Raw genomic sequence first — 70895 nt, 5'->3', positions numbered from 1 at the left:
GAACCGACGCAGGGTGCTTCTACTCGACCGCGATTGGAGAGCTGAGATGCTATGAAAATCCCAAGAACAAAATCACCGCCGTTCCCGCAACTGAGGAAGAGATATGGGGTGCAAAATTCATGGTAAGTTTACATAATATTAAATTCAATAAACCCTTGTCACATATTTTTGTTGGTTTAATTTTAGTGGTTTCTAGAGTATATCCTGTGGCCCCAACGAATAATATGAAAGTATTAGGTATATGTTACTTTCACATGTTTCAAGTAAACTTGTGAATGATGTTTTATCAGGTTGAAGGTCCATCATCCATCATCTCAGCCACACAGTAATGGCTACTTCCAGAACATGTGAGCAAGTCCTTTATTAGGATATAGGTTTCAAAGTGTATTTTGGTATGTGTATAGAGAGAGACATGTTTGTGTAATAAAGTTTGTAGACATGAATGGATAATGTATGGTTGTGATCTATTTGTGTTGTTAGTTGTTACTTGTTACATGATTGTGGCATAATGGATCATGGATCTACAAATCCTGCAAAACTTAATTTGATTTAGGGGAGCAAAGTAACCCGGATTCGCTTACAAACTTAAAACCGAACTATTCTACTATGTAACTGAGCATGATATTAGTTTTAAAAGATTTTTTCGGATATGTGACGAGTTATGGACTTATAGACTAATAGTGATACTTGTTCCGGTTGCTCAAAACGTAAATATTTAAAAAAATTTTGTTATTCTTTGGATATTAGAATAATTTACTAATTCTCTATTTTTTTATATTTCTAATTTCATCCGGTGATAAACTTATATAGGAAATTATAATGGATAGTAACAAACTAACGGACATGCATGATATCGGCGTGTATACTGTATACCCAATACTTAATGATCAATAGGTATGGAATATGAATTTAGAATATGATACGAGACTGAAATTACTAATATTCGTCTCGGTTTCATCACCGGTTTAATTCTCATGTAGGAAGACATCTTTAGCATGGAAAAGGGTAAATACTAGATTATCGAGCTAAAGGTTAGATCATAGCAAGGATTAGATGTGCACAAACCGGTCTATTTTAAAACCAAATTTAAAACTACCATAGAAGCTTAGACGGTAGTGGATCATGAGCCATAGCGGTTACATTCGGAAATCGGTTTCTTTGCCTTTTTACAAAGCCAATATATCCAAATTTTAAACTCTTGAGGTTATTAAAATCTGTTACAACATACCTTCTGAGCTTACTACTTGGGGTGATAGTTCGACTCGTTTAGTAGCCTTATTTCGTAAAGGACTATACAACCAAATTGTTTTGTTAAATTTAGATATTTCATTTGCTGTAAAATTCATGTCTTCGTCGAGTAAACCCAAATTGTAATACGTGTTTAGAAGCGAAATTTCAACTCCTCCAACATTTATGGCAGGGTTCAATACAATGACAACAAAAGTATCAAGCGACATTTCACATTGTATAAAATGTTTTGTAAATTTCGCTTTCATCGGTGTTATTAGTTCATAAAATATTTTGTTTCTCACTTCAAGGTCGTTTAATTTTGAGCACATTAAGACAATGGTTAAGTATTTAACAAGCTCCCCATACATAAACCATTGTTTTATTTTTTTTATTCCAAGAATTGCCGGTTTTAGCATATAACAACTATATTTCAAAAATAATCCAAACTGGTTTCTCCTATACCGGATTTAGCCAATATTCAAGAGCTGGTATAAACCGGTGGATCGGACCCCAACCAGACAAGTTTCATTGAATCCGGTTCACTACTAGATCAGATCCGACTGGACTTAATACCAGATTTGGATTACAAAGTATTTTTATTTTTATTTTTTTTCATCTTTAGTATGTGTATGTCATTACTCATTTATGTGCATTCAAGGCTTCTAGCAGATCATACCAAGCCCTACAAGGCTTAATAATATTGGGCCAACTTCCAATATGCATGCATCAGAATGGAGGCCATGCTCATTTAAAGTGCAATTAGCCAATTATACAATTAAAAAAATCCGCATATTATCATTTCATACACATCATGGAAGTATTGTTAGCTTAATGTAATTTTCTTATCTAATATATACATATAATTTGAGTTTATTTTTATTATTTTTTATTTTAATAGTCTAAGTTAATGTTTGTCTTGATGAGTTGAAAATCACCCAAACACTATTTCGATCAGTGTCGTAAAAATCGTTAGTCGGTAGTCAGGCGGTGAGGTGAGGACTAGTGACTAATCGGGATAAATCGGATCGGACTTTAATTCATATTTTTCAATTTTATGTTTACACATACACACACATTTCTATATGTAATTTTCAGTTTTATACATACACAAACATATTTTGGCCGAAAATTGGCTGCAATTTCACTGGAAATCGCAGGTTTTTGCTGAAATCTCGTCGGAAACCACTGATATTGGTCGGAATCTTGCCAGAAACCGCCGATTTATAGCCGGATTTGACCGTCAACCGATTAATTAGCCGACTAGCCCAAAATTAATTAGTGAAGTGGGGACTAGCGAATAATCGAGGATAATCGATGCCTAGTCAGGATTTTTGCAGCACTGATTTCAATACATGTAACGTCTTAATTTGTTTATTTAATAAGTTATATTGTAATAATCTTACTTTGTGCCTTTGTGGCCATGCTATATGCGTTAACATTAGTCAATTACCAAAAAAATTTGGTTGATAAAACCATAACTACAAACTCGTACAAAAAGTTGACATGCACAAAGTTTAAAAACTTTAAGTCCAAGTTTTTGAGGAAAAAAAATCATTCAAAAGAAAAACAATGGAATTCAAATGAACATAATTCGGTTAAAATCATATAATGCATATATTACCAAAGTGTGAGAAAGTTATAAGCATTTACGAACGTATCAATGTGAATAATTTGATGCTTCGCAAGCAAAATTGAAAATGAAGCATTCGTATCACGTGTTTCATGACTATGGTGGCGACTTTTATCCTGGATAACTTCTGATGTGCTGAAAGCGGTCTATAAAAACCTAACCTAACCTAGACACTCTAGTTTTAAATTTATAAAACTAAACTCTTCTGATGCTAGACCACTAGACAGGCAAGTGTACCTATCAACTGTAGTAAAGCCTAACGAAGTCCGGATATCGAACCCAAGGAACACTAGCGACACCTAAACTAGACTCTGACTAATAACTCAATAGACTCTGATTAATGCTCTAAATGTATTGTTTGTGATGATGGTATTTATTGTTTTGTTTTCTTAGTAATTACCATCCTCTTTCTATCACCACAACTAAGTCTTGTAAAGTGGGCGGGTCAAACGGGTTAGGAACAAAACAATCAAACCGACTTTCAACTAGAATTGGTTGGGTTGATTTTTTTTTGAATGACGGTATTATATTCACAAAGGCATACTGGCAATAACTAGTTATTGAAAAAATATTTGATCCAATTTACTCTAACACAAATAAATGTTGAAATATTCATTTCCTCCATGATTGCATTTGGGCTCGTGTTGATTCCGTTAACTATCGCATTATTCTTTGCTCTCCAAATACTATAAAAGGCGGTCTGAAAAATTGCTTGGATTAGCTCTATAAAATTTTACTCTCAGTTTCAAACATAGATAAAGAACATGGTTTCATAACAATAAAATTAATAGTGTTCAATTTTTATTTTTAATTGATTTAAAGTAATTAATATGTATTTCATTGATCATTATAGTATATATAAAAATAGTAGTTTTGAACTCCATGCCAACTAAGTTTCTAATTTTGTACTATATAAATTAAATATGATTCCTATTAAAACCAATTTTTCATTTTTATTTCCTGACCTGTTTTCCAATTTGCTTTTAAGGCAAAAACAAGCAAAAGTCTTTAAACACAAGAAAATGTGTTTAGAAAATCAGCATATGTTTATTCTTTTGCTTTTAATACATTTGAAGTTTTCCTAGCCTTGAAGACTATTGAGTTTCCAAATAGGAATCAACGAGTTGTGCAGTAATTTTCTCGGCCTCTAAGACCCAAAATTTCACTTTTAGCATCGGTTTTGCTGTTCAAATTGAAGTTGCGGAACTTGTTGACAGTTCACCTGCCAGTTATTCTAACCGTTTGAAAAGTTACAGATAGATACAATTTAATTTAATTACGATATACACACAAAATTAGCTCACATTTAATTTTAGCGTATGATTGGGTGCAACTCTGCTTCATCTTAGAAGATGTTGGTTGTTATCAAGGCCATTTATGAGGCAGCTTCGGGTGGTCGATCAACCCCGGCCCGACATCTCACTAAACCTGAATTTAACTTTCTTTTTTAAATTATATATATTTTTTGAAAAAAAAAACTATGTATTTTTAATATTTAAACCCAATTACTCAACTAATTTAAAACCCAAAATCTTTTTACTATTCTCGAAGACGGACCCAAAATTTTTTTTACGCTTATTGAAGACGACCTTGGTTAGTATTAACAGATGTCGTATTAGCAGGTCACTGTTAGAAATTGGCAGCTCCATCAACTCGTGAATACTGTTATCATAACAAACTTAATTAATACCGACGGATTAATCGATATTTTTCACAAATTTTACGTTCATATTTGCCACTTCTTTTACTTTAATTTTGAATTAATTTCTTGGAATAAAAGCTTCTTAAAAATTTTCGATTTCAAATCGTATTTCCACGAAGAATCCGTTTAGTTGTTCGTTCGAGAACTACGATATTTAGCTCGGAAACCAAATCAATTTTTTTTATTTGAGAAGACTTTCCGGCTTAACAGGACGGTCTTGTTTGCTAGCTTCAAACAAAATATTAGGTGTTATTTAATTATATAGCGTATGACTGGGTGCAACTCTGCTCCATTTTAGAAGATGCTTTTTGTTTGGTAAACTCCAAATTCTTCTTCTTCGTCTTCTTCTTCATTCCGTCATCTTTCTTCCACTTCGTTATCCCCAATATTATTATTATTATTATTATTAACAGTTAAACCCTAACCATTAACAAATCATCACACTTAATCTCCATTTATTCAATCGGATCCTCACAAATCTGCACAATACATTCGATCACACTTCAATTATTTGAAAACATCTGCAATTAATCGATCAATTTGCGTTAATTTAACCTAATTGTTAACTTTTGACCTCATTTTTTGCCTCCTATGGCTGACGGAGACCATAACGACGCCGTATTGAGTGACGTAGAAGAAGAAGAATACAACAATCCTCCAGTTCCGGTTGTTATCGGAACAGCTGACGTGTCACATGTACCGATCGATAGATTTCGCGCGCTCGCTTCCGAGCTGGCGCGTGAACGTCACGCGCGTGAGGAACTCGAGAAGTTGTTGAAGGAATTGGCGGGAACTGATGACGTGTCGTCGGTTACTGACGACACGTCGCGCGATCCGATGATCGAGCGGTTTCGCGGACTAGCTGCCGAGCTGGCGCGTGAACGTCACGCACGTGAGGAGCTCGAGAGATCCGAATCCGAGCTACAGGTTTCATTCAACCGGCTGAAGGCGCTCGCGCACGAAGCGATCAGGAAGCGAGACGAGTGTTCGCGCCAACGAGACGAGGTATCGAAGGAGTTGGCGGCAACAGTGAAGGAGAAAGAGGAAGCAGTGAAGGAATTAGAGGAGTGTGTGAAGGCTAGGGAGGGAACGAGGTCGGAGATAGGGGTCGCGGCGCAGATGTTAGTGACCGGGATCGATAAAATATTCGGGAAGGTGAACCGGTTTAGGAACTTTAGTGGTGGAGGGTTGCCAAGGTCAGAGAAGTATACTGGATTGCCTGCTGTGGCTTACGGAGTGATTAAGAGGACTAATGAGATTGTTGAGGAGTTGGTGAAGCAAGTTGAGTTGGTAACGAAGGCTCGGGATGGCGTTAGGGAGCAAATGGAGCAGAGGAATTACGAGATTGCGATTGAGGTACGGTAATATGCTTGTAAATGAGCCGAACGAGCACGAACGGGGGCATGTTCGTGTTCGTTCATTTAACATGTAGTTGAACAAGTTTTTTTGTTCATGTTTGTGTTCGTTCGATTAAAACCTAGACAAACAGTTCACGAATGTGAACGAACATAAATGAAAAGACATAAACGAACATAAATTTGTGTTCGTTTATTTAAGTTTTAATAAATACATTAGTAGTAGTTATAACCTAAACGAAAGTGTAATCGTAATTTGTGTAGGACTGTAAACGAACACGAACGTAGGCATGTCTGTGTACGTTTATTTAACTTGGACCGGACACGGACATCGGACATGATCATATAATTGAACGAATTTTTTTGTTCATGTTTGTTCGTTAAGAAAATGGGCGTGTTTGTGTTCGGTTGTGTATAACCTAAACGAACAGTTTGCGAATGTAAACAAACATAACTAAACAAGCATAATCGAACACAAACGAGCATGATTATGATTGACCAAACATAAACTAACAAGTTCGATGCATCGCAATTTATCCAAAAACACATAAAGCTGGTGGTTTATGTTTTTATGATTCAATCAAAATATCCATCATGATTAGTAAATATAACTACTTATCTATTTATTATAACCTAAACGTACAAATATAATAAACGAAAATATGCGAACGTTCACATTCATACATCAATGAATGAAGAAAACGTATGTGAACGTTCACCGAACAGTTCTAGTTCATGAACATTCGGTTCGTTTACAGGCCTAATTTTGTATATTGATTATTGTAATTAGGGGTTGTATTGTACAAGAGATAGGATTATATTTCAACCCATATTAGCGTAATGCCACATCTATCATTTGTCTTATTACGTTGTGTCTAATAAGGTATCAGAGCTTGAAGCTACAATAAGTGGCCTTAGAGATGAGGTGGCAAAGCAAACTTCGGTTGTTGAACGGTTAGAGAAATTAAATAATGAGAAAGGTGAGACGATGACAGAATTGGAAACAGAGTTGAATCAGAAGCAGGATTTAGTGAGTGATTATGGTAACAAATTAAGGATTTTGGAGTCACGAATGGATGCACAAAGGCCACTACTGGTTGATCAACTGAGTCATGTTTCAAAGATACATGACCAGATTTGTGAGGTTATTAAGGTGATTGATGGCAACAAGAAATCAGATTTATCGGATTCATTGTTTCTTCCACAAGAAACGGATTTGGAAGAGAACATACGAGCTTCTTTAGCAGGATTGGAGAGCGTAAATGAGTTAACTTCAATGGCTTTGGACAAAACGAAGGATTTGGTTGCTGAAAGAAGTCAGGAAGTTAAAACTTTAAATGAAACAGTTACTCGGTTAATAAGAGAGAAAGAGCATATTGGTTCTTTATTAAGGAGTGCTTTGTCAAGAAGAATGTCGGCTGATCCGTCTTCAAAGACGAATGAGCTGTTTAAAGTAGCAGAAAAAGGATTAAGGGATTCTGGGATTAATTATAGGTTTGGTAATCATACCGGGAATGAAAAGTCAGTTTCAAGTAATAAAGATGGTAACTTTGAGTTAGATGATGATGAAATATCTACTTTGGTGCGTGTTTTATGCATTTGTTTCTCATACACAACTTTTACATTTCCAAAATAAGTTATTTTGGTTTCTATGGTTATCAAATAATATGCAGGCTGGTGCTCTCGAGAACATTATAAAACAGTCTCAGACTGAGATAATTGAACTGCAACATACTGTTGATGAATTAAGGTATTTATCTAATTATAACCTTTTATAACATTCAGATATTTGCTAACTGTGGTTGAGTTTGGATGCTACTTGTAATCAAGGGCAGAGTCAAGTTTACTGAACGAACGTGTTGAAGCTCAAGCTAAAGAGCTTCTGCAAAGTAAACAAAAGCTAGAGGAACTCGAAGAAAAAGAGAGAGTTGCAAATGAAAATGTGAGTTACAAAATCTTGTGAATGTGTGTGTGTGTGTGTGTGTATTTCAGAACTCAACAGAATTTAAGAACTCCAAACAACCAATTATTTTATATAATTAATATTATTTGAAATTAATTTTATCATTTATTATATATAAATTTGTGATTACATATATGTAATCACAAGTTCACACTTCACATATGCGTAAAATAAATTACGTGTAAAAACTAATTTCCATAATTGTAATAAAAAAATTACATATTTACATGTAATAAGTGACAAAACTACCCCTAATTAATATTAATATATATAAAAAAAAATGGTTAGTTGTTAAGAGTTCTTAAAGTTCTCAAATTATTTTGGAGTTCTGAAATGAACCTCATCCTATATATATGTGTGTGTGTGTGTGTGTGTGTGGTTATGTATGTATGTATATGTGGTTATATATTGTCTTTTGTGTGGTGTAGGTTGAAGGGCTTATGATGGATATCGCTGCAGCCGAAGAGGAAATAACGAGATGGAAAGTGGCAGCACAGGAAGAAGCCGCAGCAGGCAAAGCAGTTGAAAAAGATTATGTTTCAAAAGTATGGTTACAGTTAGTTTCCTGTTATGTGTACGTTCATGATTTCATCCGTTGATTATTCTATACAGCTAAATACCATACGCCAAGAACTGGAAGAAGCAAAACAATCCATAACAAAATCAGAAAAAAAGCTCAAATTCAAAGAAGAAACAGCAGCTGCTGCCATATCAGCAAGAGACGCGGCTGAATCATCATTAAAATTAGCAGACACGAGGGCTGCTCGTTTGAGGGAAAGAGTAGAAGAGTTGACTAGTCAACTTGAAGAACTGGATGGACGAAAAGGCTTAATAAACGGAAAAAGGCCTAGATACATATGCTGGCCTTGGCAGTGGCTCGGTTTGGACCCGATAGGACCTCGCCAGCTGGACACGCACCAACACACTTCTAATGAAATGGAGCTTTCTGAACCTCTTCTATGATAACATTCATGTTTATGGTCAGTTTTCTTTTGAATCCATACACTATAAGTTATAAATTTTTACTTTTTTTATAGAGTTTGTGATCAACCTGTTGAGTTTGAACATTTGAAACTTTAGGTTTCCATCAAAGTGTGTAATTATTGATGTTTTTTTTACTTACACAAAACTACAAAAGGCGTTGACATACAGTGAGTTGCACGCTCGTTGTAAATGACTTGCAATTAAATTTTCTAATGATTTATGTTGTTATTTATCAGTTGCCTTGTTATATACTTGTATATCAATATGTGGCTGGTGAAATTTGTCGATTGCACCCGCGGGCTTTAGCATTTTGAACTATTTTCTTGGTATTTAGGATGCTTTCATTGATGATTGTCTTTATTTGTCATAACATTGTTACTTATTGGATCTTTTGCAATGCATTAACTTATTGTTGACTCGTCCCAAGATTGTTTATGCTAATACGCAGTGGCTTGCGGGCATATTCTTGATAAGGGTGATAAAAACGCCGATTTAGTCTTATTATACCAGCATCATCACCAAATCCGAATCTATTTAGGTGCTTTTGAAATTGAAACAAACATATAGCATTATAAAATCAATAAGTCGACTAAATTAGATAAACGTATTTTTAAGATAACACAGCCTCAAATTCTACTTCTAAATCTACACTGTTAGACATAACATGGAACTCAAACCCTCAATCTTACGAAAAATGATAATTCCACACACCTTGATAACAGGTCCTTGGGTTCGGCTAAACTACTTATTCCGTCAAAAAGGGGTCTTATTCGCTTAGTAAACTCTCATGGATTCTCACTCACTCAAGTCACCCTCTTCATACTTACTCTCATCCTCTTATCATACACATGAAGTATATAGTACATGTTTATAGTCACAACTCATGTGCATATGCATCTATACATATATGTCGACTTGATCGTCTAAAGGCAACTAGCAAACCAACATTAACAATGATATCTACTTTAAATCGGAAGAATAACATTTCTCGCATTGGCACCCCAGGATCCAAGTCCGATTACACAGGTTTTGGCACCAAAAATACATCAAAATATACAAACATGCTCTTTCTTGTATATCCTAAGTTACAAAAAATTTGCAAGTATTTCATTCTATACAGGAGGCTAGTAAAAGTGTTTGATTCTGCTAATTAAACTTCAAAAATGTATTCACTCGGTAATGTTTTTGCTGTCTCTCTCGGGTGATGTCTAAGTCCAAATATAGCAGTAACTAAGTTTCTTGCATACATTTGATTTGCATCAAAATCCAAATGATCATGTTTTGATATTGAAAGATGCACTTCATATGAAGCAGCGACGAGAGCACCTACAAAGTGACCGTTGATGGTCATGTTTTGGTTCCAACTGGTGTGTGTTGAGTGGCAGGCTGCAACCATCACCATTTCCTCAAGCCGGAAATATACTTTCCTCTTCATCGTTATTAGAAATACCACCAACAGAACCTGCTACAAACTAAAATCGTTTTCAAAACATAACAGGAAAGAATCATGTGTGTTTTTACTTTTTATACATGCATGTTTACAAGCATGGTATGCAAAAGGCATTTTCTTGTGAAAACAAAAAACAAATCGTTTATTTTCTAATTTTGAAAAATTTTGATATACGGGAAAATGGTTGAAATGAAATGGTCATTCGTCTCGTCTAACATTCTAAAAAAATATATAGAGTTCGTTTATTTGTAGAACGTACACATTTGTAAATTATGTGTAGGAATGTGTAAACCACGTGTAGGTTTATTTTCTACAGATAATTTGCATATGTGTAGGTAAACATTTACAACGAAAATATATATGAATAAATTAGTTGAATGATTTTTTTCTGTACATATCATAGGCATTTGTATAAAAGTAAAAAGTTTTATAAAATTTGAAACACGCACACACACACACGCCGATGCTTATAATGTATCAAAGTTTGCTGGCATACGCTCGCCTAAACATGTTTTAACACCATAGTTATCAAATGTGTTAGGCGCACTCAAGGCGTATAGGCCTCGCTTAGGGCCTAGGCGCAAGGTGCAAAATAAGCGAGGGTCTGAGAAAAAATAGGCGCTCTTAAATAAAACATTTAAAATATATTATGTATTTGAAAAATAATACTATTCTTCAAATAAAATAAACAAAAGCTATTATATAACATTTAATATTATCTAAATAGTACCTAAAATAGTCAAGATTCAAATGTGATTCCAAAACTCGAATTACAAAATGTATCAATATAATGCCTTTGACTTCTCCTAGATCTAAGTTTCAATAGCACCCCTTGCGCTTCTTTTGCTCGGCTTTTATGTTCTCATGTTCTTGGCATAGACAATGCTGAAGCGCTCGCCTAGAAACTAGAAGTGCATTTATTGAGTCTCGCTTGGAAAATGAGCCTAGGCGCAAGAAGCGAGGGCTTTTAATAACTATGTTTAACACTCTATGTCTTTGATTGCTTTATGATCATGGGCTAGCGAATGTCTATTGTCATATTATTATTTTTCTACCTTGAAAACACACACACACATTAAACTTGCAAAAAGTAACATAAGATTAGAACCAGCTTACCTTTTTCTGCAGCATAAGCTCAACAAGGCTGAATTTTGACTATTCAAGATGGCATGTAATCAAAGTTACAAATCACATCTATCAACCTGAAAATGATTTATTAATGGTCAAACTTCAATATAAACTAGAATATATGGATGCATAATTATTAACTAAGTAACTAACATATTACATACATACCTTTTCCATTGCTTGTGCCAGATGAGTCGGTTGAATTAATAGCATTAATAAGAGTCTCCGAAACATCTCTATCGAGTGTAAAACCTCTATCCATCATCTGGTCCCACACCATACACGCTGCCGAGAGCTTATTTTCACGCAAAAGCCCCCCAACTATCAACTTATACGTCACTTCATCCGGATACAAACCTTCAACTTGCATCCGCTCAAAAAGACTCATCGCTTCACTAACCCTAGAAGCCTTACAAAAGCCACTAATTATCGCATTATACAAAACAACATCCGGTGTTATCTTATGCTCAATCATATCACAAAAGATCGTGTACGCCATCGATACCCTCCCGGTTTTACACATATGATCAACAGTCGTTGTATGCAACACACGATCGGGTACCAAACCCATTTCCGTCATCTTGTCAAGAAGCATTTTCGCTAAACTTGAATTCCCGTCTCGAAGCAAAGCTTTTACTAAAATGGTGAACGTAATGATATCGGGCCGGACACCTTTTATACCCATCTCTTCAAACAACTCGTAACCCCGTTTAACGCGCGAACCCTTACACAATGCTCTAATGATAGTGTTATACGATACAACATCAACCACGCCTTTAACTTCCATCTTTCTCACCATTAACATATACCCTTTCTCGACAAGATTCGCTTTACAAAACCCTTTAATAACTTGGTTATAACTATAACTATCGAGTTCCATCCCGTTCCGTTCCATTACCTTCATTAACCTTTCAGCCTCATCCAACATCAACTTATCACAACAATAATTCAACATAATATTATAAGTAACCAAATCCGGCGGGCACCCATTCTTCCTCATAAAACTCACAATCGCCTGCGCTTTATCAACCCGACCCGCTTTACAAAACCCGTTAATAAGCACATTATACACCGAAGTACTAAAATCAACCTTCATCACACCAACCGTTAACTCATAAGCTAAATCAATCTTCTCAACGCCGCATAAACCTAACACAAGCGCTCTACACGCATTAGCATCCGGTCGTATCCCGTTTTCGATCATCGTTTCCCACATTTTCACCGCATGATCAACCCGTTTCGCCCTCATTAACCCGCTAATAACTGTAGTGTAACTCACCACGTCCGGGCTTCTACCCTTTTCCGACATATTATTCAAAACTTCTAAAGCAATGTCGATTAAATATTTGGAACATAACACATTCAAGTACATATTGTAAGCCCACATATCCGGGACGGTGCCTAGTCTATCCATATCGCGTAAAAGCTTATTAATCAAGTTAAAGTCCTTAACTTTACACAAGCCACAAATGAATCTCGAATAAGTAAACGAATTCAACGAGTACCCTTTGGGGATCATGGAGTCATAGTAAAGCTCCACAAGCTCAAAACGTGAGTGGCAGAGTAAGACGCCGATAATGCGGTTGTAATCGATGGCGAAAACCCGACAATTTGAGTGAGACATTTCTTCGAACACTTGGAGTGCGTGGTTGATTAAGCCGGATTTAACGTGGTTGGAGATAAGTGAACGGTAGATTAAGCGTTGTCTACCGAGATGTTTAAACATGTCCAAGTGGGTGTCTCAAGATGTACATAGTTTGAGCTATGGGAATCAATGGGTTGAACTTATTGGATGAATTGTGGGTTTAATGGTTAAGTGGTGAAATGGGTCAATTGGGTCAATTGGAATGTGGGTTTGGGAGATGGGTTCGGATCCTGAAGACCCGAATGGAGAGGAAGAAGAGAAGTGAAGTGGGTGGGTTGCAGAGCAGACGGCGAATAAGGGGAAGAAGAAGAAGAGACAATGGTGGACTCTTGGGCCTGAGTCCAACGGAGTATGGGTTAAGAAGATAAATGGGCTTTCAGAGATTTTATAAAGTTCGGATTCGGGCATTGTCTGTAAAAAAAAGTAAAAGACATAGGACGGGGTTAGGGTCGGATATAAAGCCGTGTATTTGAATACCATATTTTCGGTATTGAAAAAACTTTATATTCGGGTTTTTTTTTCAAATATTTTTCGTGTATAGTGGGTTTTTTAAGGGGCTACATTTTTTTTTGGGTATTTTTCGGGTAATTTATGAAAACCGGTTTTGGTTTTGGGGTATTACCGGGTATAAATCGGGTATGGTTCTGGGTACGGATTTTGGTACTTAAATGCATACTATCCTTACTCTACAGGTCGGGTACGAGCTTGAGTAGTAAAAGCCTGGTTCGGAGTTTTTTTTGGATTTGGTTTAAGGTTCGGAATTTTTGTGCACCTCTGGTTTTCTAAGTAGTTTGGGTTAAGAAGATAAGTGGGCTTTAAAAGATTTTATAAAGTTGGGCTTTTTCCATTGTTTGTACCGGTTTATACCCGAAACATTAATCGGTTGGTTAGTACCCGGTCCAAAGAAAATCGGTTAGTACCTGATTTAAACCAACGATTAGAAACCGGTTTATAGTATTGATTTCTAAAACCGGTTATTAGTTTTTTTTTATGTTTTTTTAAAAAAAAATTGGTTTTCTTGGGACTATTTACCAATTATACCCGAAACCGGTTATACCGGGTAGAGGTTTCGTCATTTAAAATTGAAAAACTAACACTAACCGGTTATTGGGCTGAACGGGTAGTTTACTACATTGATCATAACTGGTTTTGAAAACAACCGGTTTGTGCATCACTAGTCACTAGTCGTTGGAATTGTTGCTGATTAATCTCCGTTGTTCAAGATCGGTCAAAATTAAAATTTTATACATAGATTAGAATGTATATGTATATTTGAAAACTTACATATAAATTCGAATCTGATAATTCCTGTTAATCCCAATTAATCACTAGTCCTTACTCCGAACGCCTAACTAGCACCTAGCGAGTTAGACAACATTGTTTGTTGGTGTGTTGTGTGTGCATGAACCCGACAGCCCAAACCCGAAAAAAAAAAGGCTAAGCATAATCGAAACAAAAACTAACGGTTTGGTTTTGGTGTTGCAAGAAATAAAAACTGGAAAAAACATAAGTGAACCAGATATGCAGATTTCATTTTCTACCTTATATTTTATGTAATATATAAGGATTTAATAATTATGTAACTCAAATAGTTTAGTCAATATGTATAATAATCAGTTGGTAGTTGGTTATTAATTAACAAAAAAAATTACGTCCAAGTTCATTATTTTGGGCAAAACGTATTTTTTGCCCAAAGATTTAAGCTCAAATGACAAGACCGAATAAATCGAAACAAACTAAAACCAAACTCAACCCAAACCTAAAAAACAGAAATCTAACGGTTTTCAAAAATTTAAAAAGCTGAATTTTTGATTTGGTTTTAACTTAAAGCTGACCCAGGCCTAACAATTGCACACCCTTAGCTTATTTCTTTTACATGCGTCATCGGCTCTCTCCTCTTCACATACGCAAACCATCATAATCTCTCGTACTTTTATCTTATTCAATATACAACCCAACAAAAAAAACTTAAAAGTTTGTATAATTTTTATAAAAAATATATATATATATATATATATGAAAACATAAAATATTATTATGGTCATATAGAATGAGTAGAAAGTGATATAAACATTAGACTTTGACTGCAATTCTCAGTCAAAGATGGCTACCCCCCTCCAATCTCCTTCATTCAATCTTCAAAAAGATTAAAACTTTATTCAAATTTCCATAAACCCAAACTTGGAATTCAAACTATCATCAATAATATTATAAACCCACATTAACAATCTACACCAATGTTCTTGCTTATTAGTAAATAACTCAAGAATATTTGATGCACACAAGGTGTTCGACCATATGCCCAAGTAAGTTTCCCTTCAATTCTTGCCACCCTTTTGTCAATTATTCAATTTATTGTTGTTTATTACTCATCCAATGTATCCAATTTGTAGACTTTTTGGTTAAAAATATTATTTTTTCAAGAAGCATTTATGCACACAAGGTGTTCGACCATATGCCCAACTGAAAATTTGGGATGTTAGGGGAAAAAGATAATAATAAGCTCAATACCACCGTGTCACCACCACCATTGCCGCCTGCCGGGACCCAGAAGACATTTTTCAGGTCGGTTTCATGCGCGGGCGTAAATTTAACCTCTAAAGGCTCAAACTCAAAATCAAGAACTTGTTTGGCTCCACTTTCGGTTTCGAGACCGAAAGCAATGGGATGGCCCGAGCCCGGGACTGATGATATTGCGGTTTGGCGAAACGTCGTAACTACCCCTCGTGGTAATGTTAATGTTAAACTCGGGTTCGAGTTTGATAAAGAGTGTTCAAGAATTATGGACCATGTATTCATAGGAAGTGATTCGGTAGCGAAGAACCGAGACGTTCTTCGTGTGAATGGGATTACGCATGTTTTAAACTGTGTCGGGTTTGTATGTCCCGAGTATTTTAAAACAGATTTTGTGTATAAAACCCTTTGGCTTCGGGACACCCCTACGGAAGACATCACGAGTATCTTATACGATGTTTTTGATTACTTTGAGGATGTTCGGGAACAAAAAGGTCATATTTTTGTTCATTGTCGTAACGGGGTGTCAAGATCGACGTCTTTAGTTATCGCTTATTTAATGTGGATTAAACGACTTAGCTTCGAAGAAGCGTTTCAACTAGTGAAAACCGCTCGAGGGGTGATCGACCCGAACATGGGCTTTGCCCGTCAACTTTTGAGTTGCCAAAAACGGGTCCACGCGGGGCCCGTTAGCCCGGGTTCCGCTTTAAGAATGTTTAGAATCGCCCCACATTCTTCATATGACCCACTTCATCTCGTGCCTAAATTACTGGCCCGACCCGATTCAAACGCGCTTGATTCCCGTGGAGCGTTTATTGTTCACGCGCACGATAACATTTTCGTGTGGATCGGAAGATATTGTGTTATGTTAATGTCTGAGAGTGCGGTTTTAGCAGCTTCACAAGTTATTAAATATGAAAAGGCGAGCGGGCCGGTTTTGAGGGTTTTAGAAGGAGAAGAACCGGTTGAGTTTTGGGGGGCGGTTTTGAGTGAAAAAGAAGCGGATTTAGGCGAAAAAAGAGTCGTTGATTATGATTTGGATTTTGAGATTTTCGACAAGGCGGTTAAGGGCGGGGTTGTACCCCCCGCTTTGGCGTTCTTGGGTGATAATAATAATAACCATGAGATGTGTTTACCGGCTCGACAAAGCGGTTGGCAAAGGTTTAAAAGAAAGTTTAGTGATTGTGTTATGAAAGAATTGATGGATCATGAATCTTCATCTTTTAGTGTTAAAAGATTTAAGATTGTTCACTAATTTGTTCATCTTTTGGTTTCCTCACGTTAAAGCTATGGAGTTACTTATCCGAGTTCAACAGGTCATGCATGGTAATGTTATGACTCCAAGATCAGCGAATGTGGTTATTAAAAGCTTGGGTTTTTGCAATTCAAAAAGGGGTAGCGGGCCTAGCGGAGCAACTTGTTGCCTGCCTTCTGTTTCGATACAATCACTATCTTGCTCAAATAATGAGATTTTACTTTAGTGAAAAAATAAATTGAAATACAAATCTAGTTGATTATTTTTCAAATATATTAGTGTTATGTGTATGTAGCTAACTTGAGCTTAATAAAGCTACACTTGGTGTTGGTGCCTCTTATATGACCCTTTGTATATTAGCAGCCTGATTCGGATTATCTTTTATCTCTAAACTGTCTAATATGTAAAATAAAATAAAGTTATAAATAATGTGCAAGGTTATCTTTTATCTCTAAACTGTCCAACATGTAAAATAAAATAAAGTTATAAATAATGTGTAAAACAAGATGTCAAAATGGGTTTGAGAGCTTTTTGCTCTAAATAATTTTATAAATAATGATGTGTTAATGAATAATGATGATTATAAAAATTACAATCTTTTGTTAATAATCTAGTTTTTTCAATAATATGTCTGGTGATTTTGTGTATTAATAACACATTTTGTGCAACTTTTAATCTATTCAAGTTGTTTTTTTTAAACATATATAAACTTTTATCTGACCCTTTAAAAATAAAAAATAAATCCACATTGGGTGATTATAGAATTTCATTATCAATGTCATCACAATGAGTATATATCTAATACTTTAGTTTTTTTTTATCACAAGTTTTTCTTTTGACAAAAACGTTTAAAAATGTATTATTTAAGAGAAGAACAGAGAGGAAAGTGTGCACTTTCTAAGGTTGTTTCTTTTGGTTTAAGAGTGGCAAGGCCGAGCAAAGTGAGCATAGGTTGCATTAAGGCGTGTTTAAGAATATTAATTACGGATTTATGACGTCAACTAGAGGGATTCGTGCATCTACATTAGGGGTGCAAACGAGCCGAGCCCGAGCTCGAGCTCGGCTCGTTTAACTTATACAGAGCTCGAGCTCGACTCGAGAATAGATTTTGAAGCTCGGGCTCGGCTCGTTTACTATTTATCAATTATTTTTTATATAATTATATTTATTGTTATATATTTTTTCTATCATAATTTTATGTACAAAATAGTATATATTATTTTTAGTTATTTTTATTTGTTTTTTCATTGCATTATATATATTAATTAATAATTATTAAATATATATTTTAAAAATTATATAAATGGCAGACTCGTTTAGGCTTGTGAGCCGGCTCAAGCTCGAGCTCGGGCTCAGGCTCGATCGAGCTTTTTAACGAGCTGATCTTGAGTAGCGCGCGAGCAGCTCGGCTCGTTTACACCCCTATCTACATTAACAATGTGGAGGATCTCAATTCTCGAGTTGATTTTTTTTAAAGCCATCCCTTTCAATACCCTTTTTCGTTGTTGGAGTTGACAACTCAAAGATCGGTTTATGGAGACCGGGAACAACATAGTCACCAAAAGCATCGCTCACCTAAAGAATCTTCTTTATCGCGCTCTTACCAGTATGAAAGTAATTAAAGATGCGAATATTTGGTAGCAACAAGCAATTTAGTCTCATTTATATGATGTCGTGTATGTTTGTAAATTGTAATTGGTCACCTAAGAAGAATTAACAACCAAATAATATTGAATGACTTAACAATTAACAAACTTAGGGGCTGTTTGGTAGCCTCTTAACAGTCATTAAGAGACTACCTCTTAATGGCTCACAACCTTTTCATGGTTAAGAGGTGACATTAAGAGGTAACCATTAACATGTAGCCTCATAACCTCTTAATGATTGTTAAGAGGCTACCAAACAGCCAAGTCTAAATGGTTAAAAGGTAACCATTGAGAGATAACCTCTTAACCATTCAGACTTTACATCTTAACCATTAAGATGTTATGAGCCATTAAAAGGTAGCCTCTTAATAACTATTAAGAGGCTACCAAACAGCCCCTTAGCCTCCTAAGATTGCTTGATTTGTTTAAAATATGTTGTTTTGTGATAACTTTACAAAACTAATTATTGGTCCTAGAAGACACATAAAAGATGGGACAAGACCGTAAATCCTTAAATGAATATAGTACCATAATTTAGGGGAACCATAAATGGTGGTGTGCCATCTTTATCCAACATGAAGTTGACACCACCAAACAAGATCACGTTTCGGGCTTCTACAAACAACATTTCATAAAGATCTTTTGTAGTTTGAACCTTACACGTGTCGAACTTATAAGATTTTGATATTTTGGTTATTGATTAAGTTATGTGTTACGAGTTAACTAAAAAGTATATAATGTCTTGTTATTTTACTGACACATAGACGATGAATTACAACTAATTCACTCTTTAACTATGATGTTGCTGGTTTAGTAACTTAAATTAACAAATAAATAAATAAATAAAGTATGAGAAAAATGATGATTGGTTGATGAGGTGGTTCCATCACTTCTCTCTTTAATGCTTGTCAGACCATCATAGTTGGACATTTTGGACCCCCCCCCCCCCCCCCGGCATGCGTTTTGGGTGTGCCATTTTAGGTGAACTTTGTGTACAAAACACTAGGCCTGCTCGAATTTTAAGCCATTTGTGAGAGAGAGGTAGAGAGATGGGGAGGAGAGAGAGACGCTTTGGTGGCATTCTACAATTGCTTTTTTGCAAAATGTTAAAATTTTGTATATGCGTCACATGACGTAAAATGCCCATGCATGCATAGTTTATATTATGCATGGTCTTATTGGGGTGGCGCCCCTCCCTTATAACTCCTGCTTTCATCTTTGTGGCTAGGTATGCAAGGCGCTAGCATGGATTCATTGTTATATGACTGATGGATAATGCCTAAACGCAATCTACAACACACAGTCTTACTGAAAATATTTATTTGTTTCAAATTTGAAGTTGCGTTTGGAACAAGCATTTGGTTGGGAATATTTCCAATTTTACGTGGGACAAATTTGTGTTTGTATGATATCATGAAGTGATTTGTTTATGCCACTTATGGTAGAAGAATCCGTAATGCAAAAACCAACTATAAAATACAAAAATGTTTAAATTTCTTTTTTTTTTCTTTCAATAAATCCTTGAGTATGAATAATAATAATAATAATAAGTTACTTGGGGACACCAGTGGCAAAATACCACTCACGTTCATGGTCGTAGACAGTGCTGGTGATCTGGTTCGGACTCGGTCCGTCACCAATTTCAAAGGAAACCCACATTCCGAAGGCCCATTGTGATAAATCCATTGGCTTGCACATGACATTTTGCCACAAATGATAGTCGAACCGATAAACTCTCTTAGAGAAAGTCACTTGGTACCGCTAGAGCGCTACTAGCTTGGTACAACAACAACAACACATTATGGGCTAGCCCAGCTGATTATGACAATGAAGATAAAACCCAGACTTCATTCGGGAGGTCGCCAGTTCGAATCCGAGCCACATTAAGGGGTTTTATCATGCCAGTGTTCCATCAGAAAGTTTTGACTCTTGTACCGGCGCAACTGGTGACAAGTGGTAATCCATCTGGTCGCAAACCAACCAGCAATCACCAAGTCAAGTATTACTCGTTCTAGAAATAAAATAATAATAATAATAATAATAATAAAAAGTAAACCAACAACACTTCAGTGATGAACCCAAAATCATCATCATCAGTCATCATTCATCATAATATTATTAATATTATTATTACACCCCATCTATCATTAACTATAAATACACCATCTTTTGTTTCCAATTTTAATTCAGTCAACACACCATGAATAGCACCTTATCATCTTCTTCTTCCTCATCTTTTTCGGGTTTTCGTATCAAAGGTGCGTGCTTTATCTGTTTCTTGATGTTAGATTTGGTTAATTGTTAGTGGGTTTGGTGTTAATTTGATAAAAGATTGTTGAAGTGGAATAAAATGTTATTGAATTTGGTTAAGTTTTAGTGGGTTGATGTTTACTTGATAAAAGATTGTATAAATTGAATACAGGGTTTGGGTTAAATACAAATTAAATCAACGCGTGAATCGGCAACATACTGTAATTATAATGTAATTATAGTGTAGTGTAATTACACTATAATTACATATCATGTATATATAATTACACTATTTGATTCGCACACACGCTTTACGTTAACTTTCCCCATGGAATATAAAGCTCCTGAATTTGGTTAAGTTTTAGTGGGTTGATGTTAATTTGATAAAAAATTGTATGAATGAAATACGGAGTTTGGATTAAATACAAATTAAATTAACGTGCTAAACGTGTGAATCAAATAGTGTAATTATATATACACCTGTATATATAATTACACTATTTGATTCACACAGTTATCACGCTTTACGTTAACTTTCCCCATGAAATGTAAATATAAAGCTCTTGAATTTGGCTAAGTTTTAGTGGAGTTTCTGTTTATTTGATAAAAAGATTGTTAAATTGAAGTATAAAGTTCTTGAATTTGGTTAATAGTTAGTGGGTTTGGTGTTATTTTGATAAAAGAGTGTTAATTTGGAATACTATGTTCTTGAATTTGGTTAATTTTTAGTGGGTTGATGTTAATTTGATAAAAGATGTATAAATGAAATACAGGGTTTGGATCAAATACAGATTAAATTAACGTGCTAACTGTGCAAATCAAGTAGTGTTGTAGTGTAATTACAGCATAGTGTAATTTTAGTGTAGTGCAATTGCAGCATAATGTTATTATAATGTAGTGTAATATTGTTATACTATTATTATACCCCATCTCCATCATTAACTATAATTACAACATCTTTTGATTCTAATTTTAATTCAGTCAACACACCATGAACAACCTTAACTTTATCTTCTTCTTCCTCAGCATCTTTTTCGGGTTTTCGTATCAAAGGTGCTTGCTTTATCTGTTTCTTGATTTTTAAGCTCTTGAATTTGGTTAATTGTTAGTGGGTTTGCTAAAAAGATTGTGAAATTGATATACAATTTGGTTAATTTTAATGGGTTTGGTTTGATAATGTGATTGTGTTTATAGAAATTAAAAAACACTCTTGTTGACTTTCAAAAGTCAAAATCAGTTTATGATAGGTGTTTTTGGTTAATTTGAATTTGGTTTGCTAAAACTCTTGTTGATTGATTTTTTTTTTTGAATAAAAGGGTTTTGCTTTTGAGTTGTGTGATCTGGTTTTAGCTGAATAATGTTGCTGGTTTTATAAAAATCACTACTTTTTTATAAAAAAAATCATATTAAAATTTCAAGATTTGAAATGAACTTGAAACTGAGGAGCTGATTTTGACTTTCAAAGAGTCAAAAAAGTTTTTATTTTTTTTAAATTAATGGATGGATTGTTTGTGTATCTTAGAAATAATATTTTTGTCATGATGAAAATATACACTTGAATTCTGCAGATCTATGATGATTTATAGTTTCTGAATTTGGTTAATTTAATGAGTCTTTAATTATATGCTGGTGTTGTATAATGATGCATAACTAGAATGCATTCAATGTCTTTGCTTTATTGTTAATAACCAACTGCATGAAGTCAAAGTTAACAGTTAATGCCACAATTTTGCTTTTTTTAGAACGGCGACTTTCTTGTATTTAGACTACCGCACTCTCCAAATTTAGAGAGCCCTAATGCCCTCTGGCCAAACTATGTTGTCTTAACCGGGCCCACGCTGGCTTCAGAGTGTGGCTTTGGCGTTCCCCCGGGAAACCATATCGCTGACTGCCACTTGACAGTCGTTGTGGCACCACAAGAGCAGAACTCTCTGGCCACAATTTTGCTTTAGTTGCGTTGTACTTATTTATTTATTTATTTTCTTGTATTAAGCATTTATATGTGACAAGATTATAACAAGCTCATTGCATAATTATCGTTTTTTTAATTTCAGGGTTTTATCAGAAATTCATGCTAGTTTACCACCGCGCGGTTGGAATTCATATGATTCGTTTTGTTGGACAATTTCCGAGGAAGAGTTCCTTCAAAATGCTCAACTTGTTTCACAGAAACTACATGCTCATGGCTATGAGGTATTAACTCTTAACCACTACTCTTTGGCCCATAAAAATAATAAAAATTTCACTTTTGTAAAGTTACCAAGTTAAAATTACCTATTTGCCCATTGCCATCATCAAGAAAGGTGGATGATGTTATCATGTGGTTTAGTACCTTGTTGTTATTAAAGGGTATTTTAGGTATTTGATGGATAGTCAAACACACCTCCAATACCATATTCTTGATTTTGATTTACATGTTAAAGAATCACTCGGTATTACCTCTAGTCCCTGTAGCTCATAAAAAATTAAAACTTTTCCAATTTTGTGAAGCAAGGCCGGCTATGCGGCAGGGCCGCGTGGTCGACCGACCCTGGCCCGAAATTTTATTTTTAAATTATATATATATTTTTGAAAAAAAAATATGTATATTAATGTTTAAATCCAACTACTCAGCTAATTTTAAGGCCCAAAATTTTTTCGTCTTTGGCCCAAAAGTTTTTCACGATTCTTGGAGACAGCCCTGTTCTCAAGTTACATATGTTAGCTTCAACGGGCTAGTAAAAGAATCATTCAATCTTATTGCTTTTTGATTTCTTGATGTGTTTAGTATGCAGTGGTGGATTACCTTTGGTATAGAAAGTTAGTCCCGGGTGCGTATGTTGATTCGCTTGGGTATGATGTGATTGACGAATGGGGGAGGGTGATTCCGGACCCCGGTAGGTGGCCTTCATCAAAAGGCGGAAAAGGGTTCTCGGAAGTAGCCAAGAAAGTTCATGACATGGGTTTGAAGTTCGGGTTTCATGTTATGAGAGGCATAAGTACACAAGCTGTTAATGCAAACACACCGATCTTAGACGTTACAACGGTATTATTCCATAAATTCTTAAGCTCTAAAGATGCATCTCAAAACACGGTTAAAACAATACTGGCCATGTTGGGTTGACCCAAAACACTACCTGTTCAAATTTTGGTACTTTTATAAACGGTTTGTGTTGTGTACTATTACTAGAGGCATGCATGAAACCAAAATAACCAACTTAAACGAGCTGAAATAACCGAACTCAATAAAAACCAACGGTTTGGTTTTATGCTTTTAAAAAACCAACTTTTCGGTTTCGGTCCTTTGCTATCAACCAATGACTTGAAAAGCCGAAAAACGATACTGAACCAAAAAAAAAAAAACCGAAAAAAATATTAATTTTAAGTAATTTATAAATATTAATAAATTGTGTAGCTAAACAATTTTAGATCCATATTTGTAAAACTGAAACCAAACCGAACCGAACCGAACCCTTTTTATCCAAAAACCCGAAAACTGAATTTTCGGATTTTGGTTCGGTTTCAGCCCAACCCACCCATGCACACCCCTATACAATAAAACACTATTTTTTTTGAATAAAATGATTCAGGAGATTGTATAGATCCAGACCCTTTTTGACCCGGTTTCATTTTTCGCTAACGTTATGATGTTACCATTTGATATGTTGAAGAAAACATTATGGTAGCAAATTTAAAACATCTTTTAAATCTAAACTTTAAATAAATTTTGTGAATAGGGGAAGGCTTATGTGGAAGCAGGAAAAACATGGAATGCAAAAGATATAGGGATTAAAGAGAGAGCTTGTGCGTGGATGAAAAACGGTTTCATGAGTGTTGACACGACATTAGGAGCCGGTAGAGCGTTTTTGAGGTCTCTTTACCATCAATATGCCGAATGGGACGTAGATTTTGGTAATTTTTTTTTACCTATTTTACATTAACTTAAAAAAAAGTTTTTCTCCTTTACATAATGTCAATGGTCTTAAGTAATATCGTAGTTTAACTACCTCCAAAAATCAAGGTTGCAAAAGTCGTTAGGCGGACACTAGACGGTCGATTGGGGAGTTAGGTGTACTCGGACATGGTAAATATAAAGAAAATTAATTTTTGAATATTACATATATGTCAAAATCATTAGTTTACTAATATTTATAATAAAATAGGTGAACATCGGTATAAATAAGAGAAATGCATTTTAAATACTAAATTATTCTAAAAATTGCTAGTCATTGATTTAAAAAAATGATATTCGTTTTTTAATGTTATAGAAATACGAATTATATTTTGTTTTTTAAGTGAAAATCGGTCCAAGTTGACCGAATAGATCTGATTCTGGCTGAGGTTGACCACCTTTGATCGATTCTTAGTACTAAGCGGAGTTAAAAAAAGTCGCCTCGGCGCCATACCTTGTAGCGATTACTCAGGGAGTACCCGGGCTTATAGACCTACTTTTACAACATTGCCTAATATAAACCGTTACTTGCCTTGTAACAGTAAAGCATGACTGTGTGTTTGGAGAAGATTTTCAACTAGATGAGATAACCGTTGTATCAGGGGTATGCAGATATGCAAATTTAATCTGTCACAATATTTAAATATTTTGTTTTGTTTGTATATTGGTTTTAACATATGATAAATGTAGATCTTGAAGGAATTGAACCGTTCGATTCTTTACTCATTATCACCTGGAACTAGTGCCACACCAGCCTTGGCAAAGCAAGTTGCACCGCTTGTTAATATGTACAGAGTGACTGGTGATGATTGGGATAATTGGGGAGATGTTGCAACACATTTTGATGTTTCAAGGTATGCATATGTTGTTGACTTTTTAGGGTCAATAATATTATTTTCAGAATTTGAAATATGCTATAGCGTACACGAATAACCACTTTTATGTTTATAGAACTTGTTATGAAACTGAATAGTATTAATTTCTCTATATAACTTTTTAAAGAAATTAGGATGATTTTGGTATATATTATATTGTTGACATCAAAGGTCAAATTTTGTTGCTTTTAGTGAGAAAGGCTATATCTTTTTAACTTTTTAAGTATGCATGTAATTAAATGCAAGTATTGTAATGATATCATTGAAATGATGATTAGGCGTAATAATTTGGAGGATTTTTCTTTTTCATTTTTGTATTCGTTTTTATTAAGATTTGAAAAATATTACTGTTTTCTGAGACTTTGCAGCTGCTAGTATGATAGGCGGCAACGGGCTGTTGGGAAATTCGTGGCCCGATTTGGATATGCTTCCACTCGGATGGCTCACGGATCCTGGCGAGTTTTCGTTTTCGTTTTGACCATTTTTTTTTACTTTTTATCAGTTTAAATAGCAAATATATATATATATATATATATATATATTATTTTAATAATATATACAGGAGCCAATGTTGGTCCACACAGGAGTTCAAGGCTTTCTCTAGATGAGCAAAAAACTCAGGTAGGTCTATTTGATGCATTCTCTTAAGATGCTTGAATTAAATTGTTGTTGACTTTTTCCGCGTTTTACAGATGACTTTATGGTCAATGGCTCGGTCCCCTTTAATGTTTGGAGGAGATTTGAGAAAGCTCGACAATACAACATACGGTCTCATCACGAATCCAGTTTTATTGGAAATCAACTCTTTTAGCTCAAACAATAAGGAGGCATGCTTATAACACTAATATTGTTTAACTTGTTTAAATATAGTTTGATCTTTGACTTTTAAAAAGTCAAACATGGTTTAGTGATTTTTTTTTTGTTTTTTGTACAGTTTCCTTATATTACAAGTAAAATTGAATTCCAATTCTTGGAGCAAGATCCAAAAATTAGAACAGGAAGTCCGCATAATACAGGCGGGCCCGAAAAACTTGTTGTCGGGTTGTCCAGTTGTCACGTTCCCGAGGCTAAAGGTTGGTTTTCGCAAGCGGTTGATGCAGATCTTGAACAAATATGTTGGAGATGGGGTTCAAGAAACAAAAAGTTCCAGCCTTTTTGTCTTTACAAGACCGAAGCGTTTTTGCAGTCGTAATTTTCTAAACCTCTTTAATGTGTCTATATAATTATTTTGGAGTGGGTCTTGGGCTTTTATTTATCTTTATCAGGCCAAATGGTAATAAAAAATAAAAAATAAAAAATTGGAAGTAAACGAGTAGAACGGGTTGGAAGTCGCTCAAAGTGTGTTTGAGATGAATAAGACCTTCTAAATCATTTTATTCAAATAAATAAATTTTCAAGAATATGACACTTTTTTTTACAAAGTTGAAATTTTGAACAAAACTTATTTTGGTTTAATGCAACATGTGCCGACCCGTTACCCAACGTGCCCATTTTGACACTTTTATTTTCATGTAAGAGTCGAGAATTTAACATTTTATTTATTTTTTATTTTAGAGATGAAGATGCTGAGTATAGTGAAAAATATAGAGGAAAACTTCACTTGCATGCAAGTAATAGAGAAGGTTTTGTTTTGACACGTCATCGAAATGGAAGCGTACGTCAAAAGAGCATAAGAGAGCGTTTTCGCCTTGTAGTCTGGATGCTAACCAGGTACAAGTTATTGTTTATAATATTTTGTACAAAACTTTAACTCATTAAATTATAAATATGTCAGTTAGCCGTTAGGAATATGTTTTTATCTCTAACGGGTCAAACAGTCTATTTTCTATGCATAAAACCCCCCTAAATTGTTAATTTAAAAACTTGACTATCATTGAAATAATATGATTTTTTTAATCATATTTAATACACTAGTTCGCATCGATAAATCTTTACACCTTACATTTTGTTTTGCAAAAAAACATTTTATTTATTATTTTTCGTATTCAGATGTGGGAGCTAGGCAATAACGGAACACTCATGAATAGTTATTCCAGTTCATGTGCCTCTATCAAAGTAATGAAAGCGAATGCGGGTCCCGGTGGAGTTCGCTCGTGGATCGCAACTGGAAAGAAAGGTAACGTTTGACTGTATTTTTTTTTCTCGAGTCACAAAAAAATTTGATATACTTTTCTGACATGTTTGGTTGACCCGAAACACATTTTGTTCTATAGTTTTAAATTTTTAATTAAAAACTTACAATTATCTTGTTGCCCGCTTGCCTTCTGTTTCGATGTAATCAAAAACTTACAATTATCTTTCAATTTGAAATACCGATGATTTTACCGAAATATTTTATATAAAAAAAATTATTTCTGTAAATAATTACAAAAATTATACTATTTAAACAATAATAATGTATGGTTCTGAATAAATATATTATCTTACATTTTTTCATTACTTATTAAAGATAAAATATGACCCAAATCGACCCGTTCAGTTTATGATCGGACCAAAACAATAATTTGAAAGGTTAAGTTACTCGAATAAGCGTTGACTTGTTGACTCGACTAATATATCCTGTATATGGTACTGATTCAGGAGAGGTGTATCTTGCTTATTTCAATTTGAACCCCACAACAACGGTTATTTCGACAACTGTATCGAGTCTTTCAAAGGCGTTTCCAACTATAAACTTCGGGTCATGTTCATGCAAAGAGGTATGGAGCGGGAAAGACTACGGGTCTCTTCAACAATCGCTCTCGGCTTCGGTAGATTCACATGGTTGTGCACTTTTTATATTGACTTGCAAATAGCTACATGGCCGCGTCATTTCGAGCGGTTTGAAGCTTAGTTATAATAATTTACCAAAGGGTTATCTAGTGAGGATGATTGTGATGATGCTAGTGTTTGTGTGAAACTATAGTTGCATGATCTCATTTTGGACTTTCCTATGTTTTTATGGTATAACTAGGTGATAAGAGCTGTCGTGTTGCGGTAACAACAATAATCCCACAAAAGTAAATGCATAGAATAATATTGATGCTCGTATAACTTATGATAATAATTAAAAAAAAGAAGAAGCATACTTAAAACGACTTGTAGTAGGTTGGTAAAACACGTGTGGTGTGGATGCGAGCAGTGTTGCAAAAATCCCGACTAGGCATCGATTAATCTCGATTAATCGCTAGTCCCTATTTCACTGATTAATTTTGGGCTAGTCGGCTAATTAATTAGTCAACGGTCAATCCGGCCAAATCGGCAGTTTCTAGTGAGATTCTGACCAAAATCAGCGGTTTCCGGCGAGATTCTAGCAAAAATCAGTGGTTTCCAGCGAGATTCCAGCCAAAATTTGGCTAAAATATATTTGTGTATGTATAAAACTGAAAATTACATATAGAAAAATGTGTGTGTGTGTATAAACCTGAAAAATATACATTAAAGTCCAATCCTATTAATCCCGATTAATCTCGATTAATCCCCACCCTACTGCCCGACTACCGACTAGCGATTTTTACAACACTGGCTGCGAGTTGACTCAAATTCGGTCGATATCAAGTTACGACACCAGAACTAAACCAAAAAGGTAAATTTGCCAACGTCCAAATACAACAAGTTAATACATTTAAAAAACAAACAAAAACCCGTAACGAACAACAACAACAACAACAACAAAAACTTCGTGCTTTACAATGGCATACGGACGCGAACTCGGTTGGTGTAGGCACTAAAAAGGTTAAAACAAAAAGAATAAAAAGAAAATGCTGATGTGGCTCAACCATGGGTCGTCACTCAGACCAATAAGGTCCTTTTGACACCAGCCCATGGTTATTTATCTAATAACGTAATTAACTTTTATAAACTTCGAAAAAAACAATTCAATTACGCTTAAACTACCAAGCAAACATCTGTTTTTATCCTTTTAAGTTTTATGATTACTTGGTAGTTTAACTTTTGATATAAAACTCCTACAAAATTTATCATTATAAACTGGTCAGTCGAAATGACTAAAAAAACAAAAACTGAATATTTTAATTGACTATGAAAAGAGATGAGTTTTTTTAACAACATTTTGGAACTACCGTCAGTACTCGAGTGAGTCTTCTTGAGACGAGTTGTTAACCGTCTAAAATGATTTTGATGTTTAAACCAAACTTACCCACAAACATCATAGCTAACTATTATGTATTAAAGGAACAATTACGTCTTTTACCAGCAAAACGAACTTTCATTATCCATAAAAACGGTTACAAGTATATTTAACATATATTACTTTAGACATTCTGGATTATATCCGGGTCCTCCATAATATAGATAGGCTTTCCGGTTACTACCATACCCGGTTTTCACCCCATAACAATTGGGTTCATTTGAATATACATTAAGATTTTCAACATCCTTTGCAACATTATTCTCATCAACCACTTCCAGATGGCTAGCGAACGCTGCTTTCCTAAAACCTTCAACCGGAAAGTGCCCGCTGCCCATTTGAGTCAAAGGGTGTATATTCGAGTTTTCGTAAAACACTTCTCCACCATATTCGATACTATATGCTTTACCTCGAAGAGTGTTGAATAAACTTTTAGGCCAAAACCCGACTATTTCGTCTCTCTTTTTCAGCCACCAGTGCCCATTATATCGATCCTATAAAGCTCAACATAAAGAATAAATCACAATGCATGATTACAAAGGGGCGAGATCAAGAGAGAGTTCGTCTTCAAAAACATTTTATAATTTTTTTCCTTTCAACTTTCTTATATATTGTTATTCTTTACTAGAAAAAAAATATGAAAATAAAACAAATATATAAAAAAGATAAAAAAAATTATAAAAAAAGTCGATATAGTGCATATGTGCACTACATTGAGTTTTTTTTTTTAATTTTTTTTTCTGTGAAGAATAAAAATATATAAGAAGGATGAAAGAAAAAAATTTGAAAGTATCTTTTTTAAAAAGATTAAAAATATTATTTATTAGTTTTCTAATTCTCTCTCTAACATGGAGCTCTATCATACCCCTAATTACAAAACTCTATATATTTTTATTCTACTAAAAACTTATTAACTTACAATCCATATCGTAATGCTGATATAATATTGCTCTTTGTTATATCTTGAAATTGGTTTAAAAGCAGTTCCTAAGGAAATATCTTTGCTCGTTTGGATGAACCCCGAACATTGTAAATTGAAGCAACCAGATGCTTTTCCCTGCAATAGTGTTTTTGTTTCAAACCGTAAGTTATTGTTCATATCCATATAATTATACTAAAAATCATTAATTTTTTCTCTTTCTCTCATTTTTAAATTAAATGATACTTTTTATACCTTTATTATTGTATTTTCGGTCTCATTCACCAACAATATCATGAAATATTTAAAAAATTATAAAGCTTGAATGGTATAATAGGATATAGCCCGTGTAATACATGGGTGGTTAAAAATTGCAACAAAAAAAATAAATTTAATAATAGACATAATAGCATGCCTTATGGTTCATAAGATATAAATAATGATAAATAAAGTTTTATAAATCATAAATATAAAAAAACTCATTTAATACAACATTTAAAGTTATTTTTATAACTTTGTTAGTAATTATATAAATGGTAATAGTATTAAAATTAAATAGCTTATTATGTGTAAATTATAATTTTGAAAATTGTTGAAATGGAATCTTATGTGGATAACTTAGTTAAATGTCATGTGAAAAGTATGTGTTGCTTTAATATAGTAGTTAGACTCCCATATTTAGTGATAAACAATAACGTTTTCTATTACTCATAACCACTTCCTATAATTTACAAAACCCTCTCACAAATTTTAGAGAATGGATTACGAATGCTATAATAATAAGAATAAAAAGGTAGTTTTATATCATTTTTAAGAATTTAAACTTGTAAACTTAAGATAAGATCCTGTAAAACATATCGTTGACTTTTAAGCCAACTTCCTTCATGATTTTTAAACGATTATAACGTTTTTTTACGTTAATTTCTTTTAAAAAAAAACACTATAAAACGAATAATGTCTTTAATTTGAGTATAATATTCCCATATTTTTTTAATTTTTCTAATTAAAAGAACACATAACGTGAATATTAATGTATGTGTTCCCCGCCCTTCTCGTGTGTGTGTAACTTACTTTCCAGTAAATAAAAAATCTTGGAACACCATTGTTGCTTCCTGCTCGGGAAACCTGCGATAACAAACATATGATGTGTTCGTGAACGTTCGGTAATGCGTTATTATGCACCCGTCAGGTTACACCTTTTACGTTTGTCCGGTTAGGTTCACGTATCAACATATCACTATTAATATTATTATTTATTTGCTTTACTATGTAAACTGTTACGATTTGTCCATTAGAGTCTTTTAGGGTCGTTTATGTTATCTGTCCATTAGTGTCTGCTACCATCCATAAGCGTCCAGTTACGTTCAATAGTGTTCATTAGTGTCTGTTTGTGTCGTTCACGACACTAACAAACGGACACAAATGAACACGAACATGCTCAATCCCTTAATGAACGAACATGGACATGAATTTTGGTTTGGTAGAACGTTCGTGAACCGTTCGTTTATCCAACAAAAGCTTGACAGACGAACATGAACAAGATCGTATTCGGTTTAGTTTGGCTCGTTTACAACCCTAAACAGAACTTACTTGCCAACCAGCTTCAACATTGTTCACAATACCAGCTGTATCTGTAGATGTAGCCCAAATTTGGGACATGCTAGTATCATTTCTAGCAACAATTGGTTTCCATAGATTTAAATATGCCTTTGCCCCATAGTATGGTCCCATATGTACAAATCCTATTGCAGCCTACAATACACACTTTTATCAACGCGACGGGTATATTACTAGTTATAATACAAAAAATAAAAAAAATATCTTTATTTACAATATTTAATTTATTTATAATAAAGATCAGTGCGAATTCTCGCAACACGAAAATAATCATGTTTTGAGTTGGAACTAAACATGGTCAATTTTGTGTTAAATCGTAAATGAATGGCCCTATCCATTAAAGTTTAAGGAAACTAAAAAAATATAGGAATATTAGTTTTAAATAATCCAAACTATATCATGTTGATAAAATAACAGCCTCAATTTCATATTTGGCTGGTGGCGGTCTCAATTAAAGATGTTATTTTTTTCTAACGGTCCTCGAGTAACGGATGGTTAACTCTGTTAGTTTGTTGCTTACGTGGCATGTCTAGCGGACCGTTGGGAAAACTATACACCTTTAGTTGGGATTGTTCAATTTTATAAAAAGAAACATACGCAATGCTGCCGACAACTAGGCGTGCCATGTATGCATTAGACTAACGGATGGTTAATTCTGGCAGTCGCGGACCGTTGGTAAAAAATACACCATTAGTTGGGACTGCCACAAGCCAAGAGTGAAGTCGGGACATAGTTGAGATTATTTAAAACTAAATTTTCAAATATATATATATATAATTTACAGTTCTTCAACTCATTCCCTCGTCAAACCTAAAAAAAATTGATTACAACTCATCAAACAAAACATGCATATTTAGACGAATGAGTTGGGTGTCCATGTTATATGTATTCAAGTGTGTCTTTTGATTTCTTTGACACGAATAAATATACATGTACTAGCACGCCAACGCGACATGATATATCTCCTATGTGGTATAATGTCTGTTTGCTATTATTAGAACTTTAATCCTTTAGTAGTTATTGTTTAAGTGCAATTATTGTTCTAGCATAAAATGTTTAACTATTTTATAAATTAACTAAACTTGATTTGAAGTTGAAGGACCATTATTGTAACTATACTTGAATGTATAATGTTTAATCGTGCATTTGTTATTAAAAGACTATGTTACCCCTACATTTTCAAAATTTTATGCATTGTTGATTGTATAATAAGCAACAATAATGGCATCTTTTAAAATTTAAGAGGTCTCTCACTTCTATATTATATATAGTATATATAGATAAATATAGATACGAGAGGAAGAAAAGTGTGTACCGCACGAGCCCTATTTGAATTTCGTGCACTTCCTACTTTAAACCTGAAATGGATCTCCAAACATCAACATTAGCACTTGGTCTTTTAATTGGAACGGTTCCATTTGGGCATGATTCACCCATTGAAGTCCATAACTGTTCGATTTTCGGAGGCTTGTCATCATTATCATCGTCGTCTCCTTTTGGTGGCTCTGGTAGCGGAGGCTGCTTATCATAATTCATGTTCAAACACATATTAATATATCTCGATAACATAATCTTATGATTATATTGGGATAACAAATGTGAAAGTTAATATTGTCATTGGTCAAAGTGTAAGTATAGATTATTATCAGTCAATAGGTTAGTTTTGAGTTATTAAAATCCAATTTGTTTTGAAACTTTTTAAAAAAATCCCATTAAAATCATAAAAAAAAAGTTGATGATAGAAACCAAAACATCTACTTTCTTGTGGATCAATAATAACAGGTCTAATCTCCAAGCATTAGATTAAAATGACTAGTATATAATTTGTGTAATCTTACTATATTTAACTTTGTTTTTTTTTTCTAGCACCTTGCTAAAACATAATGTTACTCTTTGTGTTATAATAATGTATAAAGGCTCATATGATATGTTACTAATTCATATAGGGTACTTAAAACATACCATTGTCATATATTCCTTTAATTCAAGATTATCAAAAGCTGGTTGAAGATGATATAAAACACAGTTTATGATATCACCATCTGAACTCTAATTCAGTAAAAAATGATCAACATAATCATTCCAAATATAAATAGAAATATAAACAATTCAAGCTTTTTTATAGCCACCAATTCATCAAATAGTGTATAAGGGTTACCTCAATTGTCTTTACAAAATCAATTGTCTTTACAAAAGGCCTGTCGATCCTCTCAGACTCGTAGCTCATCGTGGAAGCTCCATCATTTTCTCGGAATTCGTTTGAGGAGAAAACTGGAGAAAATAACAAGAGAAATACCGCAAGAACATAAATGTTAAAAGATGTCTTATAACAAGAACTAGACTTCATCATATTCTTGTATAGTGTTGTGTTCCACGAACAAAATTAATGTGAGTTTTTTAATTTCTTGCAGTTTATTTTCTCAATATTTATAATGAAAACTTGAATATGTTGTGTGGTACATTTAATAAAGTATTATTTTTTTCCAAAGTAAAACTGATTTGCACTTGTGATATTATACGTTATTGCTAATTGATTTATTGTCATTTAAAAGTAAATTAACTAATTGATTTATTGTAATCGGAGTTTTTACTAGAAAATGTTCCTAAAGGTCTGATTTAAGGTTACAAAGATGCTTGGAATGAAAATGTTGAGTTTTTCAGAAAAAAAAAGTGCGTTTTCCAGCCAAAAACGTTTTTCCGGCAACCTGCAACTAATGGTGTTAAGATTCTGTTAGTCGCGGATTGTTAGGAACAAATACGTTAAAAAGTGGGACTGTCACTAGCCAATTTGTTAGGTAGGACCAGCAACAACAAAAAGATAATAGTTGGGATTAATAAAAATTATAGAAAATTATTGTTTGCGTCCCTGTGGTTTTAGGGCGGAGGCACAATGTGTCCCCGAAAATTTTTTTGAACTGGTTGAGTCCCTGTGGTTTAAAAAATGAACCCATTGAGTCCCTGTCTTTACTTAATTGTGTTAGTTTTAGGGTTAGATTTGACATTTTACTTCTATATATATACATTATCACTCTGAGTCCTTGAACTTTCATAATTGGTCACGTTGAGTCCCCTTCCGGCCTTCTCCTTTTAGCAAAAATAAATGAACTAGACTAACTTTTTTTAACAAAAATAAATAAAACGAACCACTTTTTCATCAAAACTTAACGAACCGAACTACTTTCTAACAAAAAAAAATGAAAACTAATTTTTTTTTATCAAACTAAACGAACCAAATCACTTTTTTACAAGTAGTTCATTTCGTTTAACAAAAATAAACGAATCGAACTACTTTTTTTTAACAAAAATAAAGGAACCGAACGTATTTTTTTTAAAAAAAATAAACGAATCAAACTGCATTTCTAACAAAAATAAACGAACCAAACTTATTTTTTAACAAAAATAAACAAACCAAACTTATCTTTTAACAAAAATAAACGAATCAAATACTTTTTTTTACTAAACGAACTGAACCACTTTTTTTACAGTAGTTTAGTTCATTTCGTTTAACAAAATTAAACGAATCCAACTACATTTTAACAAAAAAAAAGAAAGAAACGAAACAAACTTATTTTTTAACAAAAATAAACAAATCGAACAACTTTTTAACAAAAATAAACTAACCGAACTACTTTTTTGACATAATAAACTAACCGAACTACTTTTTTTAACAAAAATAAAACACCGAAATACTTTTCTTTAATAATAAATAAAGCCGAACAACTTTTTTTAAATAAACTAAACGAACTGAATAATTCGCTTTAACAAAAACAAGAGTATCGAACTACTTTTAAAAAAAAACAAATAAGCAAACCAAACTTATTTTTAACAACAAAAATAAATGAACCAAATTTATTTTAAACAAAAATAAGCTAACCGAACTTGTTTTCAACAAAAATATCGCCGTAGCTTGCACTAAGGTGGAGTTCGATTCTATTACTTATTTTAGAAGTAGTTACGTTCGTTTAGTTTAGTAAAAAAGTAGTTTGGCCCGTTTATTTTTGTTAAAAAGGTAGTTCGGTTCGTTTATTTTTGTTAAAAAAGTAGTCTGGTTCGTTTATTTTTTTTAAATAGTAGTTCGATTCGTTTATTTTTGTTAAAAAATAGTTTGGTTTGTATTTTTTTGTTAAAAAAGTTTGGTTTGTTTATTTATGTTAAAAAAATTAGTTCGATTTGTTTATTTTTGTTAAAAAAAGTTCGGATCTTTTATTTTTGTTAAAAAAAAATTCATACGATTCATGTAAATAAAAATGAATATTCAAGTAAATAAATAATTTGACGATTCATGTATTCATACGATTGACATATTTATCGACAAACATGTTGTTTGATCAGTGATAGGTTTGACTCCAACTCATGTAATCGTTTGTTTATATAACCGATATTTTAGTATTCAGTAGCTAAAAGTTTCTATAAAAGTTGGCAATTTACAAAGTATTACCAAAGTAAATGTAAATGTTAACAATTTAAGGGGCTATTAATGTAATTGTGCTTTAGATGTCTTGTATCTATACTACTAGCTTTTGAACCCGTATATTACACGGGTTTTGTTAAATAATAAAGATAAATAAGGTCTGTTATTTCAGTTGTAATTTCCAAAATACTTGTGAATTAATTTAATGTAGACTTAATGGAAAAAACAAACAGGGTTGACGAAAAGTACTAAAATAGCACGATTTTAGAAACATCATGTGTTGATTTGCAAGAAATTTAAAAAAAAGGTACTAAAGTTGTGTAGTTGGTCAAACCTTACGTATGAAAATGACACTTGATTCAATAATGAATATAATCCATACTATGTTATAACTCATTTGACAAAATGGTTTTGACCCATGACCCATGAATAGTTAGAAAGAATGAGATGAGAGATTAAGAATTAGGTGCAATGTGGACTTGGCACATAACCTTCAACATTTTCTTTTATTAGTATTGTAAGATAAGATAAGATATACTAGACCGGTGCCCGCGTGATGCAGCAGGAACACAGATTGTTGATAATGATTTGGTTTCAATTTTTAACGATTTTGTTTCGGTTTACGATGATCAAAAACCGCTACTAATTGTTTATTTAAAAGCCGTCAAAACCCAACCACAAACACCGCTACATAAATGTTAATTTTTTAACTAAAAAAACTAACGCGATATCATACTTAAATTAAAGAGAATAAAATTCTCATTTTTGTGGTGCCGGTTTTATTAAAAAATAATAGCGTATAAAAAAATTATGACCGCTTAACAGTCATGGGTGGAAGTTGGGTTAAATGTGAAATTAAAAAGAATATATGGTTAAAAGTTAAAGAGCTAAGGTTGTAACTATTACTTAAATTTATAAAATTTAATTAAAATTGAGTGGACAATATTGTAACTATGATTAAAGAATTGAAGTTTCATATTTTCTAATGGACTATTTTACCCATCTTCAACATACTATGTAAGTTGTATCATTTGCTAATTAAGTTGTAAATTACTTAAAATCAAAAGTGTCTTAATTTGCCCATGAGCTATGTATTATATATAGTATAGATGTAGATAATACATGAGACATAGACAAATTAAGACACTAAGTTATAAGTAGTTTATAACTTGTAATGTATAATGCACACATTTTATAGCATGTAAGAAAGGGACAAACTTGCCCATTATAAAATATTCATATCAATAATTACAACACCGTCATCTCAATTTTACTAAACTTTTGCAAATTTAAGAAATTGTTACAACTTTAAACCTTTATCTTTACTCATGTTTTCCTATTAATTTTAATTGTAAACTAAGTTCTCACTAACGATTTTCCAACGGTCGTAACTTTTTCATACGTTAATATATTTTGTTAAAAAGTTGCACCATAAAATGAGCATTTTATTGGCTTTAATTTGGGTATGGTATTACTATAGTCTTTTTTTCAATTAAAAAAAAATTAACATGTTACGTATGGGTGTTCACAATTCGGTTTTAACGGTTTCCAATTTAAACTACGAGCCAAAGCGTTGGTTCGTTTTTTTGCTATTGAAAACCGAAATTAAATCGTTGAAAATTTAAATTGAATCGCTACTAATGGTTTGGTTTCACACATTGAGCTTCAGAAATAAGTTTACCGTACGATCCGTTTTTATATGGCTAATTTCGATATAAACAGTAAACCAAACTGTTAAATCGGCTGACCAAAATTGTTGATTGGTTTAACATTTCCAAGGTTTCAAATGAACATTGAACACCCATAATTGTTACATGATTACTAAGATTTTTGTTTCCGTCGCATCGCGCGGGCACCATCTAATTACAGAGAAACAGCCAGTAAAATAATCTCCCAAAAAAACACTAACAACACCTTTCTCTAAAACCCTCCATCGATTCAAGGCATCATAATTGGAATTCAATGCGTTCGTCGCCTATCACTATGTTGGAATGTTCAGAGACGATCTTGTGCGACCCTTCCAAAGTTCCAAACCGTTATGCACATATGCTTATTTTGTCTTTATGTTAGTAGATGCAAATCTGCGATCCCTTGGTTATTCGGGGCGGTACAATAACCGAGCTTGTAACCAACATGTTTTAGCTTCAAAACTCCATAATGAGCTAGAGATACCATAACCTAATTAAAAACATATAAAATACATCGAACAATTATTAAACTTAACAGAAACCAACCCATAACCAACAGTTAACCAACCTATAATTAACCGATCACTCGATTATAGTTAGGCTGCGTGCTATGGTGGGAGCCTTCGAAGCCCCTCCACAGCGCCACGTAGGCACTAGGGGCATCGAAGCCCCGGGTGTAACATCACAAATATTTTGGTCCAAATTTGACAAATTAATAAAACTTAAGGATTAAAAATATTCATGGCAAATGTAAAAAGAAAAATAAGACAAAGAATGGAAGTAGCTTATGTTAAGGAATGGAGTAAGGAGACTCCATCCCACATCGGAAAAAGAAAGAAAAATAAATCACTTTATAAGGAGAGAACATTCCATGGAAATGTTCTTAAATGGCCAACCACTCTCCCTAGTCCTAGCGGAGGGTGCGAAGCACCCGACGGGCTCGGGTGAAGGGCGATGGGCGCTATGATGGCGCACTTCGCACGCTCGCATCGCCGCGAGCCGCCTTTGTATTTTTGGATGATGATAAGATCAAGATATGACAAGTTACCAAAAGACCAGGGACTAAAAATGAACAGATTCAAAGTTTTGTATCTTCGCGATACGCGAAGAGAGACAGGAACGACACGTGGCGACACGCGCCGACTCAGCGAAGCTAGTGCAGCTGCTTTGCGATACGCGAAGCTGCTTTGCGATACGCGAAGTTGCACAAAAATTTCTATAAATAGGCCGGCCATGGGGGGTGGTCCTCACCATCCAACTCACACTTCCAATTACACATTGTCTCAATTTACACGCAACGACCCGAGATGGCGATATCCCGACAAGCCTTACCTCGAGATGCGTGCCATAACCCTACTTAAATACCCTCTCGACTTACCTTCAAGTAGAAGTGTTGTTCAAGTAAAGCACAAGCATTTCTATAAAATAAGCCATTCAAGGTAGGGGTTCTGCCCGATTATTATAATATAAATGGCTTAGACCCTAGTCAGGGATATAGCCCGTACCTTGATTTTATAAAGTGGAAATAAGATTTTATAAAGTCGAGATTATAGATAAAATAATACTTCTTTATTTTATATAAAGATTTTATATTTCTTATAATAAGAATTTGAAATATATGTTTTCTTCACGAAGAAGAAACAAAGGTTTATAAATGATTAAAAGAAAGGACTAGAGGTTCTTATATTTATAAAGAGATAAAATGTCAAAGTAAAGGTTATGCAATCGGACTAAAGGTCTGAAGCTAGATCGTTGATCTAGTACTTATAAAATGTTATTCTCGTACTATAGGTCCGAGGTAACGAGACAAATTGGTGAGAAACACCAACAAAAAAGAAAGGTGAATACGTTCAACTTTTTATAAAACAAAGTCTTGAATGTTTGCATGGGATTATATCCCTAAAACTTTATAAACAAAAGTAATACTGGCCCTCAGGCTATTGTATACATTTGTCTGGATCCTTACATATGTGGGCAGACGGTGGGCACACCGCACCACACTTGCTAATGCCTCCGCCATGTTGGGCCGGACCCAAGTAATGTCCGAGAGGGGATTATCTCGTGTATATTGAATAGTTGCCAAGACCTCGATGCTGCGGTATCGCTGATAGGTTTCAAGTATAACTAGAGGTCTATAATAGTATATTTAACTTGGTTGTTTCCTAAGCCACGATGGGCCGGGTTACAAGATACCCGAGGGGATAATTAAGTAACTTAAAATATTTTGAGTCAGCGTGTTCACCAGCATGTGTTGCTGACGTATTTTTTTTATAACTATTTTACAGGTAATGAAGGATAGGTGTTTGGAGACAGAGGATAGCCGTTAGACGATCTGATGACTCAAAGGATGTTTTAATATTAAAATAATGTAAATCATGGTTTTAATATCCAAACACTTTTGTATAACTTAACGGGTGTTTCAAACCCCGTGATTTGAATATAATAATATTTTATTAAAAGTCTTCCGCTTTACAACCTTTAACTCTGATGTATTTACAAAACAGGTACCAACGTTGGGTTGTCACGCCCAGGCCCTGAGCGGGGTGTGACATCGGGGCATAATGCCCCTCTATGGTGAGGGGGCTTCGAAGCCCAACCTTTTTTATTTTATTTTTTTTTATAAAACAAAAAAACCAATACAAATAAAAATAAAAAACATATAAATAAAAAAACCGATACAAATAAAAATAAGGTCGACGTTATTTGCGAGCAAACTAGCCCACCACATACAACTCGGATCCCACGGGTTTTGATTCGGGTTCGGGTTTGGGTTCGGTGTTGAGCTTGAGCCCGTGTTCGGGTTCGGGTTCGAGTTAGGGTTCATGATTTGGTGTGAAGATAAATGTTGTAAAGATGGTTAAATTTGGTGTGAATATGAAAGTTATTTTAGTAAAATTGAGAAAAATGTTTGAATTTATATAGAAATATTAATTTTAATTTTTTTTAAAAGGGCTTTATGACCGTTGGTGGTGGGCCTCCCACCTCACCCCCTTCCACGCCCATCTTCCCCTCCACCTTCCCCCCCTTCGCGCCCCACCCATCGACGCCCCTCAGCGGTGTTTGGAGCCTTCCGCGCACGTCTCCCCCTCCCTTCCGCGCCCATAACGCATAGTCTTACCGTTAGTCTCTACAACCGGATCAAACCGACTTTACACACTCGGTTTTTTTTTAAACAACAAATTTCATCCAACGATCAATTTCAAAATTCCGAACCTTCATCCGACCGTCCGTGTATTCCACGCGATACCTCCACGCGTCAGCATCTCACTCACTCGTTTCAGTTTCTCTCTCATCACATACACACACACTCTCTCTCTCTCTACAAACTCCGAAAACCGCATTTTAGCTTCAGTTTTCACACAACCGATACCACCACAAGCCACCGCACATCTCCGTCGTACGGCGGATTCATCTACAGTCACTGTTGATTGCTGCGAACCGGTTCGTTTTGAGATCCGGATCTAAAATGTCCAAAGTATGGGGAAACATCGGCGCGTGGGCCGCGGATTCCGAGCGAGCCGAAGCCGAAGAGAAGGAACAAGCCGCGGCGGCTGCGGCTGCAGCCGCCGCCTCGCCACAGAGTTTTCCGAGCTTGCGAGAAGCGGTTACCACCGGAAAAGGTAAGAAAAAGACGAAAATGACCTTACAGGAGTTTACGTTAACCGGAACCGGTACTGGATTGACTCCGGACGAGATGATGAGGCTTCCGACCGGTCCGAAGGAACGGACGTCTGAGGAAATGCAGTACGGACGGCTAGGCGGTGGTTTTTCGTCGTACGGAGGCGGTCGGACCGGTGGTTTTTCGTCGTATGGAGGCGGTCGGACCGGTGGTGGACCGAGGATGAGAGATAGAGAACCGGACGGTGCCGGTCCGTGGGGAAATAGTGCCGGAAATAGTCGGAGATCGTACGGAGGATTCGACGGTTCGGTTGCTCGGAACATGGAGTTTGATCAACCGTCTAGAGCTGATGAGGTTGATAATTGGTTAATGGTGAAGAAAACGCCTTCGTTTGATTCCGGTACTAGACCGAACCGGTACGGTTCGCTCGGTGGAAGCACAGGAGGTATTTCTAGAGCTGATGGTATTGATAATTGGACTGTTAATAAAAAACCTGTTACACCTGTACCTGTTAGATCTCCAAGTTTCGGTTCCGGTTTTCGTGGATTTGAGAAATTTGAACAAACAGGACAAATGGTGCAACGCAGGCGGTTGGTGTTAGAGCCACGTAAGCTTGAGCCAATTGCAGTCGAGGGGGTAACGAAAACTAATAAACCGAATCCATTTGGGAGCGCGAGGCCGAGGGAGGAGATACTAGCGGAGAAGGGTTTGGATTGGAGGAAAAGTGATATGGAATACGAGGCTAAGAGGATAAACAGTCACAGTCGTCCAACGAGTTCGCATTCGAACAGTAGACCGGGGAGTGCGCAGTCTGGTAGCTCGGTAGAAGTGTCTGGTGTGTTGCAGGGAGTGGAGAAACCGAGAGCGAAGGTGAATCCGTTTGGAGATGCGAAGCCTAGAGAGGTTTTGCTTTGGGAGAAAGGTGTTGATTATCGGAAGATTGATTTGGAGTTGGAGCGACGTCGTCTTGGCAGGTTATATTATTTTGAGAATACATGAATTTAATAGTTTTATGAATGATTACTAGGGTTTATAAAATGTAGATTATATAATTTTATAAATTTAACTTTGAAAATAGTTGATTACTGATTTACATACACTTTTAATGGATGATTACTAGGGTACAATCAATGTAGATTATGTACTACAAACATATCCATTAAAGCAGTCTCTCCTTAGATATTTCCAGTTTATAATTTATCACTTTAGTTGTTTAATGTCATGACTATTTAAAGAACTTACAAAAAAGCATGTTTGTCACCTGGTACATTTTTAATGCTACCAAATTTCTGTGATTTTTTTTTAATTTAGTAGATATGTATCCTCTTTTTTGATGTTCTTCTAGGCTTTTATATAGATGGTTAAATATATCTAAAAGGGTATTAATTTTCAGGCCTGAGTCAGAGGCAGAAAATAGTTTAAAGGAAGAAATATATAATTTAAAAAGGGAAAATCAAACCAGTTTACATGATACAATACTTGAGAAAGAAAGGGAGCTGGAACAGTTGACCCGTGATCTGGATGATAAGCTTCGGTTTGCTCAAAAGACTGTTGAAAGGCCCGGTTCTGGTGCAGGACGAGTGGGCCTGGACTCGGACTTCCAAGAAAGACTTGGTTCTGGGTCAGGAAGAGCGGTTTCAGGATTTTACGAAAGACCTGGTTCTGGGTCAGGAAGAATAGGCTCAGGATTTTACGAAAGACCAGGTTCTGGGTCGGGAAGAACGGGCTCAGGATTTTATGAAAGACCAGGTTCTGGGTCGGGAAGAACGGGCTCAGGATTTTACGAAAGACCAGGTTCTGGGTCGGGAAGAGTGGGACCGGGCTTTTATGGAAGACCAGGTTCTGGGTCGGGAAGAGTGGGACCGGGCTTTTATGAAAGACCAGGTTCTGGGTCGGGAAGAGTGGGACCGGGCTTTTATGAAAGACCAGGTTCTGGGTCGGGAAGAGCCGGTCCGGGATTTTACGAAAGACTAGGTTCTGGGTCAGGAAGAGCGGGCTCAGGATTTTACGAAGGATTAGGTTCTGGGTCAGGAAGAGTGGGCCCGGGCTTTTATGAAAGACCACCTTCTCAATCAGGCTCGTTTGATGGCTCCAGAAATGTTGACTTTTTAGATAGGCCTCGGTTTCGTGGAGATTTTGGGATGAGCGGCGGTGACGACAGACGAGGGTTTGTGGGTGGAAGGGGTAATAGAGGGTTCTTGGGTAGCAGAGAACTTGGAAGGTATGCATTTTCATTAAGCTAAAGTATTATTATTATTATTATTATTATTTATTTATTTAACTTAGTGTCCGCTTGGTTCGCGGAATTTTTTTTAAGAGAATTAAACGTTTAAGGAGTTGGATGTGGAATTGAAACTTTCCAAAAGGAATTGGAATTTTAAGGAAAAAAGTGGTATCCATCATTACGTCCACAACCTACCGAATGCGTAACCAGCACATGAATCATGATGTGTTAACCGACACGGACGTATTACTAGCGACGGACACATTAATGGCGTCGGATACATAATTAGCGACGTACGCCAATGTCAGACTTGTAACCAACACGTGGCACGTTAGCTGACATGGAAGCCCGGCACGTTTACTGGCTTTGAGCGCGTAGCCGACGTCGGTTAAAGCGTCCGGCGTCCAACGCCGGTTAACGCGCTCAAAGCTGGTTAACACGTCCGGTATCTGACGTTGGTTAAATTCCTGTTCCATCGAATCACTGGTGAAGCTTGGACGAAAATGCCGGGGTGACTGGACTCAACACGTGTATAAAAGAATTCATAAACCAGGGCGGCCGGCCTCACTATTTTCAGGCGAAAACGGGTAAACTTACACTACGTATCAGACAAAAACGCATAAATTTACACTACTGAGAAAAAAAACAGGGGTGGTCGGAGCAGCCCCGGGCCACAATACAAGCTTCCCCCTGCATCGAATTTCTTTGAATTCCGCGAACTGAACGCGCACTTATATCCTTGAAAATTGGCAGATGATTATATATAAGTTGTGATATTGATGTTTTGTTGACAGGTCAAACTCAAGGGACAGATGGTAAAAGTAAAAGTGGATGTGTTTTGGTTACAAGTAGAAGAAGTAATAACATTTTTGTGACCTTAAAAACTAGTTTATGACTGACTGTTTGCTGCTGCATGTATGAAGGTAAAGGAGAGAGGTTATATCTTATTATTTTGTCACCTAAACACTCTCCTAATTTTGATTGTAAATCTAGAATGGGATTAACTAAATTTTAACTTGACTATTCGGATTCGAGTTTGTATGAAGCTAGTATTTGTTACTTTCTATCTAATCAAATATTTTCCTCTATTTTGTGTTATGTTTTTGAGTAAACTTTTCGAGGTTGATTTAGGATGCAACATTTTTAATCAAATCGGTTCGTTTACGCCTCGACAGTAGAGGCCATGCTGATAATCTTGATCAAACTTGACCTATGTCACAACAGGTCGTTATTGTCTGTCCATTGCATTGAGCACGCATGGTCCAGCGAGGTCAAAACCTGAACATGAAAGGTTAATCTCGGACAAACAAGCGGAGAGTTTATAACTAATGCATCGATGTGATAGTGTATGCGACGTGTATCTAATATATGCAGGAGGGGTGGGTGTCTTGACTCTTATCGTCGTTGGTGTATGTTGATATTTAGTTTATCGAATATTCTCTCGTTAGTCAAGCAAACAAGCGTGATATGCAACTATTTTGATCGTTGCTAAAAAATACTTGATGCTAAATCCTTAACACGAGAATTTGCTGGTTTGGGTTTAGTATAAACAAGTTTGGGTCAGCTTCCTTTAGGGAAATATTTTTATTATGGAAAATTAAAGATTGCGCAAACCCGCAATGAGCATATTAATCACCTTTAAGACGGGTTTGTTAATACACCGAAGATGCCCCTAAGCGAATCTTGTCGGCCTGTTTCAGCAAATTAATGTTTTAAGTGTTTAAGATACGATAGCGAAGTTCTTGTTTTTGGATACTTATAATAATGTTGTAACATTAATTATTTGCAAAAGCCGTTCGAAAAGAAAAATTGTTTGCAAAGAATATAACGACTCTGCTGGGGATCGAACCCAGAATCTCTGGTTTCGTAGACCAGCGCCTTATCCATTGGGCCACAGAGTCATTTTTATTTATAGTAATAACTTAATATTAATATTGTATTAGAAAAACAAAAAAATAAGAACAAAAGTGTCATTTTATTAAATAAGTTCAAACTACAAATACCTACAAAATAATTGTAAACTACAAACCCAAATTATTTTCTCATATTATTTATAAAACGACGTATTAGTGTATGTTTTAGTTTCCGACATAATTTGTTATTCAAAAATGACGAAAACCTTATATCACGTCTCAACTTGACATTTCCCGCCTCATAAGGTGTGAAAATGACGCCACCTTGGTAACAAAAGTAAATTTTTTTAATTTTATTTATTTTTTATTTTTTTAAGAATGTGAATATATGTAATAAACGCAATTACAGGTATCCAAAACACAAGAAAATCGTTATAGAATCTTAAAACATCATTCTTTTAACCTTATTCTTGAGAACCCGAAATGCGCTAACAAGATTCGGACCTTCGGTTAGGGGTTAGGGGTATCTTGGTTACATTTACAAACCCATCTTGAAGGTGATCAACTACCCATTTGTTAGCTGCTTCGGTATAATGTTTACCGTCCCAACTAATATACTCTGACGGGTTGTCGCAAGCTTTATTAACGCCCCCGTCTTGCCATACACATTGCTCTAATGAATCCTTGAACCCTACAAGCTCGACTACATCATTAGCTATATGGGTTCGACCCAAAACTGACCCAACCCGTTTATACTAAGAAAATCAAAATAGTTGCATACCATATTTGTTTGCTTCACTAATGAGAGAATATTTTATAGAATAAACGTCAACATACACCAACGACGATTCTTGAAGTTGTGATCCGAGTCTTGACACCTCATCTTCGAGTTGTTTATTAAATTCTTGTGCTAATTCATTGTATGATTCCACACACCCGAATTTGTCTGCATTTCCAGGAGCCGGTGGATAATTCGTGACTAAATAAGGTAAACACCCGATTGGACCCGTGTTATAAATCCAAAATCTTCTTGATCCTCCTTCGTAAAGTTTCTATAAAAAACCATCAATATATAAACACATTATTATTTTTTGAAGAAACATTAACGAAACCGAAAAACGTCTAAATGTAATACCTTAATTACAGAAGATAAGTCGTTAATCATGGCGGGAATATAGGTCTTCACTTGTTCTTCTTTCATGTATTCAATCCCAGCAAGAAGATCATTTTCTCCTATGTCGAATGTGTAAATGGCCCGAGCATAATCCTCGGGTATTGGTAGACGGTTTTTGATTTCACTACTTTCTATAACGTGTTTAGAAATGTATATTAGTTATATCACACCAGATGCCACTTGACATATCTATACTGTATTATAATACATATGAGAAGGACAAAAATGTAATTTTACATAATTTTAAGACTTTTAACTTTCAAGTAAGGAATATTGGTTTTAAATAATCCTAACTATGGCCTATTGGTAAATATCAGTCCCAACTTTACACTTGCCTGCTGACCGTCCCAACTATTGATTTATTTGTTTTTAACGGGCCGCGACTAACGGATGTTAACTCCGTTAGTGATTTGCTGACGTGGACCTTCTTCTCCGGCCGGAAATTTGCCGGAAACCTGCAACCCGCCTCCATTCTCCCTAATATCGTTACACCATCTCTCTCTATCTTTCCCCTCATTCGAAACCTAACCGGCGTGCCGCCGTTGTTGTCTCCGACGAAGTCCACCCTCGTTAATCGTGCACCATTCGAGGTAATTGACACATCATTTAACTCGTTTTTATCCTCTTAACAAAAGCCCTATGCTTATTTTGTAAATCGTGTAACATTGATTTCAAATTTTTGAAAATAAAATCGGGTTTGGTATATAGGGATTGGCCATGAAAGAAGATGAAATCTACTTCATTTTCTAATTTCCGATGTCTTTTGAAGAGGGAGGGAGACGGTTTGACGATATTAGGGAGAATGGAGGCAAGTTGCAGGTTTCCAGCAAGTTTCCGGCCGGAGAAGAAGGTCCACGTCAGCAAATCACTAACGGAGTTAACATCCGTTAGTCGCGGCCCGTTAAAAACAAATACATCAATAGTTGGGACGGTTAGCAGGCAAGTGTAAAGTTGGGATTGATATTTACCAATAGACCATAGTTGGGATTATTTAAAACCAATATTCCTTCAAGTAATTACAAGTTTTTTAAACATACTGCTGACTTTTAAACCAACTGCCCTCCACGATTTTTAAACGACATTAATATTTTCTAAAAATTGTACACCATAATGACGAGCATTTTATTTTCTTTAATTTGAGTAAAGTTTTGCTATAATTCTTTTTTGAATTAGTAAAAAACTAACATGTTATGTGAGTGTCTATGTTCCCCGCAGCATCCTGCGGGCACCTCTCTAGCACATAATTACATATACAATTATACACTAAAATGACAGCGTATATACCTTTAAGATACAAATCGCAAGCTCGCCTTTTGAATTGTTGAAATTGTGACAGTTGTACCGCAAGAGTTATAGCGTTAAAGGTCTTGTTTAGCATCAAAGCATCCGCTGGCTGAATGGTGGCACCACCTACAGCAAAATTCCCACCGTGTCGAAAATTTGTCCCGATAGAATCCACATATGCACTTAGATATGGGAAGCCTAGCTTTTCAGCTGCGCGTAGTATCAGTTCATAAATTCATAACCATATACAAAAATATTTATTTAGTGATAATCACATAATACTTCAAACAGGTCGAACCTGCAAACCTGTTTAGTTAAACGGAAATATTAACATAATATTTTATAATAACTAAAGTTATATAAATTTGTATTTCTTGTTGTAAGAATGTAAATTTAAACTATTAATTTATAAAAACAATAAAAAAATAAAAACTCGGGTCAAACAGGTCATGCTCAGGTTGACGTGCATTACACTATTTCAGGATTAAGTCAGGTTTGACCCACCAACCCATGAACACGACCTGCTAAACACCCCAATATGCATAAACGTACCTATGAAATTGAAGAGGTAGGTCCCAGCAGAGCCCAGTTGGACCCACAGGACTCACCTTGAAGAGAGACGTCTGCGCAGAAACCAACTGGATCCGCAGGACCCACCACGCTCAGAGACGTGACGTCCTTACGCGCAGTACGCAAGCTGTTCCCGCAGGAAATGCCTCCCAATGGTGAAGTACTCCGCCTGTTCCCGCAGCTGCGGATACAAGCCATCAAGGAAGGCCACCCGCGCAGCAAGGCTACACGCACAAGGCACTTAGCTCTCAATAATTCAGTAGTCACCTGAAGGAATGAGCAAAGCCGGGAACAATCCCGCACAAAGGCGGGAGGGGGAATACTCCCGCCCAAATGAGCCAGTCCGTACGATACTGGAAGATCTTTTGTACTGTACCTGACGAGGTATGGACAAAAGATCTGACCAGAGATACGACAGCCCATTGACAACAGTATGGCGAGCAGCATGCTCTTGTACTGTATGTCACTATTAGCCGCTACCTACTCACCAACTCCTGTCATACCACGTGCATAGCCTGCAGTTGGTGGAAAAGGAATAGTACACAGCAGGCCTGGTCACTATCAGCCACTGCCTACCCACCAACTACCAGCATGGCACGTGCGTAGGCCACAGTTGGTAGAACAGGAATACTATTCAACCGGCTATACCCTCTTGGAAACCTACCTTCGGCTATAAATACCCCAAATGGTATGATCTTATCTTGTATCTTACATATTATACCTGATATCTGCTCTAGCAATCTCTTAATATACATTTATATTCAAGAGCAATCTAGTCTGATTCTCACGCCGGAGGGTGGTCACAAGGAGGTACCCCCCCCCTTCTCAGTGACGAGCTCACGGTGTCTGTTTTGCAGGTTATCAGAAGAACCATCTTCGCCGGATTTAACCCCTCGTGGGAAACATCTATTTAACCCCCAGATTATCCGTAATCTGCCCGGGGTAACTTAGTGTTTCTTCATTGGCGCCATCCGTGCATAAAAGCTAGAACTTCATTTCTTTTCAGTTTTTTCAAACTTCTGGAAAGATGGTTAAAGAAACTCCGGTAACCACAACCCCAGCTACTGAGGGGAATACCGGCGACTACACAGTTTTTACGAACACTACCCCGGTTACCCAAGCCGGGGCAAGTGTGACATCTGACCCGATCCGACCCGACCCAGGTACCCGTTTCTCCGATCCGATCTCTTTCTTTTATGATTTAATATTTATTTATACTTATACTTTATTTTTAATAATAATAATATATTTTCCTTCCCGCCTCTATCTCTCTCTTTCTTTCCGCCGTCCCGTCCCTCTCCTCTCTTTCCGCCTTCTTTTCCCTCTTGTCGCCGTCCCGCCCTTACGCCTTGTTTCCCTCTTTTTCTTCTAACTCTTTGCTTGTCCTTTGGTTCTTCCCGCCTAAGGTTGTCTGCGCAGCTCCACGCGCCAGACCCCTTACAAGGAATCCTGCGTGAAGACCACCTGTTTCAGCGATACGCGAGACGAACTCTTCTCGCAGCGCGCTAAGAATTGTAATTCTTCTCGCAGCGCGCTAAGAACGGTAGTTCTTCCCGCGACGCGCTAAGGATTGTAGTTCTTCTCGCAGCGCGCTAAGAATCGTAGTTCATCCCTCGACGCGCGAAGAATTATAGTTCTTCCCGCGGCGCGCTAGGAATTTTAGTTCCTCCCGCGGCGCGCTAAGAAATGTGATTCTTCCCGCGGCGCGCTTAGAAATGTAGTTCTTTCCGCGACGCGTTAAGGATAGTTCTGTCTGCCTTCGCGCTCGCGCTCTCTTGACCTTCTGTGTCTGCCTTCGCGCCTTAGCCTTCTCGCGCTAAACCCTTTGAGTTTTCTTCTGTTTAATCTAGCCGTTTGCTTTTGTGTTGTCTTATCTTTTGTGCTGTTGACCTAATCTGCTTTATGTCTGAAAAGTTACTTTCGGCGCAGCATGCGCACCAACCCCATTGGTTGACAGATAAAGTGACTGACATTATCTTTTGAGATCTGCTTTTTCCATGCTTGACCAGTACCTTTATCTGACCCGCCCATGCTTTTTACTGTTCCCTGTCAGCCTTTTTCTCTTTTTCCCTGCTGCCATATCTTTTGATATCTTTTGCTTTTGGAATCTTTTACTTTTTGAGATCTTTTCCCCTTTTTCTAGGGATTGTGTTCCCTAGGGTTTCTCTATAAATAATAGTATTATTTTTCATAACACATCACACACAAACACTTAATCTCTCCTGTTCTCTTGCCCCTTGCTCTCTCTGCCGCCTCCCTCTCTGCCTCCGTCTTCCTCCCTGTTCTGTCCTGCTCTTCCGGTAATATATATATATTATATATAATAATTTACTTATTAATTATGCTAACTTATAATCAAGACTTAAAACCAATCATTAAAACAATAATCTTATTTATAGGTTAACTTGTGCTTGTTTAAAGTTGGTTCTTGCTTTATCTTACACCGCATCGTTTATCAAGTGAGTAATCTCGTACCTAATCCCTTTTTGCTTTTAATGTTTTGGGATGTTCATGTGTTCATACAAACTTAGAGTCTTAAACTTGTTTATGAACTTTAGTCGCGCAGTATCCCATGTGTTGAGGACGTAGACTTGGCTGTTTATTTGTATGTGTGGATCATTAACCGTCTTGTCGGTCTATTCCGCAGTTTTCATGGTACCATTAGATGAACACGGGAGAACTATCGTTTATGATTTTCTCTTTTGTTTACACATGCACAGTTAGTCTTGTTTTTGAGCTCAATTGTGAGCACTGGCAGTCTTATGAATCTTAGAGTTGGTCCCGATCAGATTACACCCTTGTTGAAAACCAGACATACACATGTTGCGCGCAGATTTTATTGTTATCTATGTATTGTATTAAACTTGATTTCTCACCAACACGCAAGTGTTTGACGTTTATTTTAACACATGTTCAGGTTTGCAGTAGCTGTTTTGGAGCTTGTGGACACCTAGGAAGTTTTCTTTATTTTGGACCTAGATTAAAATGTATCAAGACAAGTTATTGCTGTTTTATTATTATGATTTATAATATATTGATTTATGATGATTTATGTTATCTTGTGTTTACCCTGCGCGTGCGCGAATGAATGTATTTATTGAATATTGACACCCAATAGTGTCACGAGTAATGAAACAATATGTGGCGCCCCGATGTATAATCCGCCTTTGGTCGGGGTGTTACAGATTGGTATCAGAGCTCGTTGACTTTAGGATAGGTGGTTAGACGTAACGGCCTAGAATACCTAAGAGTCCCTTCTCGCGCATGAGAGAAATCTCATGTTTGCGCGCTTATTGTTAATTACTCGTTATTTGTGAATATGCTCGCGCTTGCGCAGTATATGATTTTATGTTTTATTTCGCGATATTTCGATTTTTGTTGAATTTCGATTTTTATTGATTTTACTTACATATTCGTTTGTGGGATTTGAAAATCCGAAAAGTCATGGTGATACATGAATAGTTGATTTTCAATTTCCATTTACGATTATGTTCTGAGGTTGGAGACTTGAAAAGTCATGGTGATACATGAATTGTCAACCTCCAATACTCATTTTCTTGTATATTTTATATTGAAGATTGGAAAGTCATGGTGATACATGAATCGTCAATCTCCAATACTCGTTTACTCGTATATTTTAAATTGGGAATTCGGAAAGTCATGGTGATACATGAATTGTCGATTTCTGATTCGAATTTGTTACCTTTATTAAGTCTGCAATTAGGGTCATTTATTTTACTTTAACTTTTGATAGCATCTAACTCCGTGAAACCAAGCTTTATAAGATTAAAACTTTGCGATAAAAACCAAGATATTAACTAAAATTAAAAACTTTTATAGAATGCCTCCGCTATCTCGCCGATTTCAGAGAAGAGAAGCCTCGCGCATGCGTAGACAGCAACGTTCCCAGGAAATGGCCGCCGCGATAGCCCAAGCCTTGAGCCAAAACAATACCAACACCTCTGGTTACAACATTAAATCCTTTAACGCGGGTAACCCTCCAAAGTTCACAGGTCTTGAAGGAGCCACCGTGATGCTCCAATGGCTTGAGAAAATAGAAAACACTTTCCTCCACACCCAATGCCCCTCAGACAGACGAACCCTATATGCTTCCAGTGTCCTGGAATCCAGAGCGCTTACATGGTGGAATGGAGTAGCTCATGCGCGTGGCGCAGAGGCTGCTTCTAGCATGACATGGGAGGAATTCAAGGAAATTCTTACGCGAGAATTCTGCCCTCCCAACGAAGTTAAGCGCCTGGAGGAAGAATTCTGGAACTTGAAGCAATACAGTGGCGAAGCGCGCGAGTACGCGACGCGCTTCCACGAGCTAAGCTTACTGGTCCCTCACCTTGTTACCCCTTCACGCCGAGCCATAGAGAAATTCCTTGGGGGTCTCCCCATGGAAATTCAAGATTCTGTATGGGCCAGAAACCCAGTTACCCTCTCTGACGCCATTGAGTTGGCCGCTGTGCTCAGCGACAACCATGTCAGAGCAGGAACCCTGTTCCTGCGGGGAACTGAGAAGACCAAACTCACCAAGACTGCCCCTGAACCAACAGAAACCAAACCTGAACCCTCAAACCGTAACAACCTCAAGCGCAGGCGCAAGGCCTATGCGCTTACCAACCCGCCCATTGCCCAGCAACCCATCTACCAACCTCCAGTTTACGCGCCTAACCCTCTGTCAGCCTACCCAACACCTCCTGTAGTCCATAACTATGCCTTAACCAATCCCGCACTCCCTGCCCCGCCAACTAAGAAACCTTACACAGGAAATCAACCCTTTTGCCCAACCTGTAGATTTCACCACCCAACCCAAACCCCGTGTCGACTTTGCAACCGATGTGGCCGTACTGGTCACACTGCTGAAAACTGTAGAGTCCTTCCCGCCAATCCAATTGCGCCAACACCACCAGTCTACCCGCAGAATCCACAACCAACCTACCAAAACCCACGACCCAGATCGTGCTTTAACTGCGGTGATCCCAGTCATTTCCGGAACGCGTGCCCAAGACTACAAGTTCAGATTACACAAGCGAATCCGGTGAACCATATTTCGAACCAAGTGACACGCGGGCGAGCTTTTAACATAACCGCGCACCAAGCGCAAGCGAATAATGACGTAGTTAATGGTACATTTTTGCTTAACGGATTTTATGCTTCTGTACTTTTTGATACTGGCGCCGATCGAAGTTTTATTTCTCGCGCCTTCGAGCAGAAGCTTGCGCGACCGCGCAACGATTTAAAAGAAGATTTTTCAGTTGAATTGGCTAACGGTGAAACTGTTTTAATTAACTCGGTGATTAAAGATTGCACGCTTAATCTTAACGAAAACGATTTTCTAATCGACCTCATCCCTATGCCTCTTGGAAGCTTTGATGTTATCATTGGTATGGACTGGCTCTCGAAGAATCGCGCCGAAGTTATTTGCGCCAAGAAGTTGATTCGCATTCCTCGAGAAAATGGTGATCTTCATATTTACGGCGAAAAACCCTCCCGCGGTCTTAAACTTATGTCTTGCGCCGAAGCCCAAAGACTCATGCGGAAAAGGTGTATTGCATTCTTAGCTCATGTGGTTAAACCTGCTGAAGAAAAGAAGCTTCGCGATATCCCCGTCGTGCGTGATTTCCCTGAAGTTTTTCCTGATGATCTTCCTGGTATCCCTCCCGCTCGTGAAGTCGAGTTCCGTATTGATCTTGTCCCTGGTGCTTCCCCCGTAGCTAAATCTCCTTACCGTCTTGCGCCCGCTGAGATGCAAGAATTGGCAAGCCAACTTCAAGAGTTGACTGCTAAAGGATTCATTCGCCCTAGCTCTTCGCCCTGGGGTGCTCCGGTGTTGTTCGTTAAAAAGAAAGATGGATCGTTTCGCATGTGTATTGATTACCGCGAGTTGAACAAACTCACCATTAAGAACCGGTATCCCTTACCGCGTATTGACGACCTCTTTGATCAACTCCAAGGTGCCTCTTGTTTCTCGAAGATTGATCTCCGCTCTGGCTATCACCAGTTGCGCATCCGCGATGAAGATGTTCCGAAGACTGCTTTTCGAACTCGTTATAGCCATTTTGAATTCTTGGTCATGTCCTTCGGTCTAACCAACGCACCCGCCGTTTTCATGGATCTAATGAATCGGGTGTGTAGGCCTTTCTTGGATAAATTCGTGATCGTGTTTATCGATGATGTTCTGGTGTATTCTAAGACCAAGGCCGAGCATGAGCAACATCTCCGATTGGTATTGCAAAAGCTTAGAGCTGAGCAGCTTTATGCTAAGCTTTCCAAGTGTGAATTCTGGTCTGATGAAGTACAGTTTCTTGGTCATGTTGTAAACAAGATGGGTATTCATGTCGACCCATCCAAGATTGAAGCAATCAAGAACTGGATTACGCCATCCTCTCCTTCTGAGATCCGTTCCTTTCTGGGCTTAGCTGGTTATTACCGGCGTTTCATTTCGAACTTCTCAAAGATCGCTTTGCCTTTAACAGCTCTAACGCACAAAGGTAAACCGTATATTTGGGGCTCGAAGCAAGAAGAAGCCTTTCTGACGCTCAAGCGTTTGTTGTGTGAAGCTCCTGTTCTTGCGCTACCTGAGGGTAATGATGATTTTGTCGTGTATTGCGATGCATCCAACCAAGGTCTCGGTTATGTTCTTATGCAACGAGGCAAGGTTATCGCTTACGCATCAAGGCAACTTAAGGTTCATGAAAAGAATTATACAACTCACGACCTCGAACTTGGTGCAGTTGTTTTTGCCTTGAAGATCTGGAGACACTACCTTTATGGTACTAAGTGTATCCTTTACACTGACCATAAAAGCCTTCAGCATATCTTTGATCAAAAGGAACTTAACATGAGACAACGCCGATGGAACGAACTCATCAGCGATTACGATTGTGAGATCCGGTATCATCCTGGTAAGGCTAATGTGGTAGCCGATGCGCTCAGCCGAAAACCCTGCCAGCTTAACTGTATCTTGCCGCGCACCCAGCTTCACTTCGCGCCGATTCAAAGCAACCTTGAATCGCGTATTCGTGAGGCGCAGCGCGCATCCATCAGTAATGGTAACCTTCGCGCCGAGCTAGCGTGTGGCGCGGAAGCACTCTTTGTCCCTAATCTGAGTGGAATTCTCTGCTATCTCAATCGCATCTGGATTCCCTTTGATGAGAATCTTCGCGCTGATATCCTGAGTGAAGCGCACAAATCTCGGTATTCTATTCATCCTGGCACTGATAAGATGTACAAGGATTTGCGCATTACTTATTGGTGGCCCGGTATGAAAAAGGATATTGCTGTGTTCGTAGCTAAATGTCTGACTTGTTCTAAAGTAAAAGCTGAACACCAACGCCCATCTGGTTTGCTCGAACAACCAGAAATTCCTACGTGGAAATGGGAAAGTATAGCGATGGACTTTATTACCAAGTTACCTTTGACAGCAAGCAAACATGATAGCATTTGGGTAATAGTGGATCGATTGACTAAGTCTGCTCACTTCCTGCCCATTCGTGAAAACTACCGTGTTGAGCAACTCGCGCAGCTTTATGTCAAGGAAATTGTCTGCCGCCATGGTACTCTTTTGAGCATCATATCCGATCGCGATGGCCGTTTTATATCTCGCTTTTGGAAATCTCTCCAATCTGCGCTAGGAACTCGCTTGGACATGAGTACGGCATATCATCCTCAGACTGACGGTCAGTCTGAGCGAACTATTCAAACTCTTGAGGATATGCTCCGATCTTGTGTTCTTGATTTTGGAGGTAATTGGGATTCGCACCTGCCTTTGATCGAGTTCTCTTATAATAACAGCTATCATTCCAGTATTGGTATGGCCCCATTTGAAGCACTTTACGGTCGTAAGTGCCGCTCCCCGATCTGTTGGAGCGAAGTGGGTGAAACTCAAATCACAGGACCCGAACTTGTTCAAGAGACAACCGATAAAATCGCCAAGATCCGTGATCATCTGCTGACTGCTAGAAGCCGACAGAAGAGTTACGCAGATCGTAGGCGGAAGCCTCTCGAATTTCAAGTTGGTGATCTTGTTCTCCTCAAAGTGTCGCCTTGGAAAGGTGTTGTCCGCTTTGGGAAGAAGGGTAAGCTTGCTCCTCGTTATGTTGGTCCATTCAAGATTCTCGCGCGTGTGGGAAAAGTTGCCTACAGACTTGACCTGCCGCCCGCGCTCAGTAATGTGCATCCAACGTTCCATGTATCCAATCTCAAGAAATGTTTAGCTGACGAGAACCTTCACATTCCACTTGATGAAGTTCAAGTTGATGAAACTATGCATTTCGTTGAGAAGCCTGTTGAGATTATGGATCGCGAGGTAAAGCAAACCAAGCGCAGTCGTATCCCTATCGTGAAAGTTCGCTGGGAGTCCAAGCGCGGAGCCGAGTTTACATGGGAAAGGGAAGATCAAATGAAGATCAAGTACCCGCACCTGTTCTCTGCGCAACCTACTTCGAGATAAATTTCGGGACGAAATTTCTTAAAGTAGGGGAGACTGTGACATCTGACCCGATCCGACCCGACCCAGGTACCCGTTTCTCCGATCCGATCTCTTTCTTTTATGATTTAATATTTATTTATACTTATACTTTATTTTTAATAATAATAATATATTTTCCTTCCCGCCTCTATCTCTCTCTTTCTTTCCGCCGTCCCGTCCCTCTCCTCTCTTTCCGCCTTCTTTTCCCTCTTGTCGCCGTCCCGCCCTTACGCCTTGTTTCCCTCTTTTTCTTCTAACTCTTTGCTTGTCCTTTGGTTCTTCCCGCCTAAGGTTGTCTGCGCAGCTCCACGCGCCAGACCCCTTACAAGGAATCCTGCGTGAAGACCACCTGTTTCAGCGATACGCGAGACGAACTCTTCTCGCAGCGCGCTAAGAATTGTAATTCTTCTCGCAGCGCGCTAAGAACGGTAGTTCTTCCCGCGACGCGCTAAGGATTGTAGTTCTTCTCGCAGCGCGCTAAGAATCGTAGTTCATCCCTCGACGCGCGAAGAATTATAGTTCTTCCCGCGGCGCGCTAGGAATTTTAGTTCCTCCCGCGGCGCGCTAAGAAATGTGATTCTTCCCGCGGCGCGCTTAGAAATGTAGTTCTTTCCGCGACGCGTTAAGGATAGTTCTGTCTGCCTTCGCGCTCGCGCTCTCTTGACCTTCTGTGTCTGCCTTCGCGCCTTAGCCTTCTCGCGCTAAACCCTTTGAGTTTTCTTCTGTTTAATCTAGCCGTTTGCTTTTGTGTTGTCTTATCTTTTGTGCTGTTGACCTAATCTGCTTTATGTCTGAAAAGTTACTTTCGGCGCAGCATGCGCACCAACCCCATTGGTTGACAGATAAAGTGACTGACATTATCTTTTGAGATCTGCTTTTTCCATGCTTGACCAGTACCTTTATCTGACCCGCCCATGCTTTTTACTGTTCCCTGTCAGCCTTTTTCTCTTTTTCCCTGCTGCCATATCTTTTGATATCTTTTGCTTTTGGAATCTTTTACTTTTTGAGATCTTTTCCCCTTTTTCTAGGGATTGTGTTCCCTAGGGTTTCTCTATAAATAATAGTATTATTTTTCATAACACATCACACACAAACACTTAATCTCTCCTGTTCTCTTGCCCCTTGCTCTCTCTGCCGCCTCCCTCTCTGCCTCCGTCTTCCTCCCTGTTCTGTCCTGCTCTTCCGGTAATATATATATATTATATATAATAATTTACTTATTAATTATGCTAACTTATAATCAAGACTTAAAACCAATCATTAAAACAATAATCTTATTTATAGGTTAACTTGTGCTTATTTAAAGTTGGTTCTTGCTTTATCTTACACCGCATCGTTTATCAAGTGAGTAATCTCGTACCTAATCCCTTTTTGCTTTTAATGTTTTGGGATGTTCATGTGTTCATACAAACTTAGAGTCTTAAACTTGTTTATGAACTTTAGTCGCGCAGTATCCCATGTGTTGAGGACGTAGACTTGGCTGTTTATTTGTATGTGTGGATCATTAACCGTCTTGTCGGTCTATTCCGCAGTTTTCATGGTACCATTAGATGAACACGGGAGAACTATCGTTTATGATTTTCTCTTTTGTTTACACATGCACAGTTAGTCTTGTTTGTGAGCTCAATTGTGAGCACTGGCAGTCTTATGAATCTTAGAGTTGGTCCCGATCAGATTACACCCTTGTTGAAAACCAGACATACACATGTTGCGCGCAGATTTTATTGTTATCTATGTATTGTATTAAACTTGATTTCTCACCAACACGCAAGTGTTTGACGTTTATTTTAACACATGTTCAGGTTTGCAGTAGCTGTTTTGGAGCTTGTGGACACCTAGGAAGTTTTCTTTATTTTGGACCTAGATTAAAATGTATCAAGACAAGTTATTGCTGTTTTATTATTATGATTTATAATATATTGATTTATGATGATTTATGTTATCTTGTGTTTACCCTGCGCGTGCGCGAATGAATGTATTTATTGAATATTGACACCCAATAGTGTCACGAGTAATGAAACAATATGTGGCGCCCCGATGTATAATCCGCCTTTGGTCGGGGTGTTACAGCAAGTGCAGTAAATTTTACGAACACTACCCCAGTTACCCAAGCTGGGGCAAGTGCAGTAAATAATCGCTCACTGGGATTCACCGATACCCAGTTAGAGAGACAACGAACGAGGCTCCCCCGCCAAACACTCGATGAAGTTAAAGCGTGGGCGGAAGCACGTCAAAAAGAATTCCAAGCCGAGTTGGATGAACGCTTACGTTCACTCCAACAGCCTGAGGAATTCGGAGAGTAATGGGACAATGATTCGGAGGAATCCGATAGTGACGCAAACCCTCGTCATAGGGCGAAAGGGAAGCGTAAGGAAACGGACTCCCAACCGAGAAGGCGTTTTGGAGAAACCTTCAAACCAAAAAACGCAGGTGGAAACCCACGTGACTTCTCCAAAACATTTACACCAACTGCTGCAAAGGCGGGAACGTCCAAATTTGCAAGGGACATTGCGGAAGCAATCGTCCCGAAAAGTGCCAAACAGATGTCCAACATCGGCACTTACGATGGTATATCTGATCCAGACGATCGTTTGAACAGGTTCATAGCGGGGGCAACCGTCAGTAGTTGGACGGAACCTACGTGGTGTTACATGTTCCAAATGACGCTTGTTGGGGCAGCTAGAGCGTGGTTCGATCGTCTACCGGTCCACCACATCTACGATTGGGAAGACTTCCAGCAAAAATTTAGCCAACACTTCAGCCAACAAAGAAAGTATACCGAAGAGCAATGGACAATCCTCAAATGCATTCGAGAGGAAGATGAATCTTTGCCAGACTTCATCACTCGCTTCAACTCAAAGAAGCTAATTCTGGGTAATATTAGCGAAGATCTTGTTCGCGCTGCTTTCATCCAGGGCGCAAACGACCCAGAGCTCATCCGCACCTTAACGGGTAAAGATGGCATGCCATCCACATGGGATGCCATCATGACAGCAGCTAAACGCTTTGCGGAAACGGAGAAGCAACTGGGTAGAGATCTCCCCCAGAGCACAAACCTCTACACCCAGAAAACAAGAGAAGACAACGTCCTTACCGCCCGACTAAACAAAAAGTGGAAGCTAGGCATTTGGCAGTCAAGGGTAAACTTTGACACCTCATCCGGCTTGCAACATCGGTTAGGCGGAAGGGATAACGTACAGTCGAACCAGAACTCCAGATGGACGCCACTCACCAAAAGCGTCACCGAGATATTCGCCACTGAGGAGCTCCCATGGCCAAAGGCTCCAATAATCCGACATCGTCACAATGCTGATCGGAGCAAATACTGTGACTTTCACAGGACAAAAGGCCACAACACTGAAGAATGCACAGACGTAAAGGACATCGTCGAAGCATTTGTCAGAGATGGGACGCTCGCACACCTCGTGGCGTAACGAACGCTGAGCAGGCTGATGCGCGTAGAACCCCAGCTGGGGAAAACACGAATAAAATTGCAGGTTCAATGCCGGAGACTACATACTGCGTAAACAACGAGATCCCGAACCAGGTGCATATCGGCTCGATGGCACTCCCATCCCAACAACATGGAAGGGAGCTCAATTACACAGTTTGCATGTAGATCAATTCCAAATTTGTAAAGAAAAGGCCCAGAGCCACTTCTAATGGAAATGATTCTCCTTAGAACATCGACGCTGATGATTTTACATTTATGCTTATGAACTTTCCACACGGATATGCCGGTCTTCACCGCATACATAAGTGTGAAAGAAGTCGTTGCGTGGGGAAGGCGGCAAAACCCGCATAAACCCAAAAAACGGCAAACCTTCACGCAGGTCAGTTAAAGGTAAAGTTCAGTCATCCCACTAAATGAAAGTGCCGGTCTATCCGCACGAATCATGATAGAGGAAACTGAACACTAACCTATTAACAACCGCGCGTCGAACGGTTAATTTATTCAACACTGACGCCGGTACCGCATAATTACGTGGAAAGTCGTTGCGTGGGGAAGGCGGCAAAACCCGCATAAACCCAAAAAACGGTAAACCTCCACGCAGGTTAGATGTAGTTAAAGTTTAGCCATCCTACTAAGTGCAAGTGACGGTCTTACCCGAACAATCACGAACGAGGAAGCAAAACTTCAACCTATTATCTACCACGTTCAAAGGTTAACTTATTTTAAACACTTAGAAAATTTCAAAGGAAAAGATGAGGAAAACTTCCACGCAGGTCAGATATAGGTAAAGTTTAGCCATCCTACTAAGTGCAAGTGACGGTCTTATCCGCACAATCATGAAAGAGGACGCAAAACTTTAACTTATTATCTACCACGTTGAAAAGTTAAATTATCTAAGTACTAAAGAAATTGCTAAGTTAAATCAGAATATGCGTTAAATAAACAAGGCAAGGGATTGGCAAATAATCTTTATTCCATCGAAATTCAAATATTACAAAGATTGCTGGGTACATACCCGCATACAAAAGAAGCTATACAAAAATAAAAATCTACTCTAATGGTGGAAAGGGATCTTCAAGATCAAGCCTCAGGACCACTTCCACTTGGACCCGCACCATCAGTAGAGTGTGGCGGTTCAAGGAAAGCTTTAAGGATAGCTAGCCCATCATCAGCAGCGGCAACTTCGTTTACCTTCTCCACCACCGGATGCGGGAAGGCGGCATACTGATTCACTGCTTGGTCGTATACAGCTTCAGTATCCACATCAAATAAAGGGAAGTTGGAAGGCGGGATGCCTTTCTCAACGAACCCTAGACCAAGCAGGAAGCCGGCCTTTTCCCCATCCTCATGAGAAGCGTTGAGGGCTGCGCTCATAGCATCGTCATAAGACGTATCCGTGAAGACCCGATGCACAACCTACAAAAAGAAAAAATACAAGTATCAAAACCTTTTCTATTTACAAAGAAAAGCGTAAAGACATTATGAAGTTAAGCTTACCTGAGACAACGCTTCTTGAAGAAGCCATTCCTTGGTAACCAGAGCCTCTTGGAGGGCGGCTTGAGCTTGGTTACGGGCGCGTTCGGCTTCACTTTTATTGAGGTTGGCAAGCAACACTTCCTTTGCAGCAGCCTCTTCAACGCCCTTTAGCTTCCGCTCAGTGTGGTCAAGCACGCCCCTCTGGTCCAAGATCTCTTGGAGCTTCTTGGCTTCTTCCATCGCCAAGGCATCATGAGCCTGTTGGAGCGCCTCTAGTTTGGCTTTGAGTTCCTCATTCTCGAGGCGTAAAGGCTCAGCAACAGCTTCAGCCTTGGTGGCCCTCTCGGTTGCGTTCCGTGCAGTTTCCTTAGCCAGCCGAAGCTGTTCGTTAACAGCTTGGGCAGCCTTGGAACGGGCCTCGAGCCGGGCCTGAACTTCAACCTCGAGGGCCTTGAAGGCCTTCTCCTTTTCCGCAGCCACCGCGGTAAGCCTCCTATTCTCCTCCCGGACAGCCCGCGCCTGAGCTACTTCTTGGATGCGAGCTGCTTTTAACTTGTCGTTTTCACGACAAAGCAGCTCGACGCGCGGCTGCATCCGGGCCAGGAGAACCCGAAGCTCATTGGTTAGCCTACCCTCCTGGTAGCTAGCCATGGCTTCCCCCAACGCACCACTGGGTGCTGCGTGACGAGCCCACTCCACGCACTCCACAGGCGTGCGAAGGGTTGTTCCTCGGCGGATGTTCCATCGTGGAACATACACTTCATTGGAATCCGACACTGCAAAAAACAAAAAGCAGTTAGGAAAAGATGATATGAAAAAAAAAAAAAAAAAAAAGGCCAAAAGAACCCTACGCACCTGTAGGGTCGACAACAGGCCGATAGCCGCCAAACCCATCACCTGAACCCAAGGGAAATCCGTCCAAGAGGTCAGGCAAATGGGAAGGAGGCAGAGGTTGGCGAGAAGCCCCAAGCATACCTGAAGGATCGGCCGTCGTTGCCGATGACGGAGGAGGCATGGTGAAGGCCGCCGCGGTAGTAGAAACCAACGGAGGTGAACTCACCGTAGGTGAACTCACAACCGTGGTCGCCGCTGCGGAGTCCACAGAAAAAGTAACCGCCGGCTCAGTGAAAGATTCAGTAAATATGGCACTGACAGCCGGCGGTGATGTCATCGCAGTTGGAACAGTTGGCTCAACTGGGTGAGCAACTGAACCAACTGAAGCAGGCGCAGCCGCCTGGGTCGTCGCCTCAGGTAGGCTGACCAAGCCTACCGTCATGGGTCCGGAGGTACTCCTCCCCGCTCCACCCTGTAATGCGGTAGCATCCACGCCTGCACAAGGAAGATAAGTATTAATGATGGAAAGCTATGAAGTTAAAAATAAAGGAAGTTTGTACTTACGGGTTTTCTTGAGCCTAAAAGTGCGGACAGGCGGGGACGAACCGGATGGAGCCGGCCTCTTTACGCCGCTCACCGTCGTCATCATGGGCTCTCCGGAGGTGACAGTCGTCGCAGCCTCCGGAGCAGTGGTCTTATCACCACCAGGGTTCCCCGCCACCTCCTCGCTCTCGGTCTCTGAATCAGACCGAGGCACCGGATCGGCAGTGGAGGCCACCTTCGCCTTCCCCTTCCCGCCGGCAGCCTTCTTCTTTCGCACCAACGGAGGACCATCTGCGGATTCCTCATCAGAACACAAGATTAGAGGAATTCCAGCAGAGGTTTCAGCATTGAGGGGTCGAGGGTTGAATAACGCCTTACCTGGCCGCCTGGCGCTCAGGATCTCGTGGCCTGGCGGGTAGATCTCCACGAACCGATCCGTCGTCTGTTCAAGGATGGGCAACTCGTTCTCATCTAGAGCACGAGTACCCATCCGAGCGGGACTATCAGCCTCCCGCGGATGCAGGAGCGACTGCAAGTCGTTCCCCTCTGAAATAAAAGAAAAACAGTTAGAAGACAAACCTATATAAACAAAGAAGACAGAGCATACCGTAAGGGACAGAGTTCAAACCGTATTCAAGGACGATCGGGATCTTTTGCGCCTCCGCATCCTTCCACACCCGGCTCATCTCGAGCATCACCATCCCGGACTCCGCAAAGCGGTAAACCGGAGATTGGACTCGGGAAATCTTTGAGAACCATTCCGCCTCCTGGTAATTGGAGGCGTGAAGGCTGGGGAGTGCTTGCCCATTCTTAAACTTCATGGCAAGGGGGATGGCGCGAGCGGAGATATAAAAGAACTCCCGCTTCCATGAACGAAGACTGCGCTCGGTTGCGCAAATCTTCAAACCCTTGATCCGGGTTATCAGAGTATACCACCCCTGGATGCACCTCCAAGAGTAGAAGGTCATCAGGCGGTCGACGAAGGGCTCAACGCCCAGAATCCGGCACACCCACTCGAAGTGGCGAATTTTTGCGATCGCCATCGGGTGTACCTCGGTCAGGTGTACATCGTGCCTCTCCAGAACACGGTACACAAACTTCGTCAAGGGGAACCTAAGATTCCCATAGACAAAGAATGCGGCATATACCCCGATCTTGCCTCTGGGGGCATCATACACCGTCTGATGAGGTTCAGGAAACTCAGGCTCGAGAGACTCGAGCATGAACTTCCTGACGATGTACTGATATAGATCGACAGGCAGAGCACACTGGCACTCGCCAGCAGTACTCTTGTCATCCTTGTCGGACGTGGATGACGGGTTCTCGGCGTACACCCCAGCCTCCTGGGCTGTAGCCTCAAGATCGTAAGCAGAAGACATCTTGCAGGTATGAAAAAGAGAACGATTTCAAGAGAATGATCGACTGAAAAGGTGAGTATTCGCCGGAAATCGTTTTGAAGATGAAGAGAAAAGTGAAAGTGTGGATTACAAAGGACCCTCTCCCCCTTTATATACTAATCGCAATCAATGCGATGAATTTAATGCGGAAGAGAGAGAAATCGCAGGTGCAATGAAACTATGACACGTGGCAAAAAGCAAGCTGGCAACAGCTGTTGAAAGGACGCGTGCCATTAATTTCGCGGCCACGCGCCCGAAAAATCGCGCCCACGCGCCGGAAAAAGCGTCTGGAATGACCATGTACTGTCACGTCACCATAACTTCCTGCACGTCCTGACACAGTCAGAAGAAACCGTCGGACGACGTTTCAACAGTTTGGACTGTTCTTATCCTTTCACCAACTCTTCGAATTTCAAAATTTCAAAAAGATTCAAAAGCGGGAAAATACCCCTTACCTTGGCAACCAAGTAACTGTAAGACAGGTGCGAGTACAGTGTAAAGGCAAAACCCTTCACATACTTAGCACCTGCAGGGAATTGAAGCCAAGAATACCTCGGCGACCAAGTAACTATAAGACGGGTGCAGGTACAGTGTTAAGGCAAAAACCCTTCACATACTTAGCACCCGCAGGGAATTGACGCCAGGAATACCTTGGAAGTAAAGTAACCGTAAGACGAGTGCGGGTACAGTGTCAAGGCAAAACCCTTCACATACCTAGCGCTCCGCAGGGAATTGAAACCAAGAAGGATCTTCTGGGCAATGCTTGCGGAAACGGGAATAACATCCCCGCATAGCGGGAACGTCGAGAACTACATTGTTTGAAGCTTCAAGATGGAATTGGTGGTTTTAACATGATTGATCACTATGTTCAAAACTACCAAAACCTCATGGAGAATTCACAAGTGTGACTCAACGCTCCTGACTTGCGAGAAGGTTACAGACCTACCCGCATCATACCCAAAGATCAAGCAGGAAAGTCGGGAATTTCTGCAAGTGACATAAGGAATTCCGCGGGAAGAATCCCCATGGAAAACCTTAAAACTAAACCCTTTTCAAAAACCCTTTGCTTAAGTCCAAAAGTTCACCTCACTTATTAAACACTCATGAGAAGAACATTGGACTGGGGGGACTTGAAGAGGTAGGTCCCAGCAGAGCCCAGTTGGACCCACATGACTCACCTTGAAGAGAGACGTCTGCGCAGAAACCAACTGGATCCGCAGGACCCACCACGCTCAGAGACGTGACGTCCTTACGCGCAGTACGCAAGCTGTTCCCGCAGGAAATGCCTCCCAATGGTGAAGTACTCCGCCTGTTCCCGCAGCTGCGGATACAAGCCATCAGGGAAGGCCACCCGCGCAGCAAGGCTACACGCACAAGGCACTTAGCTCTCAATAATTCAGTAGTCACCTGAAGGAATGAGCAAAGCCGGGAACAATCCCGCACAAAGGCGGGAGGGGGAATACTCCCGCCCAAATGAGCCAGTCCGTACGATACTGGAAGATCTTTTGTACTGTACCTGACGAGGTATGGACAAAAGATCTGACCAGAGATACGACAGCCCATTGACAACAGTATGGCGAGCAGCATGCTCTTGTACTGTATGTCACTATTAGCCGCTACCTACTCACCAACTCCTGTCATACCACGTGCATAGCCTGCAGTTGGTGGAAAAGGAATAGTACACAGCAGGCCTGGTCACTATCAGCCACTGCCTACCCACCAACTACCAGCATGGCACGTGCGTAGGCCACAGTTGGTAGAACAGGAATACTATTCAACCGGCTATACCCTCTTGGAAACCTACCTTCGGCTATAAATACCCCAAATGGTATGATCTTATCTTGTATCTTACATCTTATACCTGATATCTGCTCTAGCAATCTCTTAATATACATTTATATTCAAGAGCAATCTAGTCTGATTCTCACGCCGGAGGGTGGTCACAAGGAGGTACCCCCCCCTTCTCAGTGACGAGCTCACGGTGTCTGTTTTGCAGGTTATCAGAAGAACCATCTTCGCCGGATCTAACCCCTCGTGGGAAACATCTATTTAACGGGTAACTTAGTGTTTCTTCAGAAATCAATGATCAGACGCCCATCGGAGAACCTGCCAGCAGGTTTACCAAAATATGTCATCCCATAAGGCGGAAGGACCGGGTCAAATACAGCAGAATAAGCTCCGGTGTCCGAATTTGAGTCACCAAAGTTGTACATTGCTGGAACCTGAAAACAACTTGATTCATGATTATAATAATTTGGTATTATCCTTTCTTTACACATTGTGAAAATGAAGTATGTAGCAACAACGAGTGCACCAGTTGCCATTATTAAGTTCTTTTGTATCAATTGCATAATTGCATGTTGTGATTTGTGAAAGATTGTTACTTGTTAGACTGTTAGTGATATCAATAGAAAGCTTCAGTTAGGATTTTTTTAAACATGTGGTGTGTGCAAAATTTTTTTTTCTTGTAGGGTCCCTCAATTATTATTATTATTATTATTATTATTATTATTATTATTATTACGGAAAATTCCTAAATGGACCATTTAAAGGTGAGAAAAAACAAAGTGGCCTCAAATGTTCAAGATTCCCAAAATGTCTCAAAAAATTTGGATAGGGGCAACACTTTAGGATAAGTTTCGACTAGCTTTCTAAACCTATTATAAACTGACGGTGTAAAAGAATTTGAAAAGTCCGGCCAAAAATTTGAAAATGTTGAGGGAGCCGTCCATATTTTTTCATTAAATCTTCTCCTTAAAAGCAATCTTCTCAGATGGTTTTTTTATGTTTTCTACCTGCTCCGTACAAATTCCTAACTTTTTGAAACTAGTGCCTTTTGAATTCCATCTGCCAAGACGCATTTGAGAGAAATTTGTTATATTGGTAATAAAACAGGCAATAGGGGTGTACTGTAAATAAGCACTTCACATGTATAATCGGTCTAAGTTGCTTTTATTTTCTACTTTTGTATTGTAACATTTTATAGATCATGTAATCTCATGTAAATGCTTATCTAACTCTTTATGACAAACAACATGTTTATCATATTGAGCAAATGTCTGTGTTTGTAAAGGTTTAACGTATTCACGTGTGATTGTCGGTTCGGTGTCGTTTGAAAACCTTTCTTGCTTATGTAATGTTAATCTACAATGAAATAGGTTTGTTTAAATACCTAGATGATGTTTCTTGATTAAGTTGCAGACCTTAGTCTGGTTTTGTAAATTTTAACCTTGATAAAGTTTTTAACTTATGGTGGTTTGGAAAATATATTTGTATTTATATGACTTTTGAAATAACATGTTTTGACCTAATAGATTTTACCACATTTGTTGAGTTTCTACCGGTAAGTAAACGGGTCCCGCAATTGATTGAGATTTGTACGAACTACTTTTCATTAGGCAAGAAACTCACTACTAGTGATAACCCTTGTCTAATTACTACATGCCCGTCAAAATATACTTTTGTTAACGTTACTTCCTTTAGAAGTAACGTCCTTTATTTGTAAAAATAATCATATAATCTTAACAATTTTTATCAAGGTTGAAGGCTATTATAACATAACTTAAAATATTTTAAACATAGCTCCTACCTTATTACGAGCACTTGAGAATAATAATAAGAAGAAAAAAAAAGAGCAGCAACTCGTTGGTAAGATCTTGTGTAATAGAATAAAAAGACGTTTGGAGAGTTAGCAGGACTTCAGAGCTTCGTTTCTTGCACGTACTACGAGACAACGGGTCTTCGGTTCGTCAGAGAGTTCGAAGCACGAATTCCTAGGCTGTGTGTGTGTATGTGAAAGTGTTTTGAATGATGATGGAAATGGCTTATGCCAGTGATCCCCTTTTATAGGCGGGTTTTTGGCTTCGGTCGCATATCACGATGGAGCTAGGATGTGACCATCGTGATATGCGGCGTCGTAAGTTTTGCGGATCTGCCACGTGTTGACGCGTGGCCTGTCAAATCGTGCCACGTGATGACACGCGTATCCGGTAACTTATGCAGTCCTCGCATATCGCATGGTCCAATGGGTTTGGCCATCACGTAGCACGACACTGTCAATATCGGCTTTTGTGAGGTTCCATCGCATATCGCAATGGGTCTATTGTTGTCCTGTCGCGTAGCTCAATAAACCTAAAACTTTAGAATTTTCATTTTAGTCCTTCATCTTTGAAAATTGACACTTTTGGCCTAAATTAAATATGTATATTTTTAGGATGTTACACAAATAGTTGATTTTGGTACTAAATTGGTGAGGACGGGACTGAAATAATGTGTTCGGGGGGCACCCGCTGATGCTAGACTGTCGCTATCTAGTAAAAAAAGTATTAAAATTAGTGTTCCTAATCACCTAAGCAAGCTAGGGTAAGTAGGGTATCGAACCATGAGGGGTATTTGATCAGTGTAATGCGAAACTGATTCCTAACATTATGAAGTCAACTATCAACAGTGCTGATCACACTAGCAATTGATTTGATTTTAATATCAAACAAATAAGTAATCGAAGATTTAATCAATAAAACAAGCAAATCACACCCGGGAATTCAAGTAAGCAAAACTAACAGTAATATCATGCAACCTAACAGATTAACTATCTCGTGTCAACTACAGACTGACTAACAGGTTAAACCTTAGGCATCCACGCTCGCTAACACACAGCACTGGTTATCAAGCGGTCCCTGCCAGTGTGACTCAATTAAGGGCAAACATATGCTTCCTCGCGAATAACTAGTCAATACAATCCTACGAGCAATTATTATAGTAACCGACAAACTAATCGTTCTGATCGACAAAAACCTAAACCGACTGAATGCACGGACATACTAAACATCAATACTCATAGATTAACATCAAGACAACTACAATTAGTTGTTCCAGTACATGAGAAAATAACTGAAAGATTACAAACTATACATCCCGGGTATGACTCGAAAGGATTAGCCGCGAATCGTCATCTCTCGGTCTTCGATTTCAATGTTATGGATCATGTAGGTGAAGTAGAGAATAGAGATGATTGGAATTGATAGGATACTTCTTTTCTGATCTGAAAATGATGTGGTAACTGCTTATAGAGATCTCTATTCTCAAACCCTAACTTTTCCTTATATAGAGTTTTTTTATTTAAATTGCTAATGCCGTGGTTTTATTTTAGCTTAGCATGTTATACTAGTTTCAGCAAATGGTACTCTAACTTTAGAGTATGATACTCTAATTCAATAAACCATACTTTAAAAACTCCTGATGTACGCTCCTCTTATGCTCAGCATATGATACTCTGTTTTCAGCATATGATACTCTGAAATCAACTTTTACCCAAATCCTCAAGTTTTGACCATACGCTATCACACATCATCCCGGGTCTTCATTCTGTGCTCGTATAGGTCCATATTAGCTGCTTTAATCACTTATGACCTGAAATATAACAAACACGTATGAAGTACCAAAGTTCATGAAATAAACAACTAAAACAAGTAAAATAAACACACGAACTATGTACAAATTGACCGAACATCACCCACGCTAGGAGGAAGTTTCCTTGGATTAGTTGGGTTCCCCTTAAAGTTAGTTATATTGGTTTATGAGTGGAGTTTGATAGAATCTCACTTTCAATTTAGCTTTTGCTTATATGCTTTATTGATGTATATTGGAGCTTCTTCAATAAGGCAATAAGG

At 38.1% G+C, this 70895-nt stretch overlaps 6 protein-coding genes, 1 non-coding gene and 2 pseudogenes across 10 annotated transcripts in view; 5 read left to right on the top strand and 4 right to left on the bottom strand.

Annotated features, from left to right (window-relative positions):
- The window catches only part of LOC143534048 (asparagine synthetase [glutamine-hydrolyzing] 2-like), a gene marked incomplete at its 5' end in the record, with an annotated part of 1248 nt that extends 781 nt beyond the window's left edge, over positions 1–467 (top strand). The window contains 2 exons of the mRNA XM_077028649.1: positions 13–122; positions 291–467. Of these exons, the coding sequence (XP_076884764.1) occupies positions 13–122; positions 291–329 (149 nt within the window). The remainder of the gene's footprint in view (positions 1–12; positions 123–290) is intronic.
- Positions 468–5153: 4686 nt separating this feature from the next.
- Positions 5154–9072, top strand: LOC143534047 (uncharacterized protein At3g49055-like). The gene is made up of 6 exons (XM_077028648.1): positions 5154–5918; positions 6801–7499; positions 7591–7667; positions 7748–7859; positions 8309–8425; positions 8493–9072. The coding sequence occupies exons 1-6, from the start codon at positions 5154–5156 to the stop codon at positions 8841–8843; spliced, it is 2121 nt and encodes a 706-aa protein (XP_076884763.1). The 3' UTR covers positions 8844–9072.
- A 2360-nt stretch (positions 9073–11432) lies between these two features.
- On the bottom strand, positions 11433–13195 carry LOC143534066 (uncharacterized). The gene is made up of 2 exons (XM_077028663.1): positions 11611–13195; positions 11433–11516 (listed from the first exon to the last, which is right to left on the bottom strand). The coding sequence occupies exons 1-2, from the start codon at positions 13166–13168 to the stop codon at positions 11512–11514; spliced, it is 1563 nt and encodes a 520-aa protein (XP_076884778.1). The 5' UTR covers positions 13169–13195; the 3' UTR covers positions 11433–11511.
- Positions 13196–15248: 2053 nt separating this feature from the next.
- On the top strand, positions 15249–16856 carry LOC143534045 (protein-tyrosine-phosphatase MKP1 pseudogene; annotated as a pseudogene). Its single transcript, XR_013135462.1, has 2 exons — positions 15249–15393; positions 15481–16856. The product of XR_013135462.1 is annotated as a protein-tyrosine-phosphatase MKP1 pseudogene (transcript).
- A 4814-nt stretch (positions 16857–21670) lies between these two features.
- LOC143534064 (putative alpha-galactosidase B) lies at positions 21671–28431 on the top strand (annotated as a pseudogene). Its single transcript, XR_013135464.1, has 14 exons — positions 21671–21805; positions 22807–22945; positions 23520–23777; positions 24469–24643; positions 25226–25287; positions 25374–25537; positions 25837–25838; positions 25918–26013; positions 26121–26179; positions 26251–26385; positions 26493–26746; positions 27113–27268; positions 27548–27674; positions 28139–28431. The product of XR_013135464.1 is annotated as a putative alpha-galactosidase B (transcript).
- Positions 28432–29806: 1375 nt separating this feature from the next.
- LOC143534044 (protein neprosin-like) lies at positions 29807–32337 on the bottom strand. Its single transcript, XM_077028647.1, has 3 exons — positions 32197–32337; positions 30607–30744; positions 29807–30181 (listed from the first exon to the last, which is right to left on the bottom strand). Exons 1-3 carry the CDS (start codon positions 32335–32337, stop codon positions 29807–29809), a joined length of 654 nt encoding a protein of 217 aa, XP_076884762.1.
- Positions 32338–41788: 9451 nt separating this feature from the next.
- On the top strand, positions 41789–45155 carry LOC143534063 (eukaryotic translation initiation factor 4B1-like). 2 transcript variants are annotated; one of them, XM_077028662.1, is made up of 4 exons: positions 41789–42915; positions 43335–43504; positions 43961–44162; positions 44960–45155. In XM_077028662.1, exons 1-4 carry the CDS (start codon positions 41789–41791, stop codon positions 44982–44984), a joined length of 1524 nt encoding a protein of 507 aa, XP_076884777.1. In that variant the 3' UTR covers positions 44985–45155. The 2 variants fall into 2 exon arrangements, with proteins under 2 accessions (XP_076884777.1, XP_076884776.1); XM_077028661.1 differs by having other exon boundaries at positions 43871–44162.
- An 838-nt stretch (positions 45156–45993) lies between these two features.
- TRNAR-ACG (transfer RNA arginine (anticodon ACG)) lies at positions 45994–46066 on the bottom strand. Its single transcript has one exon. It is a non-coding gene; the product is annotated as a tRNA-Arg (tRNA).
- A 440-nt stretch (positions 46067–46506) lies between these two features.
- LOC143534043 (GDSL esterase/lipase At5g14450-like) lies at positions 46507–67550 on the bottom strand. Its single transcript, XM_077028646.1, has 6 exons — positions 67333–67550; positions 48775–48782; positions 48477–48686; positions 47154–47323; positions 46800–47070; positions 46507–46709 (listed from the first exon to the last, which is right to left on the bottom strand). The coding sequence occupies exons 1-6, from the start codon at positions 67548–67550 to the stop codon at positions 46507–46509; spliced, it is 1080 nt and encodes a 359-aa protein (XP_076884761.1).
- Between the last annotated feature and the right edge of the window lie 3345 nt (positions 67551–70895).

This window comes from Bidens hawaiensis, unplaced genomic scaffold (genome assembly GCF_021521415.1).
Source record: "Bidens hawaiensis isolate Kalapana, Puna unplaced genomic scaffold, B.hawaiensis_p1.1 tig00010056_1, whole genome shotgun sequence".
Taxonomy (NCBI): Eukaryota; Viridiplantae; Streptophyta; class Magnoliopsida; order Asterales; family Asteraceae; genus Bidens; species Bidens hawaiensis.
The sequence above is the reverse complement of the archived record's forward strand: the minus strand, read 5'-3'. Positions and strand labels throughout refer to the sequence as shown.

What these genes read in the sequence shown, in the direction of transcription:
- LOC143534066 (XM_077028663.1), bottom strand. Translation starts at nt 13,168, where the DNA reads ATGTTTAAACATCTCGGTAGACAACGCTTAATCTACCGTTCACTTATC.
- LOC143534047 (XM_077028648.1), top strand. Translation starts at nt 5,154, where the DNA reads ATGGCTGACGGAGACCATAACGACGCCGTATTGAGTGACGTAGAAGAA. An exon ending in ATGATGAAATATCTACTTTG is followed by an intron (nt 7,500 to 7,590) that starts GTGCGTGTTTTA and finishes AATAATATGCAG; the next exon opens with GCTGGTGCTCTCGAGAACAT. An exon ending in AAAAAGATTATGTTTCAAAA is followed by an intron (nt 8,426 to 8,492) that starts GTATGGTTACAG and finishes TATTCTATACAG; the next exon opens with CTAAATACCATACGCCAAGA.
- LOC143534043 (XM_077028646.1), bottom strand. Translation starts at nt 67,550, where the DNA reads ATGGCAACTGGTGCACTCGTTGTTGCTACATACTTCATTTTCACAATG. An exon ending in ACTTATCTTCTGTAATTAAG is followed by an intron (nt 47,071 to 47,153) that starts GTATTACATTTA and finishes GGTTTTTTATAG; the next exon opens with AAACTTTACGAAGGAGGATC. An exon ending in TAGTGAAGCAAACAAATATG is followed by an intron (nt 46,710 to 46,799) that starts GTATGCAACTAT and finishes TCGAGCTTGTAG; the next exon opens with GGTTCAAGGATTCATTAGAG.
- LOC143534063 (XM_077028661.1), top strand. Translation starts at nt 41,789, where the DNA reads ATGTCCAAAGTATGGGGAAACATCGGCGCGTGGGCCGCGGATTCCGAG. An exon ending in GAGCGACGTCGTCTTGGCAG is followed by an intron (nt 42,916 to 43,334) that starts GTTATATTATTT and finishes ATTAATTTTCAG; the next exon opens with GCCTGAGTCAGAGGCAGAAA. An exon ending in GGTAGCAGAGAACTTGGAAG is followed by an intron (nt 44,163 to 44,959) that starts GTATGCATTTTC and finishes TTTTGTTGACAG; the next exon opens with GTCAAACTCAAGGGACAGAT.
- LOC143534044 (XM_077028647.1), bottom strand. Translation starts at nt 32,337, where the DNA reads ATGGGACCATACTATGGGGCAAAGGCATATTTAAATCTATGGAAACCA. An exon ending in ATGTTGAAGCTGGTTGGCAA is followed by an intron (nt 30,745 to 32,196) that starts GTAAGTTCTGTT and finishes ACACTATTGCAG; the next exon opens with GGAAAAGCATCTGGTTGCTT. An exon ending in TCAGCATTACGATATGGATT is followed by an intron (nt 30,182 to 30,606) that starts GTAAGTTAATAA and finishes TGAGCTTTATAG; the next exon opens with GATCGATATAATGGGCACTG.